Below are 72089 nucleotides of genomic sequence, written 5' to 3'. Positions count from 1 at the left end.
CCCCTTGACACTTCCCTCACCTTCCGGGCCACTGGGTCCCTTGGTGCTGGTGGTATCAGCACTCCCGGTCCTCTGGCCATCAGCTTCCTCGCTTGGCTGTGGCCCATCTCCTTCACCTGCCAATGCCGATGCAGAGAAACAGAGAGAGAGAGAGAGGGGGTCAACATATTCTTAACTTACATGTATGTTACACAACACACAACATTCGCAAAACACACATCTACATTTAAAAAAGACCCAGTTAGGAAACAATTTGAGTCTACATCATGCCACAACTATATACTTCCAACTATCCAATATGACAACAGTATCACCACAACATAATCATCAATGTGTATCAACAAATCATCCTTAATAAATACTGTTAACTGACAATGCAATATCATGCTTTAACCTAATCCACAGTTCCCGAGTCCATCACCAGTAATCATGTCACATGAAAGTAAACTTATCTCACTTCTAATACTACACAGCATGTAGCTTTGCAATCACATACCAAACATGTGGAACTGTCCATAACATTCATATTGTCAAATACCTCAGATGAATGCACTACATGTGGCATGCCCAAATTGTGAGCCTCATATTATGACATAGCATGTCATACAAACATCTATCAGAAGTTATGTTAAAAGGGTTATGAAGAGTTTGGCAACACACTAATGTTATTGATTGACACATAGACAAAAATGACGTGTCCATCAATAGGGGCCTACTTAGCACACAGGATACTCCCACAGATAACCACAGGGAGCATGCCAACACCTTCAATACAATGGACACTAATCATGTACATAAAAGCCACATGCTATTCCGATACTCATGAGGAGTATAAAATTTAACATGAATGCATTACAATATCTACATCACTTACAAATGTACAGACGTGTAACTGAACATCTCAGGACTGAGGTAACACTGACATAATCCACTATAAATGTAAACATAATTGACACATACACCTAGAGTGCAGAAAATTGACTGACAACATATTCCATTGCATCCTACATGTGTTTGTCAAATGGTACCCCAGCTACACTATAAAGTATCATCAGGTACTACTAGTGGAGGAGAGAGTGATAGTGAACAATCAGACACAAGTAGGGATCTTCACGAACAGGACTTCAACTCAGGAATTGACTTTGGGTCCTTTTTAGGACCCGGCCAATGGACTCCACACAGAGGACGGGGGCAACCTTGGAACATGGGGCAACCCAGAGAACGGGGATTGGGCAGATGCAGATACAGAGACAGGAAACAGGTATGATTTCAACAGGAGAATCATGGGGAGATACACACACAAAAATAGCATTACAGGTGCTGAATATACGTCGGCCGAATCCCATTGTGAATTTGTCTAACTATAAACTTACAGTAGCAGAGGAAAATGTGCTCTCAAAGGGTTTATCGTTCGTACCAACTACATTACCTAATTCTTTCAATCTTAAAATGGAATTACATCAATTTTTCCGTAATGTGACATTGAGGTATTATTTCAATAACATTCCCTCCCTTCCATCATCCTCACTCACAGGTTTTAGAACACCTTCCACCTTTACACCGCCTGCGCAGTTGATGTCTCATAAAATTTTGTCTTTTGAATAGGTGGTCATGAAGGATACTCTGAATCTTATCTCTAAAGCCAAATACATGAAAAACAACATCACAGGAGCATAAAAGGAGGCATAAGAGACTTTGAAATCGAATAAGGAGATAGTCATTAAGACAGCTGATAAAGGTGGAGTGATAGTTGTCCAGAACACAGCTGATTTTAAGACTGAGGTTTTATCCCAGTTGTTGTATGGAGTGAATTATATCAAACTTAATTCTGACCCCACAAAAGAGGTGACTCATTTCATTAAGAAGATAACAGATGAGGGTTTGTTAATGAGGTACCTTACAGAGTGGGACCATGACTTCCTAAATAAAAAAAACATCTCCGTACCCCCACGATCTATATGCTTTGCAAGATTTAGAAAGATTTGAATAAACCACTGGGCCGTCTCATAGTATTGGGGTGAGGTTCAATATTGGAACCACTATGTAAATATATAGATTTCTTTTTGAAACCTAAAGTTGAATCAACAAAGGCATATTTGAGAGATACTATCGAGACCATAAAACTAATTGAAATTTAGATTTCAATCCGGAGGAACACATTTTTGTCACAATGGATATTGCATCCTGTTATACAAATATTCCCCAACAACTAGCATTAGAGGTAATTAGAGAGGTACTAGATAATAGACCACAACCTGTACAGGTACCTGCTACTTTTTTGATTGACCTTTTGGAGATCGCCATGACCAAAAACATTTCTTTCTTTCAGGGAGATTACTATTTACAGACAAAGGGAGTTGCCATGGGAGCTACTTTTGCACCGGATCTAGCGATCCTATACATGAACCATTATGAAGGACAATACATCTATGAAATATCTGTGCCATATTTTTAACATATTACTTTATGGAAACGTTATATGGTTGATGTCTTGATGATATGGACAGGTACTGAAAAGAGACCCTTGGCGTTCCACAAATGGTTGAATGGTAGATCTCCAGACATACAGTTCACCATACAGTATAGTTAATTGACAATAGATTTTTTGGACATTACAATCAAGGTAGAAGAGAATCACTTGTACAGTACTCTATTTAGGAAGAACAATGAGAAGAATATGTTATTACAAAACACTAGCTACCATCCTAGAAGTCTTAGTAATAATCTACCTTACGGACAGTTTCTTCGTATTTGAGACAATTAATTTTTTTTGTGCTGCATGTATATGTTGCATTTTATATGCTAACAGAATTCTTTTTTTGAAGCTTAAAAAGGAAAAAAATCAGTTTGGACCAATGTATTACACAATTAAGTGAGGCAAAATGAGCTGATTAATTGTAAAATCTGTCTCAACTACCTCAGATAATCAAATGTAAGTCTGGCAAAGTAGAGGTCTCAACATAACAATAGGCAAGAAGTTACAAGTGACACATGATATAGGCACAAAACAGTGTATGTTGTACCCATATAGCTATGATAGAGCTCTATGGAGCATGGACAAAATACATGGCCTAAGGGATCAGCAGGCTAGACACTTATCTTCTCGACACCATATACATGGTACAAATTGTTTGTAAACACATGCCAATGATATGTCTAGTACTGTTATTGATTGATTACCACCATGCTTTTCATGATGTAGGATGTTAACCCTGATTTACCTTGGGACACCTCCTTACACCTCAGAGATAGTGTAGTAATTATGCCATGTGAGAATCCTGTTTGGGTTGACTGCCTCACATGAAGTTCCCAATGATATCAGGACACAGGATAACTTGGCCCTGTTACTCATCCATCAGACCCTATGTCACACATAGAGCTTGAGGCAGTGAATAAGACTGGTCAGAGACCAAAGAGCTGGACAACTTACCAATTGGGTATATGGGCTGTGGAACAGTAGGTGGAAGGATGACACTGCAAGTTACACATATGTATAGCAGTGTAGTGGTGCACATATTACACTGTCACATGTGCATCACCACATGCTGTCATACTATGTAGTTGACAATGGTGAGTAACATGTCCCTATACACAATACTATGTCCACATCTGTGTATCAAAGTTGGCAACTGTAGTACTATCGCTCCCTAGGTGACCTTTTACCTGTACCACTTACCACATTGTCACAGCTGAGCGACTCAGACCTCATACACCTAAGTGGCATAGGCAGAAACATGTGTTACGTTAGTATTTACCCCCCTTGTGGCTGCTGTGCTGCCCTCAAATGCCCATCCTTCTCAGGGTAGACCACCACCAAAATGCGGGCCATTAGGGGGCCCAGGGTCCGACGGGCACCCCTCCCTCGTTGAGAGGACATTGCCAGCTGGGCCTCCGCCATTTTCCAGGCCCAGCATCTCCGGTCATCCCATTGTTTCCTACAGTGGGTGCTCTGCTGGATATGGACCTCCAGGGTCCACACTTGCTTGGAAATGGTACGCCAAATTCCCCTTTTTATGGGCATTTACCAGCATGGATAACACTAGAAAAAGCAAAAAGTCGGGTCCACATGCACCATACCAACACAAGTGGACAGGACAACATTACCATTCTATTCTCCCAGCTCAAACACATGCACAATTGATCATCTGCATGCATCAACACCTACACAACTTCACATTTCAGGTGCACCATCATACACCTCAACTCACACACATTGGTATACCATTGGACTTACCTGCTTCTCTGGTGCACCATATAGCTGGTCATACAGGGGTAGGACCTCCTCCAGTAGCTTTTCAAGCTTTTCAGCGGTGAAGGTTGGGGCTCTGTTACCTGCAGGAGGCGGCATGATAGCTCCCAGAGGCAGTACACAGCAGCTCAGGTAGTGGAGGTCGTTCTGGCAGCAGTGTCTGGAGTCAAGTGAGCAATACCGCAGAAGATGGCGGTCACGTCCACCACGTACAGGACTGTCCCTGCCAGTGGGCATCGCCACTGGCCCAACTCCACCACAGGCAGCAATGTGTTCCAATGGAAATTTACATGTTTTTTGTGACCGCCTACTACCATGACAACTTCTGCTGACATTTAGGTCATTTCCACATGTCCGGTACAGTAGGTCAGGCGGGTGCCATTTTGAACACATTTCATGTATGGATAAGCTTTTAAATCTGTGTCATTAACAAATTCCTATATTGTGCTAATTAACAGTAATATCTTCAGGTTTCTTGGTCTATTTGTGGATGTGAGTAGTTAAATCAGTGTAAGAGAGGAATATGTGCTGATATATCTGTACACCTATTATCAACACAACATGGCCCTCATTTTAACCTTGTGATCTTTTTGCAAGACCACTGAGGTACCAACGTGCCGAAGACTGCCAGTGCAGGTGGTTTTCAGCACAGCTTATTATGACTGCTGGCAGCCCTCCGTCCTTTTTCGGACGGAGAGCCGCCAGCAGCTATACTGGCGGTTGGTGGGTAAGTGGAGGCTGCTCCACCTCCACCGCCACGTCTTCAGAACACCGCCCACCGAATCACGTCCCATGATTCGATGTGGCGGTGTTCTGGTGACGGGGAGCTGGCGGCAGAGCAGCCCCCATGGATCCCGTTCCCTCCCGGAGGATCACTGGACCAGGTAAGGTGAATGTCCGTTAGGCGAGGGGGGTGAGGGGTGTTGTGTGCGTGCATGGGGGTGTGCGTGTGTAGAGGGGGTGTGTGAGTGCATGTATGCATGCATGGGGTGTGTTGTGTGTTCTGAAAATCTGTTTGTATGTCTGTGAGTATGTGTGCGTGTATGTCTGTGAGTATTCGTGTGTGTATGTATGTGTGTGTGTCTGTTGGAATGTCTGTATGTGTGTGGGGATGTGTAGTTGTAGTGTATGTGTGTGTGTGTAGGGGGAGTCGATGTTGGGGAGGTGGGGAAGGGTGTCCTGCCTCCTTTGGGGGTGGCAGGGGGGTCAGGGGTGTGGGGGGAGGACTTGGGGTGGGGGAGACCCCTATCAGTGCCAGGGAAGGAATTCCCTGGCACTGATAGTGCCTACTGCCATGGATTTCGTGGTGGTACAGAACCCCACGAAATCCATGACGGTATGCGGTCGTGATACCGCTGGGGGTGTAATGACAGCCGCTGGTCTGGAGACCGAAGTTTCCAGCCCAGTGGTCGTTACCACCCTGGTGGTCGGAGTGGAGAAGTGGGGGTTTAGCATGGCGGTCACCGCCATGCTTGTAATGTAGTTTTTTTTCCGCCGTCCTGTTGGCGGTATTACCGCCATTTCTCCACTGACTGCCAGTGTTGTAATGAGGGCCTATGTGCGTTACTAATGTAGATAATGTATGAAAAAAGTGTTTCACATAATAAGTCGGTTGGACTAACAAACACTGACAGTCACTGACTGATATGCATGTAAATTTTGTTAAGCAATTGGGAGAATGCGCACCAAGGGGAGTGTCATAGGATGCATACTAATTTGTGGTCCTGTAAATGGCAGATGTAACAAACCTCAATTGCAGATATGTATGAGTTGTATATGGAAATGTTCCTTATGTGTTCATTGTTCTTGTTACATTTTTCAAATTTCATAAGTTTCCACATAGTTACCCTGACATGAGGAAAGGAAGACAACTTCCAGTGTACCACCCACTAGTAGACCTGTATACCATGAAAGAGAGGCACACTATCCAGACATGGTGGCTGAATAGGCATACAATTATGGATCTTTGTGATCAGTTGAAGGCTGATCTGATACCTGCCATTCACAGTCCCTATAGCATACCTCCCATCATTCAAGTGATGCCAGTTCTACACTTCCTGCCCACTGGGTCATTTCAGAATACAGTGAACCTAACTGCAGGGATGTCTCAGCCCATTTTCAGTCTGGTTTTGAAGGATGTTCTGACAGAATTGCTGAAACACCTGGACAGCTATATCAGGTTTTCCAAACGTGTGGATTTGGCCTATGTAAAGGCAGAGTTTACAGTTTTCTGCATGAAATATATTGTGTTCACATTCTACGAATACTACATTTTTATTATGCTCCCAGTACATTCTTCAGTTCTTGAGTTTCTAACAAGCATTATTTTTGACTTAATTGTAGGGCATTTATGCCCATGTGAATTTTGAGAATGTTACTGTACTGTGGAAAATGTGTTTACCTCATACAAATCTTTGTTTTTTTACTTCATTTTTACCTTTTGGGTGTCGTCTAATCCAGGCATCTATTTTCCAACATGCTAATCATGGGGTTACTTATACTTTATAAAGCATCCCACTTTGGTGTATGTGTTTCTATACACTGGTGACTCACTTGCAACCTTCTTCAAAATGGCACCCACGCTTGCCTCTCAAACATCCTCTTCATTTTATGTAGTCCTCTTTCTATGTCTGTGCCCGCATGTGTTTTAAGGAGCAACTTTCATACTGGTTGTGGATTACTTCACTCACCGACGCCTATCGGCACGGCATTATTTCATGACAACTGGTAAGAACCAAGCTTTTGGCTGTCAATTTTGCTTCTCTTCTTGGCCTCTTGATGCGCTGTATACTTTGGTGTTTACAGTTACTCGCACACGCGTTATCGTCCCTCCGTAGTCTGCATGTTCATAACGGTTTACACCCGCACATTTTACCCCTTTTGCAGCGGTGCACTTTATTATTGTTTTTGAATAATGGTTTAGACACTACGCCGTAATTTCCGAATCCTGTTTTTTAATCCCCCCCCCCCACACTATTCGTCACGCCCAATACTACTCTCACGGGTCCCCATATATACACGCTTGGACATGGTCGCATGCAATCTATTTTTGTTTTCAAGCCCTGGCCATCCATACTTACTATGGAATCATTTTTTCCTTATATAATTGTTTAGGTCAATTTTATGCAAGTCACGCACTATGACCATACCGGCACCATTTACGTTTCATATGGTGTTTGTGTGGTATCTGCATCACTTAACTCACCGCCATTTACTCAATTAACCTTAGGCTTTGAACCTCCTTAAATCTTTTTGTTGCTTTATGTTTTCTTTTCCCTCAGGCTTATCAGGGCCATCTTTCACTCTTATTTGGACGTCATTGGCCATTTTTGAGGCTGAAACTTTACGTGCTTTGGAAGGCACACCTTTCCTCGATGCCTACTTATATATTCATCGATTCTTACCTAAGGTATTCTATTTACAGTATGATTTGATTATACACACACCTTTTTAATGTATGGCTGTCCTGGATATTTTTTCTTTTCTTTCTCACATGTGGTCTATTTACCGCACTCGCTACATGGTTCATGTCACACTAGTGCTTGCACAATATATATCGCATTATGTTGCTCAATCTTTAGTATGATTGCATTTATTCTTGGTTTTACATCTTGCACGTCATTCTTGTGTTTATGTTTCTTTACACGCTCTATGCACATCCCATTCTCTATATACCTTCACATACTCCTTATATGGCGGTTATGCAACCACACTTGGGTTTCTGTTTGTTTATTTATATATATATTCATTCTTTCAGCATCTCACTTAGTTTTAGCTTTTATAGACTTTGTTTTCACATCCTACATTAGTCACTGTACTATTATACCAATATGTATACATTGTCTATCTTTTCCACAGCCTTGATAAAGTCTAGGAGACGAAACACGTGTCGGCTGTTGGCTGTATATTGGACTGATTGTGATACATAGGGTCATTAGCCTGAACTTGACCATACCCATTCATTTTTACGAATAAATTCCTAATTTCATCTACATTTTGGGCTTCGACTCTGATTGAACTACCACTTGGATCAACCACACAGAACTGCTTGCGGTGTGCCCTGGCTTTCTGCATGTACTCTTCATAACCACTGACTATTCACCAGTCAGTGGTTTTTTGGACACCTCTGGTAGTAAGGTGCCCTGCCGGGTTGGCACCCATCATATTTTCGTCACTTGATGTGTTAAAGGACTGCTGTGTATGGACATTGTACTAACATTGATGTGCGAGCATTGTGGCATTTACCACCTGTTTCTTCTTGTGTTGTGACCCCCCGTTGTTTGAAGGATTAAATATGTGACCAATCAGTTCACCAAAATGTTTAGGACAATCTGTACTTAATAAGGACTCTAACTCCACAGATGACCTTGCCACTTAAAGATTGATATTTTCCTGGTCTATTTGTCTTAACTAAGCTGCAGCTTACATTTGTGATGATTTCCAAATGTCATTATAAATTGCAAACAGGAAGCATTTAGTGCATCATTCATGGGGTCCTAACAAAAAATCTTGTAAATCATTTTTTTCAGATAGGAGGCTAAGGTGTTCTTTGACAGCTGCTAGTGTGGATGTTTTAAACCATTGATGACATAATTTCCCCACACTGTAAGTGGTAACAATACTGAAGTGTTCATGAGACATGTAACCAGGATCAGGTCTACTTGTTCTAAAACCCCTGTGGAATTTACAAAACGTGAGTGACAAACATTTGTGTCCACTGGCCACAATAACCACCCGTTCAGACCTGGAAGTGTTGAGTTAAATGTTCCATTCTGGACCCACTTATTGAGCTGTTCTTCAGTGACATCTAAAATCTTTTGCCATTCATCACATGTTGCTGAGGACTGGATACTGGACACATTTTCTTGACTTTCGCCAAGCCTAAACAACTTGTTTATTGCACTGTTTTTTGTAAAAACATAATTTGTAATGGAATAAGACATGCTTTAAACAAAGCTTTCCATGCCTATATTTGCCAATTTCTACTTCCCCACACAAAAAAGGCCCTCATTACAACTTTGGCGGTCTTTTTTGCAAGACCTCCAAAGCCGCGGGCTCCAGAGGCCCACCATATTATGAGTACTGCAGGATTTCCGCCACATTTTGGGCAGAAATCCTCCATTAGTAATGCTGGATTTCGGAGGCGGATGGGCGGTTCCACCACCGGCCCTGCCCTGCCAAAAGGACTCCACCAGCCGTATTACGAGCAGTAATACGGCCTTGTGGTCTCCTGATGGTTGGGCACTGCCAGCAGTGGAAGCCCCTGTTCCCCTTCCCTGCCGGAAGATCTCCTCGCCAGACAAGGTAAATTGAGTGTCCGACAGGGGAGGGGTGTGTTGTGTGTGCGTGTGTGAGTGGGTGTTTGTAAGCATGTATGAATGTTGAAGTGAGTGCGTGAATGAATGCTGAAGTGTGTGCATGTATGAATGTTGAAGTGAGTGCGTGTATGGGTGCATGTGAGTGAGTGCGTGTATGAATGCTTGTGAGTATATGTGTGTATGTCAGTGTTGGTGAATGAGTGTATGCGGGGTGCATGTATGAGTGTAAGTGTGGTGCATGTGGGTGTCAGTGCGTGTGCTTGTATGCGGGTAAAGGGGTGATGTGCTGGTAGGGGGGTTGCGGGAGGGGGTGCTGTGCTGGTGCAAGGGTTCTGACATGGATTGTGGGTGGGAGGGGTACTGGGCTTGCGGGAGGGGTGGGGGAATCATCTGCCGGTGACAGGAAAACATTTTCCTGTCACCGGTAGCCTTTCTGCCAGGGTTTTCCTGGCGGTGCTACCCCAGCGGAAACCCTGGTGGAAAACCGACTCCAAATACCACCGGCCGTCTTCCTTGGACCAGTGGGTCGGAGAGGGCAATCGCTGGCCCAGCAGGTCCAACCGCCCTTGCGGTTCAAATGGGGATGTGGTGGGTTGGCAGAGGCCAACCCGCTATACTCATAATGTGGCGGTCTTCACCGCCAGCCCGTCGGTGGTGAGACCGCCACCATTGCCCAGACGGTCAGAAGACCGCCACGGTCATAATGAGGACCTAAGTCTATTGACTTCAACCAATGCTCGTAGCCATCAATAGCCAACTGGGAAACAAATGAATCAGAATAAACCAATTTGTTGTCAGTTGACATGATACTCTGTAAATTTGTAATATGACTCAGCTTTTTTTACATCATGCCCAGGAAAAAATATGCAAACTTTTCTAAATAGGTTTTAGAGCTCCCCATCGGTGGAGTTGGACAGTATTTCCATTGCGTATAATTAAAAACAGTTCTTGAAGTGCTAGCTCTATGTATAAAGTGATGTCCATAATGATGGTAACAGAACATTTCACCACAGTTGGCAGCTGTTTGTTAAACATCTTCACTTTCAAAAACAGTATACTATTTAAGCTCAGACAGCATAGAATCAACTGTTTTTGCATCCCAATCTTCAGAAACAGTCCATAGTTGTATTACATAATTTATGGAAACTTCAAACACATATGGAATTTGAATCACTTCTGTGGGCCCGTATACATGAAAAGGTACTTTATCCCTAACAATCCCATGAGGAATCAGGATAGCTAAAATGTTCTCTAGGGGCAAGTCTCGTCGGACCTTATGAGAAGACAGGTACGGTTTAAATAATTCCTCCACCAGTTTGACAGCAGAATGTTCAGGAAGATAGTCACCATGTATCAGTGAAAAGAAAATAATGACAAAACCAATCCACAGAAGGAAGGCAGAGCAAAGTTAGCAACATCCAAAGATAATTCCATGGACAAATCAAATGCTTATTTTTAAGCCAATTGACTAGCTTACGTGATCTTGATTCAGGTGTCGAAGAAGATGCTGAAGAGTCTGAAAAAGAATCGTTGATGTCTGCAAAATATCCACTAGCAGTTCATGCAAATACTGGAGGCGGTGTTGGTGAAGGAGAGCTGACAGATGTATCACTTTGTGGTTTATAGTAAACGATTCCATCAGTTTGTATGGAACTGGAGAAAAATGACTCAGAACTCTCAATATTTCTTGTTGATAGTTTTGAGACAGGTACTAATGAGAGATCATTTTCTGCCCTTCCCAGGCTCGAGGAAGTCTCATCAATGTTGCTTAAATCTTGGAGAGGCACATCATGACTGACAGTGAAAGTGTCCGTGAACTGCTCAGGATTCCTCGTGGTCTACTGTGTAGGACTGGTCACATGATGTAACTTGACATTGTCAATGGATACAAAGTGGTTTTCTTTGGAACCTGAAAACGGTGGTTGTATGACAGTTCTGGTACTGTGTATTCCCAGGTTTGGAACCGGTGCTCTTTATGATGTGCCAAGGTCTTTCTTTACCGGAATCTTTTCACACAATAGATCCCTAATCTTTGGAATCCAGCCTGTTGCTGTCTTTGGTGTGTCCCTCATTCCCAAAGTGGCGGCACATGCAGATGAATTTTCATCATGGAACTGTTGTGATTCCTGCAAGCTAGTGACACATTCATTTATGTCAAAAGGTGTGTCTGCTACTACAGTGTCAGGGCCATCAAGATCTGGGACATACATTAGTATCCCCAAAAGGACATCAAATGGGGTATGCCCTCCCAGGGACCTTCTGGACAGGTGGTTAAGGCAACTATGACCCGTAACCGTACCTAATACTCTTGCTGTTAAGGACTGCTTTAAGTCACAGGGGGTCATTCTGACCCTGGCGGTCTTGGACCGCCAGGGCCAACGACCGCGGAAGCACCGCCAACAGGCTGGCGGTGCTTCCTGGGCCATTCTGACCGCGGCGCCGTGAGAAAAGGGGAACCAGCGGTTTCCCGCCGGTTTACCCCTGGCCCAGGGAATCCTCCATGGCGGCGCTGCTTGCAGCACCTTCATGGGGATTCTGACCCCCTCCCCGCCATCCCGTTCCTGGCGGTTTTTACCGCCAGGAACAGGATGGCAGGAACGGGTGTCGTGGGGCCCCTGGGGGCCCCTGCACTGCCCTTGCCACTGGCATGGGCAGTGCAGGGGCCCCCTAACAGGGCCCCATAATGATTTTCAGTGTCTGCAAAGCAGACACTGAAAATCGCGACGGGTGCCACTGCACCCGTCGCACCCCAGCAACTCCACCGGCTCCATTCGGAGCCAGCTTCATCGTTGCTGGGTCTTTCCCGCTGGGTGGGCGGGCGGCCTTTTGGCGGTCACCCGCCCGCCCAGCGGGAAAGTCAGAATGACCGCCGCGGTCATTTGACCGAGGTGCGGTCTTTTGGCGGTCTCCGCCCGGCGAGCGGCGCCCGCCGGGGTCGGAATGACCCCCACAGTTTTTCCATTCCACTACCGAATTTCCCTCAGGGTGAAAGGGTGATGAGAAACAGAGTGGGACCTCCATCGTAGCCATTGTGTCCCTGAATACCTTGGAGGCATAGGCAGGGCCCTGGTCTGAATAGAACGCCGCAACTACATTTGTGCCAATGAAGACTTGCAAGTCTTTAATAACAGTTAGAACGTCAGCTGATCATTGTGGCCATTCCCATAGGAATCTAGAGCAAGAACCAACAGCGACTAAAATATATTTGTATGCACTATCAGGTGTTAGGGGACTACAGTGGTCCAGGTACACACACTGTAAAGGTTTGCTGCCATTAGGAGGGGTGTCTGCGGTGGTCGTTTTGTGGTAAATTCTCTTATTTGTTGGCAGATTTCACAGAAAAGCACTTACTGTCTGGTCTGTTTATATAGACCCAGCCACCAATAGTGTTTGTGCAATAGGGAAATGGTACCCGCCACATCAACATGGTCAGATGCAACCCCCTTATGCGCTGATTTACTTAATTCTTGTCTTTGGTCTTGGTTGGGGATCACACAATTACCCACCACGGGTATGCTGCCAAAAGCAATATTTTTTGCACTTATATGGTAGGAATATTTAGCGGGATATGCCTTTGGCAAGGACTTGCTGTCAGTGAAAGTGTTCACAACAGCCAGAGTTTCATCAACCAATCTCGTCTTGGAATGAGTAACCACTGCAACAGAAGCCGTAGTACCTGCTGACTTTGAAGCTTCATCAGCAAAAGCATTTTCAACAACGTGTACTCCTACACATGGTGGCCCATGGTGTGTACAACTTGAGTAGTTGGTAGCTTCTCTTTTAAATCTACTACTTTCCCCCACAGGAGACTGTGCTTAATGATGTTCCCTTTTGAGTCTCTGAAACCATCCTGTTGCCAGTAATGTAGGTATTCATTGAAGGACTGAACACAGTAGAACGAATCACATACTATGAGTGTTCTTAAATCAGGATCAAAATGGACCAGTGCCATCAGGAGAACCTTAAGCTCAGCAGGTTATACAGTGCAGTCCACTAGAGTCTGTGTGTATGTGTTCTAAGGGTGGAACTAGCCATCCTTCATTACACCACTCACTGCTGCACAAGCAGCAGAGTACTGCTGTTTTGTGCCTACTGCCGGTTGTGCTGAACCATCAGTGTACATGATCATCTGATATTGGTCAAGTGGCAAAATGTTAGCAGGCATTGAGTATTCTAGTTCATATTGGAGGAATTTAGGGTCAACAACATAGTTAACATCAGTGGCCATCAGAGAGGTGGCCCATGTAATGCTTTTGCATTTGGAACACTGGCTTTGATAACAGCTTCAAGAGCTGGTATTGGGGTCACGTCCATCATGCATTTCCCCTGGGCCAAAGGTCTCTCTTTAATGACAGCCATTTGAACAGCAGCTAAAATGTTTTCAGTGGGAGCAAAGCATTGTTCAGCCATGGAATATAAATGTGATTTGTATGCTATTGGGAAAGTATCAACTTTGTTGAATGCTACAAAGGTGAACCCTATGGCACCAGCAATTACTCTGATGAACAAATTTGTTATATTGTCCAGTGTGTGTAAGTGTTCTGCCTCCAGCATGTCTTGCTGTGCAGCTCTGAGTATGGGTGTATATTACACTGTCCAGAATTTAATTGTGAAATCTGGATGCATCAGATCGTACAGTGGTTTTATACACTGTGCTTAATCTGGAATATAAATTCTGCCAACATTTCAAAACCCCAATAATGGTTGCAGCTTTTTTATTGTGTTCGGTGGTTGTAATTGTGTGCACTTTTCTAAGAAATGCGGTGCTAGGCTCTTTTCTTCATCTGATAACTTGTTTCCCAAAAACAGGACACTGAGGAAGGCAACTTTTGTTTTCTTGAAATTTAATTTGTTGTCAAATTCTGCAAAACCCACCACCATATGGTTCACCCTTCTTAGGTGTTGGACCAGGTCATCATCTGCCAAAGTAAATATCATCGACATAGGACAATGCCTTACGGTCAATATCGTGCAATGTAGAAGTTACACGTGCTGAAAACTGTCCAGGACTGTTCCTATATCCTTGTGGGAGCCGTGAAAATTTCCTTTACGAGTCAAGTGCATTGAAGGCTGTCAAATTCCTGCTGTCAGGTGCTATATTGTGGCAGAAGAATGCAATGGCAATATCCAAGGTTATTTATACTTTTTGCACACTAAATTGTTGATACGTGCTGTGCTCTGAGGATTTTGTATTGCAAATGTGTATGTGTGGCTGTTCAAATGTCTGTCATCTAAGACTATTCTGTATGAATGATCTGACTTCGCTACAGGGAATAAAAGGTTGTTCATAGGAGTTACACAGGGTTCTATCACACCCTAGTACTCAAGTTGTATGAGTACTTCTCTCACAGGTGCTTTAGCTTCATGTTTAATTGGATATTGTGGTTGTGGTAATGGAGTAGATCTTACCAGTAGTATGTGGTAGGGGGAATCCCTATCCCAACCTACATGGTTGTGATGCAGCGTGAGAGCGTGTGCCAAAGCCCAATCTATCGGAAAATTCTGGTGGTCAATCCTTTTGTGCCAATAGGATATCATAGCACAATGCCTCTTTTTCTCAGAATATTACTTTAATTGTGTGCTCAATGTCTCCGTCAAGTGGGAGAGACGCACATGTTTTCAATTTTGACTTCTAAAAAGTCGTTCATTGCTGTCACATCCAGAAGTTCTTGAAGATTCCAACGAACTATTGTGACCACTGCCACTCTGTCTAGCAGAGCCAGTGCCCATTTCCTGTTCTTCATTAAAGCTCTCAACATGCCTGGCATTTCAGGCCGAAATAGCTGCCACCTTTTTCTTGTTAAACTGTGCTTTCTGTTGGGGAGATTTCTCTTTCTTTTTTATGAGAGGTTCAGCCGAACGTTGTGAATCTTGTCTTGGTTTCATGTATTGTTTTTTTGTTCGGCACACCCACCTCTCTCATCGCATTTATCGGGTGAGTCCTGAATGTAACGAGATTGTCGTGTGTCGTGTATTAATATATTGGTATTTATCAGGAGTTTTCAAAGTTTCTCCATTTTTTAAATTATAGCAGTTTTCAGAGGTGTCTCGACGCAGAGATTCTCCTCTTTGTTTAACATTATCTTTAATTTGTTTTTGTTATCCCAGCATTTTTTAGAACCCTCTGCTGCTTGCTTGTTAGAATCCTTATTGTATTTACATGGTAGGTGGGTTTTACTAGATCTGGCCCCCAGACTATCCCAACCTATACTACTATAGGTCTCGGCGATAATCTTCGGCAGCTCACATTCTTGATCCAGTACAGGCTGAAAATTATTGAGGACACTGTGGCAAAATTGCCTATTAATTGCATCCCCAGAGATGGGACAGCCTGTACTCATCTTGAATTTGTTTCAACACTTCTGGTAAATTTGTAAGTGTAACTGTACCGTGCACGGTAGAAAAGAGAGCAGCAAATACTGTCCCCATGTTGTGCATTTATCTACTGAGGGGACCATCCCAAACAGCAAGCACATCATGAGATTTTGGTGTTTATCTTGAGGTCCCCACATGGGAAAACACTGCCTCTGAAGCGCTAATTTTCTATACTGCCCAAAACGGAATTTCTTCACATTTAGATGGTACCAGTTAGTGGGTGCACTGTTGAGGGGTTAATCCCTGCTGTTGACACATGTGGTTGCTGCTGGAAAGGTGACCCATATGTAAAAAAAAATCTGTTCTCTAAGCTACGTGTGCCTCAACCACAAAGGTTACTTCTTCTCCCTCCTCTGTGAGGCCATGGTGCAATAAGAGCATTGTGTGGAGAAGTCTCATATTAGCTGCAATTGTTACCCTATTGCGATCTGCCATTATAGGAAATGTAATAATGTAATACCTTATTCAGAGACAGAAACACCAATTGGGGAGATTCCTTTTAAAAGGTTTAAGCTTGAACAACCTGCTGCCGAAAGTAGGTATTATCTACTTAGCTGAGGAGGATGTCCGTAATACCACAGACATCTCTGTATACAGTAATTAGCGTGTCTATACACATAGTGAAGCACAGATACATGGGAGATGAATAAAATCAGAGTCTAAATAACGTTGATGGCGCCATGTCATGAGACTCTCACCAAAATATTGAGACTGCTGAATTTTGGGCAACAGCACCAACAGGACTAAGTCCGATCCCAAACCATGTGGCAGCTGTCGGCTTAACCATTTTGGCTAGCTAGCAGCATCTCACAGATACAGTAGGTAAAAGTGATTTGTGGCAGCCCATTGCATTACACTCTTAGACTCGTCAGGGAAGTCGTGGTGAAGACAGATCATACTCCATTCTCTCAGTTACATAAGCCCCACACATGTAATAACAGGCAAAAGTATTTCTTAGTTCAATAGCATTTGTTGAAGCAAATGCATTCTACGTACAAAGGCATGAAATTATATTATAAGGATGATGAAACCAGACACTTACAACAGTGACCAAGAAAGCGGAACATAGAAACAGGATCACCATATTTGTCACAATAGTATTAGCAATATTCCTACACACACTACTAGGGTTTCTACATGAGAGCAAGTAGCAGTGATAGCCCTAATCCACCCATCTAGTGCCAGGAGTGTAACACAAGCCACATACATGTGTTGTTACTTAAGGAGAGGTCGGTTAGTTTGCAGGAAATCTTCCTCCACAATAGAAGAGGAAGTGCCAAGTTTCTGCTGAAACTGCAAAGGCAACGGGCAGTATAAGATGGCGATCTGACTAATACAAAGGAAGCCTGATGTTTTATAATAAACATTGTGTTAGTCTAGGAACTGCCCTGATGTGACAACACGTTACCTTCTGTGTAAGGAGACACTGTAATCTCTCATCCGGCAATAATCAGGAACCTACCATATGTAGCCTTGATGGGAGCACAGAATGAAATGTAGTGCAAAGTAATAAATAACAAAGTCTGGCAGAGAAGGACAATAAATAAGAATAATAAAACACCACCACTAAAATGATGCCACGCTAAGATAATAAAAGGAATAAAAGTGCCAAGTGGCTTAGTGATGAGTCGCAGACCTCAGACCTAAGCTAAATTAGGCAAAAATAAGCGTGAGTATGTGCCTATTTACTAACCTCACAACAAAATAACAAAAACTATAATCAATGTGTTTTCTCATTTACTTATTTTTGGTTTACATCTCCTGCTTCTGCTGGAGGTTTCCCTTTTCCATCCAGTGTCTCTGCCTTTCTCTGAGGCACTAACATACATTATAGAACTGCAAGAATAGCGGTTGGTCAGACTCATCTCTCACACTCACTGGGCTAGTGTGGGAAAGGGTGGGCAAGGGTGATGGCTGTCCTTAACTCCATGCTTCTCCCAGTCATGAAGATCATCACATTGAGCACAATGTGCTCTTTTGGCCTTGGGAGCACCTCTCTTAATGGGGCCATTGCACTTCAGGCCTGGGAACCCCCCCCCGAGTGAAGCTAATGTAACAGAGGTGCCTACCTCCTTCAATAGCCAGCCACTCATATTTCGTGTGACTGTGAAATGATTGGTGGTTCCTGCTGGATCCCTGTGGATTTCCACAGCTACATTCTCTACACGGGGTTAAACTAAATCCTTTTTGGCATTTTGTTCCATGAGCAGTGCCCCTGAGCCCTAAGGGACCTCTGCACAAAAGCAGGCTGCAAAAATAAAGCTATATCTGACCGTTATGAGCCAATTTGAGTCTTTTTTGTGTTTTTCTTTGGTCCTTTGGTTCTCAAGCTACCAGGAGTTTTAGGGCCCTATTGCCTCCAAATGTGTCTCCTTTATGGATTATTCAGAATGCTTTTCTCAGACCATGGACACTGCTGCTTCATCTTTTTAGCAGCACTGGACTAGAAAACTCTTTGGGATCTATCTTTATTAAGGGCTCACTGTAACTTCACAGATCCTGAAATTAATGAATTAATACATGAATGGCAAATTGTTGGAGCACAATTATTACCCCGAAGAGAGTGTCCTGGTGCTAAAACTACATTAGGCATAAATAGAGAAGGCAAGAAAATGTGCATGCAAGTTATAGGGAGAAGTGAAGGCATATGTGATAATTTGACAAAGCTTTGATGGCAGTTGATCCCAGGACTTAGTTATGAGGTACCTGATTGACAATCCCCTCAGGTCGCTTTCAGCAAGGATGGGGAAAAGAGAGAAGATTGGCTGAGGCTGAACAAAATATATGAGAGTGTAGGCAGCACTTGAAAGGTTGTTGAATATAGCTGGGCCCATTGGTAGTAGCCCCATGGCACAAGCAAACTGCTTTGCAAAGACATCTTTCCTCAACATTTATCCACCTCAAGTCTTCGAGGTCATGTGATACATGCTATAGTTTTTTAAGCCTAAAAAGAGGCAGGCTGCTGCATAGTGTATGGCCTGTATAAACAGGCTGTGTTTTTAGGAAGTCCAAGGAAGACTGCATCACAGTAGTCTGATCTAGCCACAATTGTCATTTGGAGGTTTAGAGGGTAGCCCCGGTATTTCCATCTGCCATCTTGTATATAATAGTAAAGGTATGCACAGAAATAACTTTCGGGTGTATTTCTGGTGTATTAGAGTACTTTATATTTTCAAAAGAAAAAGCAGAGACTAGAAACTGATTTATTAAGCATTGTGTTTTGCATTGATATCAAGATGCTTGGCCTACTGGTCAGGAGTCAGCAGGTATAGGGGTGTAATATTCCAAACGCACTCACTTTGATGATTTTCTGAGGTAGGAATGCTTGGTGGTGGATGTTGACGAACAGCACCACCTTGAGAAAGGATTTGTGGCTGTGGAGAATTCACTATATGACAACATCCAATGAGAAAATTACCATTTCTCCATCTTGAATCATTGGGTACAACTTTCTTCATGTTCCATGTTGTTGTTGCTAGGCATTCATGGCACAAGAGACTAATATAGGGACATTTGTATTGCAAAGAAGTATTAAAAAAACAGGTGATAATTAAATCAGATTTTGAGAAACGTATGTCATTCAAACTTGGGGTTTCAGACTTTGATAGATTTGATTGATATGAACTTGATGTATTCTTCTTGTCAAGGAATGATAGTCATTATCACACAAAAACACTTTGATTGCTCAAGCTACAATAGATAAATATCGAACAGTATCAAATAGTACATGCATATCTGTTGTTGGTATTATGAACCACAGAATGTTGATGACTGTTAATTATGGACTGCTTAGACTTTACTCCCCTGTGACTGGCCACAGTAACAACTCCCTGGAAATCTCGACCACCAACACGATTATTACCTTTTGGAGCAGCATACCTAATAATATTAACACATCAGAGATTGCAAACAACAACCACACATACAGACAGTGGAAAAAACGAAACCTCAAAGGAAACCAAAATATATGCAACTTCAAGACATGCACTCTTTCTTCAACTGGATCTCCACTGCATTAGACACCAATAAAAACCACATCCATGGCTAGCCACAAAGAAATGTATGGATTAATGACAACATCATAAGTTTAAAAACATAACTCAACATATACAATGCAAGTGGTGAAAATCAAGAGATGAAAAAGACAAAATCATACTAGACCACTACAATAGGGTGAGACAGCGTAGATTATATAATCTATATTAACATGAAATGTTTATGAATTAATGTGTGATTATGCCGCATAGAAACTGTAATAGTAAATTTTGCTTAAACATGCACTAGAAATGTGACCACGGGGAGTGGCCGCCAATGTCTACGTAGACTAATAATGATGACTAAAATGTCTATAAAATGTTATATTGAATAGGTTCTATACTAATTATTAATCATTGTGTTATTGAATTTGTGCTGGAATCCTTACAGGCCTTAAGTTAGCATGAGCCAAAGCTTAGCTGCTTGGCTCTCATATTAAATGTATTTTTCCAATCTTGCAGTGTGCTGACTCGCAAAAGGACATGACCTCTTGTTTTCTTCAAACTGGAAGCCGAATGTAACCATGCTAGATCCGTTCTCACAAATTCTTCATTGCTTGTAGGGTGATATTAAACAAAATGAAACAGTGTAGATTAATGTAATGTACAAGGTCGCTCAAACCGGTGAAGACAATGGAGCTACTGACCAAAAGATGTGCAAAGAATTACAGAAAGATGAAATCATACCAGATGTGCCACCCCTAAAGACATCGAACAGGAGAACCAATGAGAGACTTGTAAAATAATATGGGGTGAAAGATTAATGACCTAATGTATTTTCTGATAGGTTAAAGATAGTGGGGTATAAACACGGACCAATCAAATATTAGGGGAATGTACAACGGAAAAGGGATAAAAACCCATGACACAGGGAGCCATTTAGGTGGGTTAGGGAATGCTATTGATTTTATCCAGAAACTTTGTCACTCTGTCTGGTGACTTATTGGTTTGCTTAGAACCATCCTCGTCCTTAGATTGCCAATTTACACTTTACCTCCTTATGAGGGAGTGCCCATTTTGCCCCGGAGCTGAGTTCTGACTGATGGTGATTTGACTGATGTCCTGAAGATGAAGACTGATCCTGTGCGCTGACCTAATCTTTGGAGGGTAATTATGATAATGCATTTGTGATTTGTCTGTTTGCTTTTCCTTTCTAGGTACCAACTGCTTACTTTTGACAGAGACCCTAGATAGATGTTTTTCCAAATTGGTGTTCTAAATCGTTTTGCATGAAGCCCAACATGCTAATGCTAATCAGTGGTTAGGACAGGTGTCCACTAAACTGATGCAAATAGACAAACGACCGAATCTATGCTTTGTTGAACAGATGCATTATTGACACTTTGCTAAACTGATCTATGTTCACGCTGTGTTATGTTCTGATGTTTGTGATTCTCGCCTTAATGAAATCTTATCACAGTTGCCACATCGTGACCATGCTATTATGTTTCTTGGTTTTGAGATTAACGCGTCTGCTTTTAGAATTGTTACCAATAGGGAATACAACTCATAAAATTCTACTAAACTGGTGTGGTTATTCATGACTGCAAGGTCATGGTAGTAGTTTTGAATTGATTAATGACTTTGACTAAAGTGAAATGTATTGTTGTGATAAATATTGATGACATTATAGACGTATTGATTGATGTATTGATTAGCTATCTCGTCCTAAGGTGTCTCTCAACTGGGTCAAAAGATTCATTGGCCTGAAACGAGTCCTGATGTGTAATAAATTATCATAAAGGGACGCGTTAACAAGGGCTTACAGAAGAACCCAAAATGACAACACTATTCCACAAGCATAATTAAAGCCAATTGTTCTTCTAAGTAATTCAAAAACTTCCAGAAGAAATCTGCAATCCCTGAGTGATAAAATACGGAAAAACAAAAGTGTCAGCCTTTTGAGACAAAGTTTCTATAGAATTTATTCTAAAAATTTAAATATAGAAAATTACTTTAAGGAGAACACATCAAACAACCCCAACACATCACTTCAACACCATAAAAAGGGGAAAAAACAGTTTTTCCCAACTTACTGCTAAATGAATTAAGAATTGTTTGCAAAATACTTGTCCAATTCGTAAGCAAGGTGTTTCAAACAGTTTGGTAATTTGGAAATCCATCCTTGTATTAATAGGCCACTTTGCAAACTACTATGCTTTGACAAATGTCTTTCATGTCATCTTCCATAGAGTGAACCCACACAGGGACAGGAATTGGAATGTGGCTATTCAATAGTAAGGTCTTTGGATATATGTTGGGGAAAATGTGTAGCAACCAAGGATATTTATTTGAGAAAGCTGAGGTCCTTTCATTGGGTGAGGGCAGCATGTATTGACTGGAACCTGCCATAAATTCTGGAGTTCAGAACAAATAGTGTATCCCCAGGGTGAAACTGAGTAAAACTGAACTTCTCTGCTTAAGCGGGCTAGGTAGATAAAAAATGAAGAAAGGCTTACTGGATGGAGAAGGTGATGACCTAAATCAGAGATTGTATAGCCTCCGTGTTACTAGGGGTTTATTTAGTGGGGCTTGGAAGCCTATGGCCATAAATCAGGAGAGAAAAAGCACTGAACAAGAAGGTGACTGGAGTTTGTAAAGGAAAGAGTTTTAGGTGGTCAAACACTAGGATATTTATCTCAAGAGCCTGTCTTTAAGACAGGGTCCACCCCCTCAAATCTTGAAGCAGAGATGCACGTGGTGTAGTCAATGGTAGTAGTGTTACAATGAATAGCAAGAGGGTGCAATTATTTATTTATTTAATGATTTAAGATTATAAAGGGCACAGTTAGCAAAAAAGTGTTCAGGTGGTCATTTGGCAGTAAAGACTGCACCACCGGTGATCGTGGTAACTACCGCCAATATGCTGCCGGTCCAGACCACCACGTAATGAAGCACATGAGAAACAGCCAGCGGCCCATCCACTCACCGCTATTTTGGGAACACCACCGACGACGCTGGAGGCCATCTTCAGGCTGGCAGAAAGGCCCTACACAGCCACAATATTATGAACCACCACACCACCATCAGTTCCGGGGCGGGAACTACCGCCACGCAAAGCCTGGCAGAAATGCCCCCTATAAAGGGAAACACTCACTGGAGGCCCACAGAGCACACTGACGCCGACATGGAGCGAGAGTTGGAAATAAATGCCAGTTCTTCTCCTTGCCATGTGCCTTCAGGATCGTGACCGCCTCCGAAGACGATGACAGTAAGTACCACAGCCTAGCACACATGGGAGGAAAGGGCACAATTACACATCCACCCACCCGACCCACACCGCAAAGCACACCCAACCCCTCCCAACACCCCAAGCCATACATACCCTAACAAAATGTACTTACCAGACCAAGCCAACAAATACCTGCATCAATGCACACACCTGTGCACACCACACCCCCACAGTGAAACACTGCACAGTGGGTCTATATTGCGCCAACAGGTCTGCTGGGCACTAAAATTTACCTGAACATGAATAAAAATAAATGTTCAAACAAGGTCATAGGCTAGTCCATATACAAGTCCCGGAATGGCAAATATAGGCCATACTTGACTCCTATGATGGACAAATCCTCCGCGGAGAAAGGGGCATCAGTGGGGCAGCCTGGCACCTAAGGGATCAGGGGCAGGGGTGGTGGGGTGGAGACTCAGGTTTGGAAGGGGGGTCTTGGGCATAGGTTCTGGAGGTGAGGAGGGTTTGGGCTTGCCCTTGGAAAGAGGAGGAGTGGGCTTGACCCGGGGGGCAGAGGGACCAGGGGCAGCATGGGCCTTCTTCCTCCCTGGGGAAGGAACACAGGAATGGGAAGGGCGGACTGGGGAGGGCTTTGAAGAGGAAGGAGTAGACTTGGTGAGGCCAAGGGAACTTTTAGGGATAGGATGGGGTGGACCAGTGGGTTCAAACAGGTCAACACAGGAGAGGAAAAGCTTTCTAGGTGAAGCAGGAGGGGTTTTGGAAACAGGTTTGGGAGGGGAGATAGAGGGAGTGCTGGTACGAGGTGCAGGTGTGCTGGTGTGCTAGATGCTGTTGCCTGTATAGTATGCTTATGTGTGGTGGATGTATGTTGAGTGGATGAGTGTGAGCATTTGTGTGTTCTGGAAGGAGGTGGGTGTACACAGTGGGGGAGGTGGATGTTGGTGTGTCTGCTTTGGTATGCTGGGTGTGTGCCTGCAAGTAGTGGGATGTGTGGTGCTCGTGTTTCTCTGTGTGCTTCGTGTGTGTTGATTTGGATGCATGGCTGTCTGTATGTGTGCTTGGGATGGGTGAAGGGAGTGGGGTGCTAGAATGGGTAGAGGTGGTGGGAGGAGGGACAGAAAGACCAGGGACACTGGCTGCCGGCAAAGAGTAGGCCAGAGCCTGAAAAGATCTCTATAGGCCAGACATGCCACTGTGAATGCCTTCCAGGAATGCATTGCATTGCTGCATCTGGGATGCCAGCCCTGGATGGCATTCACAATGGTTGGCTGCCCTACAGAGATGGTTCTCATGAGGTCAAATGCCTCCTCAGTGAGGGCAGAAGGGCTGACTGGCGCAGGAGAAGAGGTGCCTGGGGCAAGGAGATGCCCACCCTCCTGGGTGAGCCAGAACAGGCAACTCAGTGGGGAGCTACTGGGAGGGCGGTGATGGTATGGGGTGGCGGAAGATGGCAAAGAATGGGTGGGCCCAGTAGGGTCTGCTGCCACCAGGGAGCTGCCATCGGAGGAGGTGTCGGAGTCACTACCTTCTTTGGTAGTCGCCTCCCCTATGGTACTCCCCTCGCCCTCCAACCCACTGTTCCCCTTGGCGTCGGTGGATTCTGCCTCCTGGGTCCCATGGGCTGCAGCATCTCCACTCAACGGTGCCTCAGCTCCCTCACCAGATGATGCTAAAGCACACAAGGACACAAGAGCACAGAGTGGGGGGACAAAGGAAGAAAGAAGTATGTCAATTCCAGGAAACATATTCATGTTGGAACACATACACTCCCACCCATCTCAGGCACCAACCCCCAGTGGACACAATATATAATATGAATGTGACCCTGACTGGTAGTCATCCCACAGTATACTACATTACCATCCTGGCCCTCTAATCTGCTACACTTGGCAATGGGAAACAATGAGAGACAATGCCAATACAATAAATCTGCAAATCCATGAGGCCACATTAAACCAATAGCCCAAACAGGAGACCCCTCACAGGCCTACATTTCCAGCCATATCTACTTAAGGACATTATCCCACAGAGGTAGAGGGGGGCAGGACTGCAGGGACACACTTGTCAATGGGCCTGGCACCACATTGCATGCACCCCATAGCAACTAACTTCACTCATCATAGTGGCATCACAACAGTGTTGGTACCTAGCCACTGGTGGCTGCTGTGCTGCCTTTAAGCACCCATCCAAATCCGGATAGGCCTCCGCCAGAATGCGGGCCATTAGGGGGGTTAGGGTCCAACGTGCACCCCTCACTCGTTTGGAGGCTGTCCCCAGCTGGGTATCTCCAGTCATCCGGGCCCAGCTCCTCAGGTCCACCCACTGCTTCCGCCGGTTGTAGACCGCCAGGGTCCGCACTTCCTTGGTGATGGCGTGCCATAATCCTTTCTTCTGATGAGCACTGACCTGCATGGGACACACAGAGTAAAGAAGCAGATGTCAGTGTGAGTGCCACATACACAAATGCCATGCCAGTCCAACCTGAGATAGCCCATGGAGATATACATATAGACAATAGCCGGGCCCAAAACTGCCAGACACACAATGGGTAGGCATTCGCACAGCCAGCAAAAACGCCTACAAGCATCCACCACATTCACACACATTCAAGGAGGGCAAATAGTAACTCACCTGTTCCTCTGGCCGCCCATACAGCTTTGCATACAAGGGTAGGACCCCACCACCTGCTTCTCCAGCTCCTCCGTGATGAAGGCCGGGGCCCGTTCCCCTGTAGCACGTGCCATCTCAAAAACCAGAGTCAGGCAGCACACGGAGTGGAGTTCTTCCCTACTCCAGGTGCAGGAATCAAGTGATGCAATAAAACATACACACCTCGCCACACATTACCCCTGACAGGATTAACACGTTCTTTTTGTCTGTGTGAGGGACAATTGTGTCGCATGTACATCATAAATAGTGGGACCTTGTTTTGGGAGTGTATGTCCCAACTCAATGTTTCTCTCTTCCTCCCCCATAGGTACAGACCCATGTGGCGAGGGAGGGCCCCATCTGGTTATAGACCCCTGGTAGATCTGGCCACCATGGAGGAACATCACATCATCACCATTTACCGCCTGAATCATTTCCTATTCTGCAAATGGGTTTACTGCATTGTTTCTGGGAGACTTTTGTACTAAGTGCTGAGGTGTCCCTTACCAGTGATGTTGGTATTTTATGAATGAAGAAACAGATGTGTGTTACAGCAGTGGAATGTACAGTATGACATACTTCAAACACAACAGTCTGTTAGACCCCCTCCTGCAATAATGCGGCATTATGATGGAAACTGGCTAATACATACACATTGACATTTGCTTGCTGACATTAAAATGAGGACAGATTTTTTTGTTTGTACAAGTGCATATATTTGAAGATAAAACATACATGAGTGATGGGATAGTGGAAGGGAGTGGGCATATGGTGAACAATATCCTCAGGTACATTTCCACAGATGTTGGTAGCACAGGGGCAAAGTCCATGGGGCCATTGGAAGATGGTGAAATGGCAGTGGCATGTCAACAAGGTAGCTCAGTGGCACACTAGGGAGTCAATTCCTGGCAGTCTGCTTGGTCTTGGCTGGTGTTTGACTGGGATGAGGCCACGTTTGCGAGGGAGCTGGGCTGCAGGGGAAGGGGTGCTGGTGTCCTGTGAGTCCTCTGGCAGTGCCAATAACTCCAATAGCTGCTGCAGATGTTGATGGCAGGGCAGTGTCCTGGCTAGAGTAAGGAGCCTGCATGTGGGTGGAGGACTCAGGCTGGATGTTGATCTGGTGCTGCAGCACCCCTGCAATGGAGGCCATGGTGGCATTGAGCAGTTTCCATTGCTCCATGGCCTCCTGGTGGTGTGCTACCTGCAGCCTGTGAATCTGCTCCAACTTGACAGGGATCTGGCCCATCTGGTCCTAGGAATGATGGTATGCGCCCAGGACCTCAGCAGTGACCTCCTGGGCAGCATCATCCCTCCTTGGGCCACCCCCCTGGGCCACTGATATCCTCCCACTGGCCCTAGCCCCCTGTGCCTGTGTTCCCTGCACATGTCTGGCAGTCCCACTTGCACTGGGCCCTTCATCACCATGTTGGTGGTGGGTGGAGATTCGGGCTGCTGTACATGTGGGTAGCCAGTCTGTGGCCTGGAGACACGGGTGTGGGGGTATTGGGCCAGAGCTGGTGGTGGTGGCTGAGTGGTAGGGGTGTCAGTGGTGTCCTGGGTGGGGCTTCTGGAAGGTGAATGTCCAGGACTGTGGGATGGGCCAGGGATTTCCTCTGTGTCCAGACATCCTTCTGCACTCTCCTGAGTGGGGCCTTCATCTTCAGGTGGAGGACTGGCACTCCTTGACGTCTCCGTCCAGGGGGCATGGGTGATGGTACCTGTGTGTGAGAGACTAGAGATATGGGTGTCCTGCACTTTCTTGTCCCTTGCAGAACTGCTAAGTAGTGAATTGTTGATACATTCCTGTAGGAAAGTACAATCTTGCCTGGCATGTTACCCCAATTTTTACTTGTGTGCAGTTTGTTTTTGCCTGTGTCATGGGGATCCTGCTAGCCAGGACCCCGGTGCTCATAATTTGTGGCCTATATGTGTTCCCTGTGTGGTGCCTAACTGTATCACTGAGGCTCTGCTAACCATAACCTCAGTGTTTATGCTCTCTCTCCTTTTAAAATTGTCACTGCAGGCTAGTGACCATTTTCACCAATTCTAATTGGCACACTGGAAGACCCTTATAATTCCCTGGTATATGGTACCTAGGTACTCAGGGTAATGGGGTTCCAGGAGATCCTTATGGCCTGCAGCATTTCTTTTGCCACATATAGGGAGCTCAGACAATTCTTACACAGGACTTCCACTGTAGCCTGAGTGAAATAACGTCCACATTATTTCACAGCCATTTTACACTGCACTTAAGTAACTTATAAGTCACCAATATGTCTAACTCTCACTTAGTGAAGGTTAGGTGCAAAGTTACTAAGTGTGAAGGCACCCTGGCACTAGCCAAGGTGCCCCCACATTGTTCAGGGCAATTTCCCCAGACTTTGTGAGTGTGGGGACACCATTACACGCGTGCACTACATTTAGGTCAATACATATATGTAGCTTCACAATGGTTACTCCGAATATGGCCATGTAACATGTCTAAGATCATGGAATTGTCCCCCCATGCCAAATCTGGTATTGGGGTGCAAATCTCATGCATCCCCGGGGCTCCAGCATGGACCCCGGGTACTGCCAAACTAGCTCTTTGGGGTTTTCTCTGCAGCTGGGCAGCCCAGTCCCAGGAAGGCAGAACAAAGGATTTCCTCTGAGAGAGGGTGTTACACCCTCTCCCTTTGGAAATAGGTGTTAAGGGCTGGAGAGGAGTAGCCTCCCCCAGTCTCTGGAAATGCTTTGAAGGGCACAGATGGTGCCCTCCTTGCATAAGCCAGTCCAAACTGGTTCAGGGATCCCCCGCCCCTGTTCTGGTGTGAAACTGTACAAAGGAAAGGGGAGTGACCACTGCCCTGTCCATCACCACCCCAGGGGTGGTGCCCAGAGCTCCTGCAGTGTGTCCCAGACCTCTGCCAACTTGAATGCAGAGGTATGAGGGCACAGTGAAGGCCTCTGAGTGGCCAGTGCCAGCAGGTGACGTCAGAGACCCCTCCTGATAGGTGCTTACCTGGTTAGGTGGCCAATCCTCCTCTGAAGGCTATTTAGGGTCTCTCCTCTGGGTTTCTCTTCAGATAAAGAATGCAAGAGCTCACCAGAGTTCCTCTGCATTTCTCTCTTCAACTTCTGACAAGGATCGACCGCTGACTGCTCCAGGCCGCCTGCAAAACTGCAACAAAGTAGCAAGATGACTACCAGCAACATTGTAGTGCCTAATCCTGCCGGCTTTCTCAACTGTTTCCTGGTGGTGCATGCTCTGAGGGCTGTCCGTTTTCACCCTGCACTGGAAGCCAAGATGAAATCTCCAGTGGGTCGAAGGAATCTTCCCCCTGCTAATGCAGGCACCAAACTTCTGCATCACTGGTCCTCTGGGTCCACTCTCATCTTGACGAGCATGGTCCCTGGAACACAGGAGCTGGATCCAAGTGACCACGACAGTCCAGTGCTCCTCCTGTCCAAATTTGGTGGAGGTAAGTCCTTGCCTCCCCATGCCAGACAGTAATCCTGTGTACTGCATGATCTGCAGCTGCTAGGGCTTCTGTGCACTTTTGCAAGGATTCCTTCGTGCACAGCACAGCCCAGGTCGCCAGCACTCTGTCCTGCATTGCTCAACTTGCTGAGTTGACCACAGACTTCGTGGGACCCTCTTTTGTTGTGTTGAGATGACCACCATGCTCAGATTTCTTGAATGCCTGTTCAAGTGTTTCTGCGGGCACTGCCTGCTTCTGCATGGGCTCTCTTTGTTGCTGAGTGCCCCCTCTGTCTCCTCCTCCAAGTGGCGACCTCCTGGTCCTTCCTGGTCCCAGGCAGCACCCATTATCTTCAACTGCAACTCTTGCAGCTAGTAAGGCTTGTTTGCGGTCTTTCTGCGTGGAAACAACTCTGTATCCTCCAAGCAGGCAGTGGGACATCTTCTGACCAAAGGAAAAGTTCCTGGCATCTTTTGTTGTTGCAAAATCTTTGGCTTCTTCCACCCAGAGGCAGCCCTTTTGCATCTTCATCCGAAGTTTAGTGGGCTCCTGCCCCCCCTGGACACTTGTGTGACTCTTGGACTTGGTCCCTTCCTTTGCAGGTCCTCAGGTCCAGGAATCCATCTTCAGTGCTTTGCAGTCAGTTGTTGCTTTTGCAGAATCCCCTATATCGACTTTACTGTCTTTTTGGGGTAGTAGGATAACTTTACTCCTACTTTTCAGGGTCTTGGTGTGGGGCCTCATATGTCAGAGGACACTAAAGAGTTTTGTCACTCTTGTGTGACCTGCCAAGCCAGTGGCAGGACTGGTGGCACAACAAAGACCCCCTTAATTCCACTTCCTGTGGCTGGGGGCCCTTTGAAATGGTAAGGGTTGACATAGTTGCCCCCCATGACCCTCCAGCAGCTTCAGGCAAAAGATTTATCCTTGTGGTAGTGGACCATGCCACTAGGTATCCTGAAGCGATCCCCTTAAGGACCACTACAGCTCCTGCAGTGGCAAAGGCCCTCCTGGGAATCTTTTCCAGAGTGGGCTTCCCTAAGGAAGTGGTGTCAGACAGAGGTAGTAACTTTATGTCTGCATACCTCAAAGCAATGTGGAAGGAGTGTAGTGTAACATACAAGTTCACTACTCCTTATCATCCACAAACAAATGGTCTGGTTGAGAGGTTTAATAAAACTCTCAAAGGTATGATAATGTGACTCCCTGAAAAACTCAGAAGGAGATGGGATGTCCTGTTACCTTGCCTCCTTTTTACTTACAGGGAGGTATCCCAAAAAGCAGTGGGCTTGAGCCCCTTTGACCTCCTCTTTGGGCACCCTGTGAGAGGTCCCCTTGCACTTGTTAAGGAGGGTTGGGAACAACCTTTAAAAGCTCCTAAACAGGACATTGTGGACTATGTACTTGGCCTAAGATCAAGAATGGCTGAGTACATGAAAAAGGCCAGTAAAATCCTTCAGGCCAGCCAGGAGCTGCAAAAGCAATATCATGACCAGAAGGCTGTCCTAACCCAGTACCACCCAGGACAGAAGGTGTGGGTATTGGAGCCTGTGGCCCCAAGAGCACTCCAGGACAAATGGAATGGACCCCATCTCATTGTTGAGAAAAAGGGTGAGGTTACCTACTTGGTAGACCTGGGCACTGCCAGGAGTCCCCTTAGGGTGCTCCATGTCAACCGCCTAAAACCCTACTATGACAGGGCTGATCTCACCCTGCTCATGGCAACTGATGAGGGACAGAAAGAAGAGATCTCACCTGATCTCTTCTCCACCACTGAAGCTGATGGCTTAGTGGAGGGAGTAGTACTTGCAGATTGCCTTACTGCTGAGCAGGACAACTGTGTAAATCTCTTAAGTCAGTTTTCTGAACTCTTCTCACTGATACCAGGTACCACTACTTGTTGTGAGCACACGATCAATATTGGAGACAGTTTACCTGTCAAAAGTAGGATTTATAGGCAGCCTGACCATGTCAGGGACTGCATAAAACAAGAGGTACAGACAATGTTAGACTTAGGAATGATTGAGCCTTCAGAAAGCCCATGGCTAGCCCAGTGGTGCTTGTCCCAAAACCTCACAGTAAGGAAGGTAAAAGAGAGATGAGGTTTTGTGTTGACTATAGAGGGCTCAACCAAGTAACCAAGACAGATGCTCACCTTATACCAGGGCAGATGAGCTGACAGATGCACTGGCTTCTGCCAAGTATCCAAGCACTTTTGATTTAACTGCAGGGTATTGGCAGATTAAATTATCAGAAGATGCAAAACCTAATAATGCATTCTCAACCATTGGAGGGCACTATCAATTCACTGTAATGCCCTTTGGTCTAAAGAATGCACCTCCCCTGTCCATCACCACCCCAGGGGTTGTGCCCAGAGCTCCTCCAGTGTGTCCCATACTCTGCCATCTTGAATGCAGAGGTGTGAGGGCACAGTGGAGTCCTCTGAGTGGCCAGTGCCAGCAGGTGACGTCAGAGACCCCTCTTGTTAGGTGCTTACCTGGTTAGGTGGCCAATCCTCCTCTGAGGGCTATTTAGGGTCTCTCCTCTGGGTTTCTCTTCAGATAACGAATGCAAGAGCTCACCAGAGTTCCTCTGCATCTCTCTCTTCAACTTCTACCAAGGATCGACCGCTGACTGCTCTAGGACGCCTGCAAAACCGCAACAAAGTAGCAAGAAGACTACCAGCAACATTGTAGCGCCTAATCCTGCCGCCTTTCTCAACAGTTTCCTGGTGGTGCATGCTCTGAGGGCTGTCTGCCTTCACCCTGCACTGGAAGCCAAGAAGAAATCTCCTGTGGGTCAAAGGAATCTTCCCCCTGCTAACACAGGCACCAAACTTCTACATCACTGGTCCTCTGGGTCCCCTCTCATCTTGACATGATTGTCCCTGGAACACAGGAGCTGGATCCAAGTGACCCCGATAATCCAGTGGTCCTTCTGTCCAAATTTGGTGGAGGTAAGTTCTTGCCTCCCCACGCCAGGCAGTAATCCTGTGTACTGCGTGATCTGCAGCTGCTAGGGCTTCTGTGCACTTTTGCAAGGATTCCTTCATGCACAGCACCGCCCACGTCCCCAGCACTCCATCCTGCATTGCTCAACTTGCTGAGTTGACCACAGACTTCGTGGGACCCTCTTTTGTTGTGTTGAGATGACCGCTGTGCTCAGATTTCTTGAATGCCTTTTCAAGTGCTTCTGCAGGTGCTGCCTGATTCTGCATGGGCTTTCTCTGTTGCTGAGTGCTCCTTCTGTCTCCTCCTCCAAGGGGTGACCTCCTGGTCCTTCCTGGGCCCAGGCAGCACCCATTATCTTTAACCGTGACTCTTGCAGCTAGCAAGCTTGTTTGCGGTCTTTCTGCGTGAAACTCTGCATCCTCCAGCATGCTGTGGGACATCTTCTGACCAAAGGAGAAGTTCCTGGCACCTTCCGTTGTTGAAGAATCTTCAGCTTCTTCCACTCGGAGGCAGCCCTTTTGCACCTTCATCCGGGGTTTAGTGGGCTCCTGCACCCCCTGGACACTTGTGTGACTCTTGGACTTGGTCCCCTTCCTTTGCAGGTCCTCAGCTCCAGGAATCCATCTTCAGTGCTTTGTAGTCAGCTGTTGCCTTTGCAGAATCCCCTATCTCGACTTTACTGTCTTTCTGGGGTAGTAGGGTAACTTTACTCCTACTTTTCAGGGTCTTGGGATGGGGTATCTTGGACACCCTTAGTGTTTTCTTACACTCCCAGCGACCATCTACACACTACACTAGGCCTGGGGTCCATTCGTGGTTCGCATTCAACTTTTGGAGTATATGGTTTGTGGTGCCCCTACGCCTATTGTGTCCTATTGCATCCTATTGTATTCTACATTGTTTGCACTACTTTTCTAACTGTTTACTTACCTGATTTTGGTTTGTGTGTATATTTTGTGTATTCTACTTACCTCCTAAGGGAGTACATCCTCTGAGATACTTTTGGCATGTTGTCACTAAAATAAAGTACCTTTATTTTTAGTAACTCTGAGTATTGTGTTTCTTATGATATAGTGCTATATGATATAAGTGGTATAGTAGGAGCTTTGCATGTCTCCTAGTTCAGCCTAAGCTGCTCTGCTATAGCTACCTCTATCAGCCTAAGCTGCTAGAACACTACTAATCTACTAATAAGGGATAACTGGACTTGGAACTAGGTGTAAGTACCATCAGGTACCCACCATAAGCCAGGCCAGACTCCTACAATTCCCATGTAGTAGGATGCAGGATCCCTTATTGTTCTTTTTGAAGCATTTAGTGAGGGGGTGGTGGTGTATTCTGGGTGTTGTAGTGCTCCTGACATTGCATGGGTTGGTGACTCTGCACAGGGGGCTGGATAGTGATTTGTATGGGGGGTTGTGGCATGTTGGAAACATGGATAGGAGTGTCTGGGTGTATCGATCTGGGTAGGGGATGGGGGCATGGTGGTAGTGAGAGGGATGGGGTAATACATACATTACAGGTGTGGTGACTGTCAGGGTATTGTCGTTGACTTACCCGAGTCCAGTCCTCCAGGGTGTCCAGTGAGGCCCTCTGGGTGCAGAGTAGCCAAGACCTTCTCCTTCCAGTCGGTACATTCGGGGGAGGAGATGAGGATCCACTGCCAGTCCTCTGTATCGCGATGTTGTGTTGTGATGCCATGGAGCGCACCTTCCACCACAGGTCACTCCATCTCTTCCTTATGTCATCCCTTATGCGTGGATGGATTCCCACTGCGTTGACCTTGTTGATGATCCTCTGCCATAGCTCCATCTTCCTGGACAAGAGCATCTGCTGCACCTGTGACCCAAATAGCTGTGGCTCGACCATGAGTATCTTGTCCACTATGGTCCTTAGCTCCCTGTCGGTCAAGCGGGGGTGCTTATGTTGTGCCATGGTGTGTGTTGTGGTTGGTGTGTTGTAGGTGAGTTGGTGACGGTGCGGTTGTGTGTTTAGGAGTGTGGTTTGTGATGGTGGGTGAGCAGTGTTTGTGTTTTAGTGTTGATTTTGTGTGTGTGACTTGTTTGTTCAGAGTATGCGTGTTGGGGTGTTAATATGTGTTGTGCTTTTGGCGTACAAGAGAATTGTGGGGTGTGGATGTGTGTGTTTTATAGTGGTGTCGATTTGTGTCAGGTGTGTGCTTTATAAATGGGCCAGTGTTTGCATTTGTTGTTGGCGTTTCCCATTGCTGACCGCAGCGGTCAGTACCACCAATGGTCTTTCTACTTTCACTGTCCGCCGTGCTTATTTGTGCATCATTATTTGGTGGACGGGGTTTGTATGTGTGGTGGTGGCGGGGTGAGGTGTCCTGCGTTTCCGCCATCGTTGGCCTTGGCTGTGGGTGGAGGTTGCCAAATTTTGGACGATTTTAATTTTTGGCATCTTTATGCGGCGGTATGCCATCCCCCGCCACTGGCGTTTTTTTGTTGGACATCAGCGCGGCGGTTGGTGGTGTTTGTCGCCAATTTCATAATGAGGGCCTCAATGTTGCTAAGGGTTAGACTGATTAGTAAACGATAAGTTGTCATTATGTAGTGTTAACTGACTTAGACATTAATATTATTCTAAGGAGATTATTCATATTTGACTGTCTGGTTCAAATAGGCCGAGTATGTGTAATGTATGGTTCATCAGGAGGAAGAAAGTGTTCCATAGGCACGCACATCAGGGGACTGGAAGGTCAAGGAAGATGGTGGAAAGCATATATGCTGATAACTGTCTTGAACGCATGGGGTATCTGTGTGCAGCAGCTGAACTGTAAAAACAGTGGCACATCAGTAGTTTAGACCTTCATGGGGAGGGGGGGTTTGCCGTTATTAGACTGAGACACACAGTTGTGCAGTATGCTTGAAAATTCAGAACATTGGTTACTGCCTCGTGTCGTAGCTAAAAGACAGTATGGCATTAGGGTGACAATTCCATGATCTTAGACATGTTACATGGCCATGTTCAGAGTTACCATTGTGACGCTGTACATAGGTAGTGACCTATGTACAGTGCACACGTGTAATGGTGTCCCCGTACTCACAAAGTCCGGGGAATTTGCCCTGAACGATGTGGGGGCACCTTGGCTAGTGCCAAGGTGCCCACACACTAAGTAACTTTGCACCCAACCTTCACCAGGTGAAGGTTAGACATATAGGTGACTTATATGTTACTTAAGTGCAGGGGTAAATGGTTGAGAAATAACGTGGACGTTATTTCCCTCAGGCTGCACTGGCAGGCCTTTGTAAGAATTGTCAGAGCTCCCTATGGGTGGCAAAAGAAATGCTGCAGCCCATAGGGATCTCCTGGAACCCCAATACCCTGGGTACCTCAGTACTATATACTAGGTAATTATATGGGTGTACCAGTATGCCAATTTGAATTGGTAAATTTAGTCACTAGCCTGTTAGTGACATATTTGGAAAGCAGGGAGAGCATAACCACTGAGGCTCTGGTTAGCAGAGCCTCAGTGAGACAGTTAGGCATCACACAGGGAACACATACAGGGCACATACTTATGAGCACTGGGGCCCTGCCTGGCAGGGTCCCAGTGACACGTAGACTAAAACAACATATATACAGTGAAATGTGGGGGTAACATGCCAGGCAAGATGGTACTTTCCTACACAACCCCCCCCCCCAAACGAAGGACAATAAGACTAGCCATGACCTGATGAGTCTTCATTTTCTAAGTGGAAATATCTGGAGAATCCATCTGCATTGGAGTGAGTACTCCCAAGTCTATGTTCCACTGTATAGTCCATTCCCTGTAGAGATATGGACCACCTCAACAATTTAGGGTTTTCACCTTTTATTTGTTTTAGCCAAAGTAGAGGTTTGTGGTCTGTCTGAACAATAAAGTGAGTGCTAAACAGGTATGGCCTCAACTTCTTCAGTGCCCAGACCACAGCAAAGGCCTCCCTCTCTATGGCAGACCAACGCTTTTCTCTAGGGGTCAACCTTCTGCTGATAAAAGCAGCTGGTTGATCCTGGCTCTCAGAATTCAGTTGTGATAATACTGCCCCTACCCCTAATTCAGATGCATCAGTTTGAACAATGAATTTCTTGGAGTAACGTGGCCTTTTTAGGACAGGTGCAGAGCACATGGCCTGTTTGAGCTCCTCAAAAGCTTTCTGACAGCTAGCTGTCCACAGTACCTTTTTAGGCATCTTCTTACTAGTGAGATCATTAAGTGGGGCTGCTTTGGAGCCATCGTTTTTAATGAATCTCCTGTAATACCCAGTGAGGCCTATGAAGGCTCTCACTTGGTTTTGAGTTGAGTTGAGTTTGAGTTGAAAATCCATGATTGTTTGGATTTTCCTCTGCAGTGGTGCAATCTGTTCTCCACCTACCAGGTGTCCCAGATAAATCACCTTTCCCTGCCCTATCTGGCACTTTGAGGCCTTGATAGTGAGGCCTGCCTTTTGCAGGTCCTCCAAAACTTTCCAAAGATGGACCAGGTGCTCAACCAAGGTGGTGCTAAAGACAGCTATATCATCTAGATATGCTGCACTAAAAGCCTCCAACCCTTGCAGGACTGTGTTCACCAACCTCTGAAAAGTGGCAGGTGCATTTTTCAAACCAAAGGGTATCACTGTAAATTGGTAATGCCCTCCAATAGTTGAAAATTCAGTTTTAGGTTTAGCATCCTCAGCCAATTTCGTCTGTCAATACCCTGCAGTCAAATCAAAGGTGCTTAGATACTTGGCAGATGCCAGTGTATCTATGAGCTCATCTGCCCTGGGTATAGGGTGAGCATCAATATCTGTTACCTGATTGAGATCTCTGTAGTCTACACAAAACCTCATCTCCCTTTTTCCATCTTCTGAGTGAGGCTTTGGTACAAGCACCACAGGACTCGCCCATGGGCTTTCAGAAGGTTCAACCACTCCTAGATCAAGCATTTTCTGAACCTCTTGTTTTATGCAGTCCCTGGCATGGTCAGGCTGCCTATAGATTTTACTTTTGACAGGCATGCTGTCTCCAGTATCAATTGTGTGTTCACACCAAGATGTGGTGCCTGGCACAGTTGAGAAGAGTTCAGAAAATTGTCCAAGGAGATTTATGCAGTTGTCTTTCTGTTCTGCAGTCAGATAATCTGCCAAAACTACTTTCTCCACTAAAGCATAATTTTCAGTGGTAGAATAGAGATCAGGGAGAGGGTCACTCTCTTCTTCCTGTCCCTCATCTGTTGCCATGAGCAGGGTGAGATCAGCCCTGTCTTAGTAGGGTTTTAGGCGGTTGACATGAATCACCCTAAGGGGACTCCTGGCAGTGACCAGGTCTACCAAATAGGTGACCTCGCCCTTTTTCTCAACAATTAGATGGGGTCCACTCCATTTATCCTGGAGTGTTCTTGGGGCCACAGGCTCCAATACCCACTCCTTCTGTCCTGGTTGGTACTGAATCAGAACAACCTTCTGGTCATGCCATTGCTTCTGGAGCTCTTGGCTGGCCTGAACGTTTTTACTGGCCTTTTTCATGTACTCGGCCATTCTGGATCTTAGGCCAGGTACATAGTCCACTATGTCCTGTTTGGGAGCTTTTAAAGTTTGTTCCCAACCCTCCTTCACAAGTGTTAGTGGACTTCTTACAGGGTGTCCAAAGAGGAGTTCAAAGGGGCTGAAGCCCACTCCTTTCTGGGGTACCTCCCTGTAAGCAAAAAGGAGGCAAGGTAACAGGACAACCCATCTCCTTCTGAGTTTTTCAGGTAGTCCCATTATCATACCTTTGAGAGTTTTATTAAACCTCTCCACCAGTCCATTAGTCTGTGGGTGATAAGGAGTGGTGGATTTGTAGGTTACACCACATTCCTTCCACATTGCTTTCAAGTATGCAGACATAAAGTTGCTACCCCTGTCTGATACAACCTCTTTAGGGAAACCCACCCTGGAAAAGATTCCCAGGAGGGCCTTTGCCACTGCAGGAGCTGTAGTGGTCCTTAGAGGAATTGCTTCAGGATATCTTTTGGCATGGTCCACAACCACCAAGAATAACCTATTGCCTGAAGCAGTAGGAGGGTCAAGGGGGCCAACTATGTCAACCCCTACCCTTTCAAAGGGGACCCCAACCACAGGTAGTGGAATAAGGGGAGCCTTTGGTGTGCCACCAGTCTTGCCACTGGCTTGGCAGGTCACACAAGACTTCTGACATCCTAGGCCAGTGAAACAGGGGGACAAGCCTTTCCGATGTTTTGATCTGGCCCAAATGCCCAGCCAAAGGAATGTCATGTGCAAGAGTTAGGAGGAACTCTCTGTACTGTAGGGGAATGACCAATCTCCTGGCTGCTGCAGGTTTTGGGTCCCTTTCCTCTGTGTACAAGAGGTTGTCCTCCCAGTGAACTCTATGTGAGTCACTGACATCCCCATTTTGCTGTTTGAAAGCTTGCTGTCTGAGACCCTCTAATGTGGGACAGGTTTGCTGTGCCACACTCGGCTCTTCCCTGGCAGGCCCCCCTCCACCCAAAAGCTCAGCAGTGTCTGCTGCCAGCTCATCTGGTGAAGGTTCTGCACAGGGAGGAAATTCTTCTTCCTCAGAAGGAGAATCATCTGTGGAGGGAGGGATAGTGGGTAGGGATTTACCCTTGCTACCCCTAGCTTTAGGGAGCACTTGTTCCATTGTTCCAGGATCCAAGTTACCCTGTCATTTTTGCTTTTTGGCCTGAGCCCTTGTCAAAGCAAAAATATAAATATGCCCAGGAATGCCCAGCATTGCTGCATGAGCCTCCAACTCCACTTCTGCCCAAGCTGATGTCTCTAAATCGTTCCCTAGTAGACAGTCTACAAGTAAATCTGAGGCAACCACAACTTTCTTTGGACCAGTAAACCCCTCCCCCCCCCAGTTGAGATTCACAAAAGCCATGGGGTGGCTAAGTGTGTTGTTATGATCGTCTGTCAGTTGGTACTGCTGACCAAGTAGGTGTTGTTCAGGGTGCACCAGTTTCTCTATCACCATGGTAACACTGGCACCTGTGTCCCTGTAGGCCTGAACCTCAACACCATTTATTAGGGGAATTTGCTTGTACTTATCCATATTAAGGGGACAAGCAACCAAGGTGGCCAAATCAATGGCACCTTCAGAGACTAACACAGCCTCTGTGGTCTCCCTAACACGACCAACCCCAACTCAATAAGACCAACCCCAACTAAATTACCAAAAGTGAGCCCAGCTACTCCCTTGGATTGGCTATTAGTAGGTTTGCTCCCACCGCCACTGCTATTACTAGGGGCACTAGAATTTGCAGTAGGGGGTGTGGTAGTGGGAGGTTTGGTGTTTTTCTTTGGACAACTGGCATCAGTTGTCCAATGGCCTTTGACTTTACACAAACAACACCAAGGCTTTTTAGGTTGATTATTGGAAGAGGATTTGAACCCACCACCCCCACCAGAGGATTGTTGTGGGCCTGATGAAGACTCAGTTTTACTTTAGTCCCCACCCTTGTCAGAAGACTTACCATCTTTCTTCTTGCCATCCTTGTCACCCCCTGTATGAACTTTTCTGTTCACTCTTGTTCTAACCCATTTGTCTGCCTTCTTTCCCAATTCTTGGGGAGAGGTCAGATCTGAGTCCCCTAGATATTGGTGTAACAAGTCAGACACACAGTTATTCAGAATATACTCTCTCAGAATAAGATTATACAAGCTTTCATAGTCAGAAACTTTACTGCCATGTAACCACCCCTCCAAGGCCTTCACTGAACAGTCAACAAAGTCTATCCAGTCTTGTGAGGACTCTTTTCTGGTGTCTCTGAACTTAATCCTGTATTGTTCAGTGGTTAAGCCAAACCCATCCAAGAGTGCATCCTTCAAAACTGCAAAATTGTTAGCATCACTTTCTCTAACAGTAAGGAGCCTATCCCTACCTTTTCCATTGAAAGATAGCCATAATATAGCAGCCCACTTCCTTTGAGGGACCCCCTGTACCATACAGGCCCTCTCAAGTGCAGCAAACCACTTGTTGATGTCATCCCCCTCCTTGTAAGGGGGGACTATCTTGTGCAGATTCCTGGAATCATGCTCTCTAACAGGATTACTATCAGGAATACTGCTGCTGCCACCATAGGGTCCTAACCCCAATCTATGTCTCTCCTTCTCCAGGTCTATGGATTCCCTATCTAAGGCCAGCTGTTGCTGTTTAAGCTTCAGTCTGGTCTCTTCAACCCTCAACTTTTTGAGTTCTCTTTCTCACATGTTGTCTTCAGGGTGGGTGGGTTGGGAATGCTTGGACACAGAAGATAAATTGGAAACAACAGAGGGGGATCTGTCCCTAAGTGACTGAACCCTAACAACTTGGCCTCCAGGAATAAAGACTCCCCTACTATGATGGGAACCTCCATTACTACCAACATTACTAGGTGTCCTGCTAGGGGGCAGATCTGGTACAGAACCCTCTCCACCTCCCTCAAGGAGATCCCCTGAGTCAGAATGGGAACCTTCTATTAACCTCTCATTTGAAGTGCCTGCTTGGGACTCATCATTCACAATAAGCATGTTAAATAGAAACTCTTTTGCAGGGTTCTTTCCTATCACTAAACCTCTATCTAAGCAGAGGCTCCTTAGGCTCTTGTAATTCAAATTGTCATAAGTAGTATTGACCATTTTAAGAGTAGAGTCTTCTACATGATAGTAAAAGGTTTAGAGACAGTGAGAAGGAAGAAAAAGTTTCAGAACTTTCTAAAGAACAGAGAAAAAACTTTTTCTAACTTTTAGAAAACTTTTCAGAACTTTGTAAAAAGTTTAAGAGGAGAAAAGCAAAACATTTTGGTTAGGTGTACATACACTGAACTGTTTTGTATATTATTCTCTTATGAAAAGTACACAATGACAAAGTGGTAAGTAGTTACAAGTACTTATCCCACCGCTGCACAACCAATGTAGGAGGCTGGCCTGGCTTGTAGTGGTACCAGAGGTACTTACACCTTGTGCCAGGTCCAGTTATCCCTTATTAGTGTAGAAGAGGCGTTTCTAGCAGCTAAGGCTGATAGAAGGTAGCTATGGCAAAGAAGCTTAGGCTGAACTAGGAGACATGTAAAGCTCCTACTATACTACTGGTGTCATATGCACAATATCATAAGAAAACACAATACACAGAAGTACTAAAAATAAAGGTACTTTATTTTTATGACAATATGCCAAAAGAATCTCAGTGAGTACCCTCAGTATGAGGATAAGTTATATACACAAGATATATGTACACAAACAAAAATTATGCAGGTAATAGCAAGAAAAGTAATGCAAGCAGTGTAAAATTACAGAAGATTGCAATAGGTGCACATAGGTATAGGGGCAACACAAACCATATACTCCAAAAGTGGAATGCGAACCACGAATGGACCCCAAACCTATGTGAACTTGTAGAGGGTTGCTGGGACTTTAAGAAAACAGTGAGGGTTAGAAAAATAGCCCACCCCAAGACCTTGAAAAGTAGGTGTAAAGTGCACCTGCTACCCCCAGAGAGCACAGAAGTCGTGATAGGGGTATTCTGCAGGAAGAACGAACACCAGCAATGCAAAAACAGTGGATTTCCGGACCTGAGTACCTGTAAGACAAGGGGACCAAGACCAATAGTTGCAACAGTGTCGAGAGTGGGCAGGAGCCCAGGAAATGCCAGCTGAGGGTGCAAGGAAGCTGCCACCTGTTGGAAGAAGCTTGGAGTTCTGCAAGAAAGAAGAGGACTAGGAACTTTCCCTTTAGAAAATGGATGTCCCATGTCGCGATGAAGCTTGCAGAGGTGTTCCCACGCAGAAAGACCACAAACAAGAATTGCTAGCTGCAAGGGTCACAGTAGAGGTTTTTGGGTGCTGCTGTGGCCCAGGAGGGACCAGGATGTCGCCACTTGGAGGAGGAGACAGAGGGGGTACCCAGCAAGTCAGGGAGCCCTCACTGAATCAGGCAGCACCCGCAGAAGTACCTGAACAGGCACTTGGAAGAGGAGTGAACCGGAGTCCACGCGAAGTCACAAAAGGGAGTCCCACGACGCCAGAGGACAACTCAGTAGGTTGTGCACTGCAGGTTAGAGTGTCGGGGGCCCAGGCTTCGCTGTGCACAAAGGAAATCCTGGAAGAGTGCACAGGAGCCGGAGCAGCTGCAAATCACGTGGTACCCAGCAATGCAGTCTAGCGTGGGGAGGCAAGGACTTACCTCCACCAAACTTGGACTGAAGAGTCACTGGACTGTGGGAGTCACTTGGACAGAATTGCTGAGTTCCAGGGACCATGTTCGTCATGCTGAGAGGGGACCCAGAGGACCAGTGATGCAGTCTTTTGGTGCCTGCGGTTGCAGGGGGAAGATTCCATCGACCCATGGGAGATTTCTTCAGAGCTCCTGGTGCAGAGAGGAGGCAGGCTACCCCCAGAGCATGCGCCACCTGGACACAGTCAAGAAAGCCGGCAGGATGAAGCGATACAAGGTTGCTAGTAGTCGTCTTGCTTCTTTGTTGCAGTTTTGCAGGTGTCCTGAGCAGTCAGCGGTCGATCCTTTGGCAGAAGGTGAAGAGGGAGATGCAGAGGAACTCTGATGAGCTCTTGCATTCATTATCTGGTGAGATTCCCAAAGCAGAGACCCTAAATAGCCAGAAAAGGAGGTTTGTCTACCTAGGAAGGAGGATTGGCTACCAAGGGAGGTAAGAGCCTATCAGAAGGAGCCTCTGACGTCACCTGCTGGCACTGGCCACTCAGAGCAGTCCAGTGTGCCCCCAACACCTCTGTTTCCAAGATGGCAGAGGTCTGGGACACACTGGAGGAGCTCTGGGCACCTCCCCTGGGAGGTGCAGGTCAGGGGAGTGGTCACTCCCCTTTCCTTTGTCCAGTTTCGCACCAGAGCAGGGCTGGGGGATCCCTGAACCGGTGTATACTGGCTTAATCAGAGATGGGCACCATCTGTGCCCATCAAAGCATTTCCAGAGGCTGGGGGAGGCTACTCCTCCCCAGCCTTCACACCTATTTCCAAAGGGAGAGGGTGTTACACCCTCTCTCAGAGGAAGTCCTTTGTTCTGCCTTCCTGGGCCAGGGCTGCCTGGACCCCAGGAGGGCAGAAACCTGTCTGAGGGGTTGGCAGCAGCTGCAGAGGAGACCCAGGAAAGGCAGTTTGGCAGTACCCGGGTATTATGCTAGAGACCCGGGGGATCATGGAATTGTCCCCCCAATGCCAGAATGGCATTGGGGTGACAATCCCATGATCTTAGACATGTTACATGGCCATGTTCGGAGTTACCATTGTGAGGCTGTACATAGGTAGTGACCTATGTACAGTGCACACGTGTAATGGTGTCCCCGCACTCACAAAGTCCGGGGAATTTGCCCTGAACGATGTGGGGGCACCTTGGCTAGTGCCAGGGTGCCCACACACTAAGTAACTTTGCACCCAACCTTCACCTGGTGAAGGTTAGACATATAGGTGACTTATAAGTTACTTAAGTGCAGTGGTAAATGGCTGTGAAATAACGTGGACGTTATTTCACTCAGGCTGCACTGGCAGGCCTGTGTAAGAATTGTCAGAGCTCCCTATGGGTGGAAAAAGAAATGCTGCAGCCCATAGGGATCTCCTGGAACCCCAATACCCTGGGTACCTCAGTACTATATACTAGGGAATTATGTGGGTGTACCAATATGCCAATGTGAATTGGTAAAGTTAGTCACTAGCCTGTTAGTGACAAATTTGGAAAGCAGAGAGAGCATAACCACTGAGGTTCTGGTTAGCAGAGCCTCAGTGAGACAGTTAGTCATCACACAGGGAACACATACAGGGCACATACTTATGAGCACTGGAGCCCTGCCTGGCAGGGTCCCAGTGACACATAGAATAAAACAACATATATACAGTGAAATGTGGGGGTAACATGCCAGGCAAGATGGTACTTCCCTACAGTCCTAGGACTGCCAGCCTCGTAATGAGAACATATGTTTGGCTGTTTCAGGAGTTTGAAGGATTCTCGAGTTGGAATAAAATGTGATTTTTTTCCTGTGCAGAAACAATACATAAAGTGCAATCGAAGCAGTCTGCGACCACATTCATTAAGCACATGAAAGTCCTTGCAAGAGCCTTGTATGCCAGTCATGGAGTAGCTACTAAAGATCTCCAAAGCCCCCGTGTGAAAAGCTAAGCTTCGTGAACTGAAGGTTAAACATTTTAGCTACAAGAAGTCCATCAAATGCGTTTCGGACAATACAAGTATAGCAAGCATGAGTATGGACAAATGCTGTGCTGGTGTTCTAGCACATTAGAGGTAGACCTATTTATTTTCATTGACAGTGATTATAATATAAAGCAGTGGGATAATGACCTGGCAGATCAGACATCATGACATGTTTTGGGGCCTGGGCTGACTGATTCACGTGCACCATTCCCTCTCTTAATGATGAAATTATGTTGAAAAAAATATATAGTTTTGGGTTGTGTATAGTGAAAACAATTTTATAAAGCATTTCTAACTTACAATACAGGTATAGGGCAGGTGGGAAAAACAGTCCGGGGTTCCCTCATACAAACGGAAGAGGCACCACGCTGACAGGAGCATGTATACTTTCCCACTTGTACAAAACAAGTACAGCACAGAGGTGCAACCTTCTATCACATACAGAATAATGGCACCAGTAGCAATAGTGTACCCTTCTTATTTAGAGAGAACAGGTTCAGCATGTGCAATCTTGTGTCGAATGCACAGAAGAGTAAGAGCGCAGGCAGAGCAATCCACCCATCCCCACATATAGTACAGGCGCAGCATATACAGAATGAGTGCAAACTTCTTTCACATTTACAGGACAGCAACATTACAGATGGCTTTGGAAGTGCCACTGTGTGCAATTGTGTTTGTATGGTGGTATCTTATCAGTCTATAATGAGTGATGTGAATATCCAATCAAAGAAGGCAGAATGATGGGTGTTGATGATCATGGTGTTGGTGTGGTGTGTCGGCATGAAATAGCAAGTGGGTAATTCTTTAATGGATTTGTTTGCTTTTGTGTCATATAGGATGTGTCTGGAATGGGTGTGACAGATGTGTCATAATGCTTTTTCAGGATATTTTAGCCTTGAACTCTTTTAAGCCTGGAATGTAGGCTCCCACCCGTTCCATCCAGCCCGTCCATTGCACATTACTAAATTAGTGGATTAGCAATAACATTAGGCTTGGGCAGTTAGTGACATGAACTATTTCTGTCAGAAATTGGTCAACTTCCAGAATATGGGCCTCATTAGGACCCAGGTAGTCATGAAACTGCCAGGACCACGGTGGAGGTCGGACTGCTGCCAAAGCAGCGTTCCGTCCCCCACATTACGACCATGGTGGAGCCGCCACGGTCAGACCATGGACACCACCAGGTTGCACCTAGCCGACAGCCTGGCGGTGCCGGCGGTCTCAATCTGCCGGGCAGCACTGCCCTGGGGATTGCGAGTTCCCTTTCCACCAGCCTGTGCATGACGGTAGCCCAGCCATGCAAAGGCTGGCAGAAGGAGGATGCACTTGGCATGGGCAGTGCAGGGGCCTCCCTGGACAACACTGCTGTGCTTTTCACTGCCCAAATTACGGGCAGTGAAAAGTGCAACAGGTGCTGTTCCACTCAATGCACCGCCACATTGCCCCAGCACAATTATGAGCTGGTGGCAATGTTAAGGCCCTGTTCCCCTCTGGGCGGGTAACTCATTATAGGACCAGCGGGCAGAAGATCGGCATGGCGGTCTTCAGAGCAAAAGAGTTTGGCGGGCGTCCTCCGCCACCCACCAAACTCATATTGAGGGCCAATGTCTGGTTGGTCATCAAAGAGACCCAAAGAATGTTAGAAATAGAAATTAGAGTACGCTGGTTGAGCTTGTAGTCATCATAGCACAAGAGTTTTCTCCGTTCACCACAAAAAATCTGTAAATTGTGTTACATGAAGCCCCAAACATTTGTGAAGTCCGAGGCAGAGTTAGCACCTTGGGGATGGTATGTCTGAGTTTTTGTACATCAACTTGATGGACACCAAGCAGGTCCATGAACCTCTTGATACAAGGGCAGTAACCTGGGAGCAAAAAAGGTCATAACTAACTACAACGGTCAGTGGATCTGGCTACTTTGTTAGACAGTAACAAAGAGCAACGCTGAGTTGTGTGCTTTGTTCACCACGATTGGGGGTGCCTAGTTCCTTAGGCCAAGGGAAGTGAAAAGGGTTGGCAGGGCACAAGAGCAGAATTTCAATTTCAGTTTTCTTACTGTTCAAGTAGTGCATAGCCAATTATTGTGCATCTGTAATGGACCTGTGATCAGTGGCGTCCTGATTGTATTTACGGCGGGGGGGTTGGTAGGGACATAATAATACAATTTTTTTTTTTTTTTAAAGTCACTTAACTGACAGCAATGCGTCTTACTCTCCTCAAAGCATCCTCCTCTCGTCGTAGCTCCAACGAGGCCACGAGGACCAAGAAACAGCACTAACAATCCTAATGCTGCTTTCATGTTGGTAAACAGCATGAAAGAAGCTTCAGGATTGGTGGGAGCGGCCTCTCTCAGTTCTCACAAGAGTGCTGGAGGCCTGTGCTTTCTCTAGCCCAGCTGTCTTAAGACAGATGGGCTGGAGAAGTTTAAAGTGCGTATGTCAGGGTGGCTGTTGCAAGATACCCTGCCAAAGGGATATGTGCACTTTAAACTAAAGTGCACAGTTCCCTGCTGATGTCACTCAGCAACAGTGGCCCTGACACGTCCTGACACTCGGTTCAGGACAGGGTGCTGAAAAACAAAATTGTAATAAATAAACTTAATTACCATTTTATTTTTCAGTTCTGGGGGCATTTTTTTTGCGGGCACGCTTTTCCGCTCTAGTGGAGGGGCCACTCATGTAATGAGCCACATTCAGAGGCTTACCAGGCTCCCAATTGAAACTTGAAGATGATTCAAGTTTCAATTGGGAGCTATGTTTTACATGCACGTAGAACACTAAAGTACACACGTGATATTGACTACTTATGGACCACTTTAACTTTGTGAGAACATAGTGGAAGTAATGAAGCAAACCATGGTAGTGTTGTTTTTCTAGTGCACACTAAAATAACCGGTCGCTCCCCTGCCCACGCAGCGCCACCAGATCCTCTCTGCCTTCTTTCTCGCTGTTCTGTCTGTTGCTGGTTGTGATCGCGCTCCCCTTTTGCCTTTTGTACCCCGAGCGTCTGTGTTTGTGTGCTTGTTGCTGGTTGTGATAGCGCTCCCCTTTTGCCTTTTGTACCCGAGCGTCTGTGTTTGTGTGCTTGTTGCTGGTTGTGATCGCGCTCCCCTTTTGCCTTTTGTACCCCGAGCGTCTGTGTTTGTGTGCTTGTTGCTGGTTGTGATCGCGCTCCCCTCTTGCCTTTTTGCATCCTGTATTGGGCCCCCAATCGCCGTTTTTCTCCCCCCCGCCGACTTTTTTCCGTACTTTTTTCAAGGCCTCCTCACTGCTTTTCCCGCCTTTTTTCCCCCTCCTGCCCGCCGCCTCCCGCCTCCCAGCTGACCCCTCCTCCCCGGCTACCCCTTATATGGCGGCCGCTGCGAGGCAGAGGTAGCGACCCTTGACCCGAGGGTAGGTAGCTCCCCTGCCCACGCAGCGCCACCAGATCCTCTCTGCCTTCTTTCTCGCTGTTCTGTCTGTTGCTGGTTGTGATCGCGCTCCCCTTTTGCCTTTTGTACCCCGAGCGTCTGTGTTTGTGTGCTTGTTGCTGGTTGTGATCACGCTCCCCTTTTGCCTTTTGTACCCCGAGCGTCTGTGTTTGTGTGCTTGTTGCTGGTTGTGATCGCGCTCCCCTTTTGCCTTTTGTACCCCGAGCGTCTGTGTTTGTGTGCTTGTTGCTGGTTGTGATCGCGCTCCCCTCTTGCCTTTTTGCATCCCGTATTGGGCCCCCAATCGCCGTTTTTTCTCCCCCCCCGCCAACTTTTTTCTGTACTTTTTTCAAGGCCTCCTCACTGCTTTTCCCGCCTTTTTTCCCCCGCCTGCCCGCCCGCCTCCCAGCTGACCCCTCCTCCCCGGCTACCCCTTATATGGCGGCCGCTGCGAGGCAGAGGTAGCGACCCTTGACCCGAGGGCAGGTCGCTCCCCTGCCCACGCAGCGCCACCAGATCCTCTCTGCCTTCTTTCTCGCTGTTCTGTCTGTTGCTGGTTGTGATCGCGCTCCCCTTTTGCCTTTTGTACCCCGAGCGTCTGTGTTTGTGTGCTTGTTGCTGGTTGTGATCGCGCTCCCCTCTTGCCTTTTTGCATCCCGTATTGGGCCCCCAATCGCCGTTTTTCTCCCCCCCACCGATTTTTTTCCGTACTTTTTTTTCAAGGTCTCCTCACTGCTTTTCCCGCCTTTTTTCCCCCGCCTGCCCGCCCGCCTCCTGCCTCCCAGCTGACCCCTCCTCCCCGGCTACCCCTTATATGGCGGCCGCTGCGAGGCAGAGGTAGCGACCCTTGACCCGAGGGTAGGTCGCTCCCCTGCCCAAGCAGCGCCACCAGATCCTCTCTGCCTTCTTTCTTGCTGTTCTGTCTGTTGCTGGTTGTGATCGCGCTCCCCTTTTGCCTTTTGTACCCCGAGCGTCTGTGTTTGTGTGCTTGTTGCTGGTTGTGATCGCGCTCCCCTTTTGCCTTTTGTACCCCGAGCGTCTGTGTTTGTGTGCTTGTTGCTGGTTGTGATCGCGCTCCCCTCTTGCCTTTTTGCATCCCGTATTGGGCCCCCAATCGCCGTTTTTCTCCCCCCGCCGACTTTTTCCGTACTTTTTTCAAGGCCTCCTCACTGCTTTTCCCGCCTTTTTTCCCCCGCCTGCCCGCCCGCCTCCCAGCTGACCCCTCCTCCCCGGCTACCCCTTATATGGCGGCCGCTGCGAGGCAGAGGCAGCGACCCTTGACCCGAGGGTAGGTCGCTCCCCTGCCCACGCAGCGCCACCAGATCCTCTCTGCCTTCTTTCTCGCTGTTCTGTCTGTTGCTGGTTGTGATCGCGCTCCCCTTTTGCCTTTTGTACCCCGAGCGTCTGTGTTTGTGTGCTTGTTGCTGGTTGTGATCGCACTCCCCTCTTGCCTTTTTGCATCCCGTATTGGGCCCCCAATCGGCGTTTTTCTCCCCCCCCGCCGACTTTTTTCCGTACTTTTTTTTCAAGGCCTCCTCACTGCTTTTCCCGCCTTTTTTCCCCCGCCTGCCCCCCCGCCTCCCGCCTCCCAGCTGACCCCTCCTCCCCGGCTACCCCTTATATGGCGGCCGCTGCGAGGCCGCGCAGCAGACGCGCGCAGCGGGCGCGCCGCTGGCGCGCCGAGGGCACACCTAAGGCAAGCCCGTCTGCGCCCGTCCGCGCCTGGACCGCGCCCAGCGCCCGAACCCCTGGCTCCCGCGACCCCCACCTCCCCCATCACCCCCGCCTGACCTACGACTCCACCACCCTCAGCGCCCTCAACCCCGGCCGCACGCCGGGCTGCTACCGCGCTACCCCGAAGCGGACCCACGGACCCTTCACCTGCCGCAACTGCCGTTTCACCTGCCTACGAACACACATTGCACCCAACAAGAACAACTCCCCCGGAAACAACCTCGACTGCATCCTGATCAACACCCGATCCGTACACAGGCATGCCATCGAACTGTGGAACCTCATCGACACAACAAACCCGGACATCGCCTTCCTCACCGAGACCTGGATGAACCCCTCCTCGGCACCCGACATCGCCATAGCCATCCCCGGTGGCTACAAAATCATCCGGAAAGACCGCACCAACCGCACCGGAGGAGGCATCGCCCACAAAAGCTCCATCTGCATCTCGACCTACGTCGACGACTCACTCCCCGACGCCGAACACCTCCACTTCACAATCCACAGCGACCCCAAGACCACCCTCAGAGGCACCCTCATATACAGACCACCAGGACCACGCACAAAGTTCAGCGAAGACATCGCTGACTTCGTCAGCCCACACGCACTCCCGTCCACCGACTACATCCTCCTAGGGGACCTCAACTTCCACCTGGAGAGCCACACCAACAACAACACCACCGCCCTACTGGACAACCTCGCCAACCTGGGACTGAAACAACTAGTCAACACCCCCACCCACTACGCCGGACACACGCTCGACCCCATCTTCTCCTCCAGCAAACACATCTCTTTCAGCCACACCACCGAGCTCTCCTGGTCGGACCACAGCTGCGTCCACTTCAGCTTCAAGAAGACCACCGTGCACCACCACACCCAGCAACCACCAAGAAGACAATGGAATCGAATCACCACGGAACAACTCACATCGACCCTCTCTCAGAACCAACCCACCAGCACTACAGACCCCAACGAAGCCGCCAAGAACCTCACGAGCTGGATCTCAGACTGCGCCAACCTCCTGGCCCCCCTGAAGACCCAAGCAAACACTAACAACCACAAGAAAAACTCATGGTTCACCCCCGACCTCAAGGACTCCAAAAAGGAATGCCGCACCCTCGAGAAGACTTGGCGCCTCAACCGGACCGAGGAGAACATGTCTGCTCTCAAGAACGCCACCCGCCAACACCACCAACTCCTCCGTGCCGCACGAAAATCAGCCTTCCAGAACAGACTAGACAACAACGCCCACAACAGCAAGGAACTATTTGGCATCGTCAAAGAACTCTCCAACCCCGATGCAGAAAACAATTCCATCCCTCCCTCACAGGACCTATGCGACTCCCTCGCAGCCTTCTTCCACCACAAGATCACCGACATCTACAACAGCTTCACCACAACCAACACAAACCCACCACTGGAACCCACCACCGACAACACCACCATCCTCACCTGGACCCCAACCACCACCGAGGAAACCACCCACATCATGAACTCCATCCACTCAGGATCTCCATCCGACCCCTGCCCGCACCACATCTTCAACAAAGCCGACAACATCATCGCACCCCACCTCCGAGACATCATCAACGCGTCCTTCACCACCGCAACCTTCCCGGAAACTGGAAACGCGCCGAACTCAACGCCCTCCTAAAGAAACCAACAGCAGACCCCACCGAACTCAAAAACTTCCTGCCCATCTCGCTCCTACCGTTCCCCGCCAAAGTGATTGAGAAAATCGTCAACGCTCAACTCACCACCGCCCTGGAAACCAACGACTCACTCGACCCCTCACAGTTCGGCCGAGACCGCCCTCATCGCAGCCACGGACGACATCAGATCCCTGACCGACAAAGGAGAAACCGTGGCCCTCATACTCCTGGACCTCTCTGCAGCCTTCAACACGGTATGCCACCGTACCCTGATACGTCGCCTCAGCAACGCCGGCATCAGAGGCAAGGCCCTGGAATGGATCATCTCCTTCCTCTCCGGAAGAACTCAGAGAGTCCGCCTCCCCCCCTTCAGAGCCACAGCTACGGAGATCATCTGCGGCGTCCCCCAAGGATCCTCCCTCAGCCCCACCCTCTTCAACATCTACATGACCCCCCTGGCGAACATCGCACAAAAACACGGACTCGACCTCATATCCTACGCCGACGACACCCAGCTCATCTTATCCCTCACCAACAACCCCACCTCAGCAAGAACCAGACTACAAGAAGGCATGAAGGAAGTAGCGAACTGGATGACAGACAGCTGGCTTAAACTGAACACAGAGAAGACGGAGGTCCTCATCCTCGGCCCTACACCCAACGCCTGGGACGACTCCTGGTGGCCTCCCGCCCTAGGCAGCACCCCCAACACACTGACCACGCACGCAACCTCGGCTTCATCCTGGACTCATCCCTCTCCATGACCAGACAGGTCAACTCGGTGGCCTCGGCATGCTTCAACACCCTCCGCATGCTCTGCAAGATCTTCTGCTGGATCCCCACCGACAACAGGAAGACCGTCACCCACGCCCTCGTCACCAGTCGCTTGGACTATGGGAACACTCTGTACGCCGGCATCACCATCAAGCTGCAGAGGAAACTTCAACGAATTCAAAACGCTGCGCACGACTCATCCTGAACATACCCCGCCACCACCACATCTCCGGACACCTGAAAAAACTTTACTGGCTCCCAGTCAACAAGAGGATCACCTTCAGACTCCTCACCCACGCACACAAAGCCCTGCACAACCTCGGACCAAAACTCATCAACCACCGCGTCTCCTTCTACACTCCTCCGCGCACCCTACGCTCGACCGGACAAGCCCTGGCAGCTGTACCCCGCATCCGCAAAGCCACTGCCGGAGGCAGATCTTTCTCTTTCCTGGCAGCGAAGACCTGGAACTCTCTTCCCAGCCACCTTCGCGCCATACAGGACCACCTCTCCTTCAGGAGGCAGCTCAAGACCTGGCTCTTCGAGCACTGACCCCCCCTCCCACCAGCGCCTTGAGACCCTTACGGGTGAGTAGCGCGCTTTATAAATGCAATTGATTGATTGATGGTTCATCAAAAAGCATTAGGCAGAGTTATGCCCAAACTAAATCAGTAAAGGTGCTAGTATTAACTTTGGTGTAGTACTTCAGTTTTATATGCTTCCACCCCATTATGAAAGGGGGCCACATCCTCTTACAACTATGTGTACATTGCTATCCAGAATTGCTGAAATGCATCGAAGCAGGTATTTTGGCTTGGGTACAAATGTAAATCTACATGTGGGAAAATTCATGACCATAGATGTATTTATTTTTGTGAATGGGACTATGAGTATATATATGGGGGTTGCTGTCTAATTTTAGATTAACAAGTGATTGTAAAATAATTGTGATCAGTGCAAAAATGTCTAAATTGAAATACAAAACAGTTATCGTGGTTTCCATTTTAGTCTAGAGAAAGTATTATCAATTTCAGTCAATCTTCAGAACACACTAAGGCCCTCATTATGACATGGACGGTAAATTCCACTTACCGCCATCCTGACTGCCGCCAACATACCGCGGTGGCGGCGGATATCCATTCACCATATTATGACACACACACCAATACGTCACTATCCCCTTCTGTGCCACGGACGTAATGGTTACGTCCTGCGGCACAGTGCTGCTGTGCCCAGGACGTAACCATTACGTCCTGGGCACACAGCCCAGAGGGAGCTCTAGCGCTCCCTCTGTGGGGTTCCCCCCCACCCCCCAAGGCAGAGATGGAAGGGGAAGCCCTTCCACCCCGACCCCTCCACCCCCCCAGTGACGTCAGTGCGCGATCGCGCGCTGTTTGTCACCGGGCCTCCTCCCATCGCAGAAGAGAAATGCTTTGCATTTCTCTTCTGATCACGTGGGGAGGCCGAGAGAGGCTTCAAAGGGAAGGAAAGTTATTTCCTTCCCTTTGAAGTCTCTCTCTGCGTTTTGGCAGCCGGATTGAAAGCAAGTCATAACGCCCACTAGACACCAGGGATTTTATTTAAAAAAGGAAACTGGCATGAGGGAGCGACCCCTTGGGCAAGGGTCGCTCCCAGGGGGGGCAGAAACCTCTAGGCACCAGGGATAAATTTTTTTGTTTGTTTTGTATTTGTTTTGTTTTTTGTTTTAGAGGTGGGGAGTGACCTCTTAGGCAAGGGTCGCTCCCATAGGGGGAAAATCATATTTAGGCCAGATTGGCCTATTTTTATGAGGCCAATCTGCCCCCAAGTGGGACAGAAACCATTAGATACTAGGGAGTTTTTTTTTTTGTTCGTGAATTTAACGTAAGGGGAGCGACCCCTTAGGCAAGGGTCGTTACCCTGGGGGGCAAATTTATTTTAGGCCATTTCTGCCCCCCAAGGGGGCAGATCAGCCTATTTTAATTAGGCCGATCTGCCCCCAAGGGGGATAGAAACCACTAGGCACCGGGGATTTTTTGATGTTGTTGTTGTTTTACAGATGGGGAGCGACCCCTTAGGCAAGGATCACTCCCCTGGAGGGGCAAATTGTATTTAGGCCATTTCTGCCCGCTTTGGGGGCAGATCGGCCGATTTTAGGTCAATTTGCCCCCAAGGGGGGCAGAAACCACTAGGCACCAGGGATCTTTTCTTTTGCGCCGTCACGCAAGGGGAGCAACCCAGTAGGCAAGGGTCGCTTCCCAGGGGGGGTGGGGTGGGAAGGCAAATTTATTTTAGGCCATTTCTGCCCTCATGGGGGCAGAAACCTCTAGGCGCAAGGGCAATTTTTTTTGGGGTGTTTTTATTTGATGGGGAGCGACCCCTTAGCCAAGGGTCGCTCCCCTGGAGGGGCAAATTGTATTTAGGCCATTTATGCCCGCTTTGGGGGCAGATCGGCCGATTTTATGTCAATCTGTCCCAAAGGGGGGCGGAAACCGCTAGGCACCAGGGATCCTTTTTTTTGCGCTGTCATGCAAGGGGTTGCTCCCCGGGAGGCTTGGAGGGCAAATTTATTTTAGGCCGTTTCTGCCCCCCCTGGGGCCGGCTGAGCTAGAGGCCAAAATCCACAGGTAGGCACTTTGCAAAAAACACCTCTGTTTTCTGTCAAAAAATGGGATGTGTCCATGTTGTGTTTTGGGCCATTTCCTTTCGTGGGCGCTAGGCCTACCCACACAAATGAGGTATCATTTTTATCAGGAGACTTGGGGGAACGCTGGGTGGAAGGAAATTTGTGGCTCCTCTCAGATTCCAGAACTTTCTGTCACCGAAATGTGAGGAAAATGTGTTTTTTTAGCCAAAGTTTGAGGTTTGCAAAGGATTCTGGGTAACAGAACCTGGTCAGAGCCCCACAAGTCACCCCATCTTGGATTCCCATGGGTCTCTAGTTTTAAAAAATGCACAGGTTTGGTAGGTTTCACTAGGTGCCGGCTGGGCTAGAGGCCAAAATCTACAGGTAGGCACTTTGCAAAAAACCCCTTTGTTTTCTGTGAAAAAATGGGATGTGTCCACGTTGTGTTTTGGGGCATTTTCTGTCGCGGGCACTAGGCCTACCCACACAAGTGAGGTACCATTTTTATTGGGAGACTTGGGAGAACATAGAATAGCAAAACAAGTGTTATTGCCCTTTGTCTTTCTCTACATTTTTTCCTTCCAAATATAAGGGAGTGTGTAAAAAAGACTTCTATTTGAGAAATGCCCTGTAATTCACATGCTAGTATGGGCACCCCGGAATTCAGAGATGTGCAAATAACCACTGCTCCTCAACACCTTATCTTGTGCCCATTTTGGAGATACAAAGGTTTTCTTGATAGCTAATTTTTACTCTTTATATTTCAGCAAATTAATTGCTGTATACCCGGTATAGAATGAAAACCCACTGCAGGGTGCAGCTCATTTATTGGCTCTGGGTACCTAGAGTTCTTGATGAACCTACAAGTCCTATATATCCCTGCAACCAGAGGAGTCCAGCAGACGTAACGGTATATTGCTTTTAAAAATCTGACATTGCAGGAAAAAGTTACAGAGTACAACATAGAGAAAAATTGCCATTTCTTTCACCTCAATTTCAATATTTTTTTTCAGTTGTTATTTTCTGTAGGAAACCCTTGTACGATCTACACAAAGTACCCCTTGCTAAATTCAGAATTTTGTCTACTTTTCAGAAATGTTTTGGTTGCTGGTTTCCAGCATTGGTTTCATGCCCATTTCTGTCACTGAGTGGAAGGAGGCTGAAAGCACAAAAAATTGTAAAAATGGGGTATGTCCCAGTAAAACGACAAAATTGTGTTGAAAAATTGGGTTGTCTGATTCAAGTCTGCCTGTTACTGAAAGCTGGGAAGCTGGTGATTTTAGTACCGCAAACCCTTTGTTGATGCCATTTTCAGGGAAAAAACCACAAGCCTTCTACTGCAGCCCCTTTTTCCCATTTAAAAAACAAAAATGAAATTTTCACTGTATTTTGGCTAATTTCTTGGCCTCCTTCTGGGAAACCCACAAAGTCTGGGTACCTCTAGAATCCCTAGGATGTTGGAAAAAAAGGACGCAAATTTGGCATGGGTAGCTTATGTGAACAAAAAATTATGAGGGCCTAAGCGCGAACTGCCCCAAATAGCCAAAAAAAGGCTTGGCACAGGAGGGGGAAAAAGCCCGGCAGCGAAGGGGCTATTCAGCCACACACTCAACTCTACCACACCAAAGGTTAGTGATAAACTGACGGTATCAAAACCCACACCGTTACGCCAACAGAACTACACCCATCACATTATGACCCATGAATCACCATGGCGGACATTCAACTGTGGTAAACCATTGGTGGTACATACCGCTGTGCTCAAAATACACAGACTCAAACAAAACAACACCAAATTGGACAATTCAAACTACACACACCTGACACCCATACACACACCACACCCACACCACTATAAAACACCCACCCACACTACCCACAACCCTTTACGAATACAAACCATTGCCAACAGAGAGAGACAGCAAGAACACTCACACAACCAGAGCCACATACCACCATCACCTATACACCACCCACGCACCTCACAACACACACTCCAACGCATCAGCCTACACACCCTCACACACACCACTCACACTACACCCATGGCACCACAACGACACTCCAGATTCTCTGAGGAGGAGCTGAGGGTCATGGTGGAGGAAATCATCTGGGTAGAGCCACAGCAATTTGGAGCACAGGTCCAGCAGATATCCATTGCTAGGGAGATGGACCTATGGCCGAGGATCATGGACAACACCGTGGGACAGTACCCAAGAATCAGGGATGACATCAGGAAGAGGTGGAATGACCTACGAGGAAAGGTACGTTCCTTTGCTGCAAGACACCAGCTCGCAGTACAGAGGACTGGCGGTGGACCCCCCCAACAACTAACAACATGGGAGGAACAAGTCTTGGCAATCTTGCATCCTGAGGGCCTGGCAGGAGTAGGAGGACTGGACGCTGGTAAGTCAACTCTATACTACTACTACCCCCCATAACTGCATGCCATCACATACCCCCACCCTCACTCCCATCCCTCCACCACCTCCCATGCACCCACCATCACAACCCACTCATCCCAGTGCCAAGCCCAGCATGCACAACCAATGCATGGACACCGCTCACAGACCTGCATGGACACCCATTACTAAAGCATGCACACTGGAGAATCACCTAGCCCACCACATAACAACTCACACAAGGAAAAGCTGATAGGGCAATAACAACCGTAGAGTGCAACCCACCCATGCACAATATGTCACACACAGAAATAATAACACTGCATATACATCCCCACAGGTATCCCAGCCAATGTCACCGGAGAAGAGGTGCCAGCAACATCCAGTCCCCCCACAGAAGAGGCCCACAGTGATGACAGCGACTCTGCTTGCCTGGATCTGGATGACCAACCTAGCCCATCAGGGACCTCCGGACATTTGGTTACCCAGGCACTGTCCCACACCACCATAGAGCCTCCCCCCTCAGGAAACACCACCACAGCACCCACCCAGTGGGCCCATACCTCAGTCCCCAGGACACGTCAATCAGCAGTGTGTCCACCACTACAGGGACCCCAGGCCACCCCCTGTATCCAAGACAATCAGAGACCTGGGTTCAGTGGCAGTGGGCCCACGGTTCAGGGGACAGAGGCACAGGACAACAGGGAAGCTGGAAGAACTGCTGTGCACAAGGGGGAGGACAGGCCCAGGGACTGACTCTCCAGGAGGCACTCACTGCGATCTTGGAAGCTTACCAACATTCCCAGGATACCCTGGGCCAGATCTTGGACAAGTTGCAGGAGAACATGCAACTGCAGGAGGGATAGTACTAGGGGATCAGGGAGGACTTGAAGGCCATTTACACCACACTGATCTCCATTGCAGGGGTGCTGGCAGACATGGCCAACATTATGAGGGAGGCAGTGTCATACCAGTGGGCCCCTGCTACTAGTCAAACATCTGAACAGCCCCCCATCTCCGCTATTGCTAGTGGACAGGAGACCCCGCCACAGGACCAACAGGACACCAGCACCTCTCCCCCTGCAGAAGGAGAAGCACCCCACAAATGTTCCCTGTGATCCACGCAGAAGCCAGAGATTATTGTCAAGACCCCGCCAGGAAATACGACTCTCCTGAATGTCACTGTTGTGTCCCACTCTATCAAACTGTCCACCTTGAACTGCCATTGCTCCCCTTCCTATGCCCCCTTGGACAATGCACCTGTGCTACCAATAGACTGGACTCTACACTGGACTTTCCTTTCCTCTGTCATCACCCCAGCCCATTGCACTACCTTTTCTTCATAGCAATTAAATAAACACCCTTTGAAAAAATACAAGTATGGAGTATGTCAAATGATTTAAGTATGTATTTGTTTAACAAGATTTAAACATTGCAATTCAACTGTACAGTAATGTGTACATAGAAAAGACCTGTAGTTGGCTGCAGTGAACATACCAGGAGCGATAGTGGAGCACCGACATCTGCAAAAAGAGTTGCCAAAGGGTACAGTGAGTGGGCATAGAAGTAGGAATTCACAGCCTGCCAGTGACAATGTCAAACACAAAACTTTCAATGAAATGTGAAGTTACACTGTCTTACCTGTGTGTCATTGGAAGTATTGACGTATCACTGCAGCTCTGTTGTCCTCATCCTCATCCTCTGCCTCCTCATCTTCACTGTCCACAGGGTCCACAGCTGCCACAAGGCCATCTCCAGCCTCTTCCTCCTGCAGAAAAGGCACATGGCATCTCAAAGCAAGGTTGTGCAACATGCAGCATGCCACGATTATCTGGCAGACCTTCCTGGGTGAGTAGCACAGGGATCCACCTATTAGATGGAGGCACCGAAACCTGGCCTTCAGGAGGCCGATGGTTCGTTCTATTATCCTTCTTGTTCGCCCATGTGCCTCATTGTAACGTTCCTCTGCCCTTGTCCTGGGATTCCTCACAGGGGTCAGTAGCCATGAGAGGTTGTGGTAACCAGAGTCACCTGCAAATTTCAAGGGACAACTGTTAGCCACACACATACGGCCCACACCATACACACACACCAACAGCCACTGAGTGGGAACCAGGGCTCACCTATTAGCCACACCCTGTGCCTTTGGAGTTGGGCCATCACATTTGGGATGCTGCTATTCCTCAGGATAAGTGCATCATGCACAGAGCCTGGATACTTAGCATTGACATGGGAGGTGTACTGGTCCGCCAAACACACCATCTGCACATTCATCGAGTGAAAACTTTTACGATTTCTGAAGACCTGTTCATTCTGGCCGGGAGTACATATGCAATATGTGTTCCATCAATCCCTCTAATGATGTTGGGGATATGTCCCATTGTAAAGAAGTCAGCCTTCACAGTGGCCAAATCCTCCGCATGGGGGAAAACAATGTAGCTGCACATGTGTTTAATCAGGGCACACAATACTCTGGTCAGCACTATTGAGAACATTGGCTGTGACATTCCTGCTTCCCAGCCTACTGTCACTTGGAAGAACCAGTTGCCAAGAAATGGAGCACTGATAGCACTTGTACAAGAGGGGGGTCCCAGTGGGGTGACGGATAGCAGATATCAGGTCAGGCTACAATTGGGCACACAGTTCTGTGATTGTGGCCCTGTCAAGTCTGTAGATGAGTAAAATGTGCCTTTCCTCCATTGTTGCCAAGTCCACCAGGGGTCTGTACACGGGGGGGATGTCTCCATCTCCTATTCATCCACAGCGGTCGCAATCTATGGGGCAAAAGAGTGAGGAGCCTGTCATAATCTGTACACAGTTCAATGCATGATGTGATTTATTAATATATTAGTGGCATATGTCTTGAATGTATCATTTTGATCTGTGACGCAGTTAGGATCCATGGTCTACCCCATCCCTTGAAATGGTATCCACCTGTCCTGTATGGAGGGACAGGTGGAAGTGAGGTGATTCCGCCGATGTTGTGCGCCGTTGCGGGAGACGGTCGGGAACAGCCATGCATCTCCTCATTGGTTATAATTGGGCCCTATGGGGTACAGTGGCCAATGGTGATGTTCGCCGGCAGTGACGGTATGCACCGCCGTGGATGTGACCGCCATTTTCTATCTGTTCACTCACTTGCTATCTGACCTTCAACAGGAGAGGACCTACACTGCATGTGCTGCTGTGACCTGTGTCTGGAACCTACCATGGCCCATGTGACTGGGGAAAGGGCCCCTGCCTTCACCTCAGTGGAGTTGGAGCGACTGGTGGATGGTGTCCTACCCCAGTACAGACTGCTGTATGGGCCTCCAGACCAACAGGTGAGTACACTGTGAGCACGATGCATGTGGCATTAATGCATGGAGTGGTGTGTGTGAAGGTCTTGTGTGGGGGGTTGGTTGATGGGCCCTGGGCAGCGTGCAGCATGTATGCTGGGCCATGTCTGTGTGTAAGGGGATGGGAGGGCTATAGTGGGCCATGAGTGTAACAGGCAGGATAGTCTAACTAATACATTTCCCTGTGTATATTTCCTCTGCAGGTCACCGCCCATCAAAAGAAGGGTATATAGCGTGCTTTCGTCAAGGACGTGCAGACCCTGGGGGTCTACGGCAGGTGGAGCACCCACTGTCAGAAACGGTGGGAGAACCTGAGACGCTGGGCACAGAAGACAGCAGAGGCCCAGCTGCCAATGAGGCCCGTCGAACCCTGACCCCCCTGATGGTCCACATACTGGCGTTGGCTTATTCGGAGCTGGATGGGCGCTTCGGGGCATCACAGCAGCAACAAGGGGGTGAGTTCAGTGCCCATCTTTGCTACTTACATCTGGTGGGGTGGGGTCCGGGTGGGGGATGTGTGACTGTGGGTGTCCCTAGGCCAGGGCTGACATTGCAGTGTAGATCCCATGTTGGGCAGGGTTCTGATGTGATATTCCTCCAACCTAGCTAGTAGGCATCCACTACTGGGCAGGGGTGTGTGGGTCCCAGGTATGCTGCAGTGGGCGGTATGTGTCCCTCCCCATGCCCATCCCTACCATTGTTACTGGTAGTGCCATGCATAGTGCGTAGAGCTGTTCCCTTTGTGTGAGGGTGCTGTGTTCGCCAACGGTAGTGTTGGTGCAGCTATTAACCAAGTGCATCCTTTGTCTCTCTCCCCCCTTTCTTGTTTTGTCGTCCTGTACTTATGTGCATTAGCATCATGTGGCGGAGGAGCAGAGGCACCGGCGATGGAAGGAGCTGCATCCCACAAGACCCAGGAGGCAGAGTCCAACAACGCTGAGGGCACTAGTGGGACGGAGGGCGAGGGGAGCACCATGGCGAAGACTGGAGGGGACAGTTCGGACACAGATACCTCCTCCGATGGAAGCTCTCAGGTGGTGGCGGACACCTCTGTGCCTACCCTGTCTACAGGTAAAGCTGCCACCCCCATACCAGCACCGCCCTCCCAGCAGCCCCTTAGCAAGTAGCCCATGCCTGCTCACCCAGGAGAGTGGATATCTCCTTCACCCCAGGCACCTCAGGCCCTGCCCCAGTTAGCCCTGCTGCCCTGAGTGAGGAGACTATTGACCTCCTGTGCTCCGTGCTCCATCTCTGTTGGGCAGTCAACAATGTGAATGCCATACAGGGGCTGGCAGCCCAAATGCAACAGTCCAATGGATTTCTGGAGGGCATTCACACTGGCTTGGTGGCCCAACAGAGATCAATCCAGGCTCTGGCCTTCTCTCTGATGGCAGCCATTGTCCCTGTTTCCCCCCTCCCCCCTCCAACGTCGTCTACCCAATCCCATTCCCTTCAACCCCAACCTATTCCAAGCACACAGGCAGATGAGCATGCACACAAGACAACACACAAGAGTGGCACAGGCAAACACAAGCACCACACTTCATCCCACAGGCACTCACACAAACACCATCCAGATGCAGACATACCAACATCCTCTGCCTCCACGGTATCCCCCTCCTCCTCCTCCTCCACCTCCTTCCCAGTTGCGTCAACACTCACACCTGCATGTACTACATCCTCATCCACTACCTCCATCACCAGCACACCTATCAGGACACACACCTCACTGGCAGTCACCACCTCAACATCCATGCACACATCCCCTGTGTCCTCTCCCACTGTGTCTGTGCCCCCTCCTCCCAAAGTACACAAACGCAAGCACTCAGACACCCAACAGCTATCCACCTCACAACAGAATCCAGCCTATGCACCTCTACCTAAACACAGCAGACAGACACCTCCTACAACCACTCCCTCTTCCTCCACTCCCAGACCTTCTCCCTCTTCCCAACTCAGTGTTCCTAAGAAGCTTTTCTCTCCACCATTGACTTCTTCCCTACCTCTCCACCCGTCCTTCACGTCTGGCCATGGTATGTAAAACCCAGGCAAGCACCTCAGCCACCCAGTCCACAGCAACCCGTGGTGGGAAGAGATCCTGGGCACCAGGCAGCCACACGGAAAGAGTGCTTGCCCCAAGTGCTGCCAGGAACGTCAAGATGCCACTCCCAGCTGCTACCGTGATGGTAAAGGTGCACCCCCAGCTGCTGCCAAGAGGAGCAAGGAGCCATCCCCAGCTGCTGCCAAGAGGAGCAAGGAGCCATCCCCAGCTGCTTCCAAGAGGAGCAAGGAGCCATCCTCAACTGCTGCAAAGAGGAACAAGGACACATCCCCAGCTGCTGCCAGGAAGGGAAAGGGGCCTGCACCCGCAGGCAGAAAGGACAAGGGGCCTGGGCTGGGACTCAGTCAGTGCCCCCACCACCAACCATGGTGGTGAGGCCATCCAAGGCTGCAGGGAATGGGCAGGAACTTCCCCCCACAACCACCAGCAGCAGCACCAGCAGTGGGCAGCCGTCTGAGGCTGCAGGGGATGGGCAGGAGCTTCTCCCCAAAACCACCAGCAGCAGCACCAGCACCAGCACCACCACCAGCAGTGGGCAGCCATCCAAGGCTGCAAGGGATGGGCAGGAGCTTCCCTCCACAGCCACCACCAGCAGCAGCAGCACCAATGGGAAGCCGTCCGAGGCTGCAAGGGATGGGCAGGAGCTTCCCCCCACAACCACCAGCACCACCACCAGCACCCCCACCAGCAGTGGGCAGCCATCTGAGGCTGCAGGGAATGCGCAGGAGCTTCCCCCCACAGCCACCACCAGCAGCAGCAGCAACAGTGGGAAGCCATCTGAGGCTGCAGGGGATGGGCAGGAGCTTCCCCCCACAACCACCAGCAGCAGCACTAGCACCACCACCAGCAGTGGGCAGCCATCTGAGGCTGCAGGGGATGGGCAGGAGCTTCCCCTCACAACCAGCAGCAGCAGCACCAGTGGGCAGCCGTCCGAGGCTGCAGGGGATGGGCAGGAGCTTCCCCCCACAACCACCAGCACCACCACCAGCAGTGGGCAGCCATCCGAGGCTGCAGGGGATGGGCTGGAGTTTCCCCCCACAACCACCACCACCAGCAGCAGCACTATTGGGCAGCTGTCCAAGGCTGCAGGGGATGGGCAGGAGCTTCCCCCCCACACCCAGCGGCAACATCACCACCACTGAGCAGCCGTCACCACCGTCGGACAGTGTGTAGTCCTGCGTCCCTGGGCTGTTGTGTGGGTTGCCCATGCAACTCCTATGGGATTGACACCGACCTGAGAGACTGTGACCTTGCACTCTCCAAGACCTGCATCACAGGGTACGATGCCCCCTCCAGAACCAGTGGAGAAGCCATCCACTCACCCCATCCTCCCAGGACCAAGCACAGGGCATTTTGCCCCCTCCAGAACCAGTGGGCAAGTCACCCATTTGAGAGACTGTGGCCTTGCACTCCCATGCCAGCGCACAAGGCATGTTGCCCCCACTATATCCAGTGGGCAAATCACCCACTTGAGAGACTGTGGCCTTGCACTCCTCAAGACATCGCACAGGGCATGTTGCCCCCTCCATGACCAGTGGTGTTGCTCCATCTCCCGTCTGAGGTGCCCCCCTAAGGTGCCTGCTTATTTTCCAACTGATGCCCCTGCAGTGTTCTCTCCGTGTTGGTGCAGGAGACAAGTGTGGCCTTGGACTTTGTGATGTGGCCCAGTGGCCCATGGACATTGAGGACTGGGCGTTGTCTCTTGATTTGTGAATAAGTATATACTTTTAGAATGGATGCACGTATTACTACTTTATTTATCTTATTACACTCACTTTTATCTATTCGAGTTGTCTTTGAACTTTTCCCGAGGTGTACGGGGTGTATATGTAATGTTACTGCTTCTGCTTGTGTGTATGGTGTTGGAGGAGGGGGTGTTGTGTGTTGCGTGTGTGCGTGTGTCACTTTCTTTTGCCTCCCTTGTGTGCTATGCAGCTGTACTCACCATGGTCGTCTTCGCCGTTGTTGGTGTTCATGGTGGAGCAGGATGTAGAACAGCATTGGGAATATGTGCAGTTCAGGCTCCATGGCGGTGTGGTTCTTCCCTGAGTCTCCAAAGGTGAGTCGTTTCTCTTCTGTGCAGTGTTTCCGCCAGGCTTTTGATGTAATTGGTACTGCCTCGGAAAAGGTGGCGGATTGATTTGTCTTAATATGGTGGGCAGAACATTGATTTCCACCTGGCTGTAGGCAGCTACCGCCGTGGTGCCTGTTGATTCCGCCCTTCCGGTCAGTGTGTTAAAGTGGCTGTCTGTCTGAGTTCTTTCCACCATGGTCATAATTTGGCAGTATTACCGCCACTTTTTCACCGACTGCCAGGGTTGTAATGAGGGCCTAAGTCATCTAAATGAATAAGGCTTTGGACAATCTTTTCTTGGTGTGAAGAGTGCTGATAAATGAGTTTTTTTCTGTGAACTATGAACTAGCCAGTCAGAAGAAGGACAAATCAGCTAAATCTTTTGTGCCACTATCTTATTTTTGTACGTTTCTGTCAAGTTTGGGAGGACATTGAACACATGTATTAATATCATGACTGAGAGAAATTGGGTTACTGGTTGAGGGGAGTGAAACCCTACTCAAGTAGCAACTAAAGTCTTGACACGGTGAGACATAAGCAAACCCCAGATTAACCTGCACTCAATCCTCTGTTCGCTTTGCACTGGGCAGCCTGGTTTAACTTAGAGGCAATGTGTACAGTATTTATGCAGTACTTTAAACAGCAATACAGTGCAAACACAACACAAGAAAAATCACACACCAAGTTAGAAAAATAGAGCACAATGTAATAAATAAATAAGACCAAAACAACAAAAATCCAAACAGTTGAACACGAGATATGCAATTTTGGAAAGATTTAAGTTAAAAAAGCACCAAAAAAGCCAAAGCTCCATTTGTGGCTATCTGTTCATGCAAGACCGGGAGAAAGTCAAAAGTTGAGGCCGACTGTAATGAAGCGTAAGTCAGACACAGGGACCAGGTTAGTCCTGCTGAAAAGTGACCTTCTTTGTCCAGTGCAAAGAGTCCCATTCACAGTGGAGGGGGCCGCCAAGAGTAGGGAAGTGGCAGGTACAATCATCGATGTAGAGCAAAGAGGTTTCATGAATGGTCGTCACTGTAGCAGGAAGATCGTGTCATCCTGAATGGTCAGGCCGGAGCTTTTTGGTGGCACTCTTTGCAAGGGATCGTTGATGTACCGCAAACGGTCAGGTTGACGGAACTCCTTATTGGTGGGCAGCGCGAGTGACAAGGTTTTGGCACCAATGTGCCCGCTCGTGGTTGAAAAGAGCTCAAAAACTTCAATTCAGTTTAACTGAAGCCACATCAATGGCCCAGGCCCTGAGAGGCACCACTTGGGGCTTAGAGGCTTACTCCAGCAGGATCTAAATGCTGGTTATGCTGCTGTGGCTCTTAACAGGACATCAGACTAACCCTTGGAGTCACTTTGTGAGTCCTGGGTTCAGCTGCATGTCCAATCCCACTGACTCAGGCAGGTGGACAACAGGGCAGCAATCCAGAAGAGTGTCAGCTTTTTAAGTACTACAGCAGTCCTTCTTCCTGGGAGAGTTTCCACTGGTCCAGAAATATACTGAAGAGTTGGGGCCTGAGGTCCAATATGTTTTGCTTATCTTCCAGAGGTTTCTGCTTGAGGTGCACTGGTTTCTGGCCTTGTCTGCCAACATTACAGACTAACTGCAGGGGGTATGTAGCCCTTTGTGTGACGGCAGGAGACAGCCTATTCAAGTGTAGGTAGGGCTGTGACCAGCTCCATCACCCCATCCTGCCAGTGATGGCCCATCCAGGCTAACCTAAGCTCTCTGTATTGTTGGTGGCTATCTAGGACAAATACACAAAGCTCAACCATTAGCTGGACCAAGTCATGCAACCCCAGAGACAGTCTGCTGGCACTAAAGGGGTCATTATGACCGTGGCGGTGCTAAACAGAATCCCACCATTGGAGGTGAACACATACCCATCCATATAGAGATGCAAAATTCAGAATCCGACAAACATTTCCCTGCCACCAGTCACCGCCAGGATCTTGTCGGCGAAAATGCTGGACATCCCACCCTGCCATCGCCAAGCACACAAACTCTTTATCCTCCAAATTATGATGCACAAATCACAAATCACCCCAGCGTCAGTGGAAGTCGAACAACCATTGGCGGTACAGATCACTACGGCCAGAAATGGGACCCAACAGTAAGAATTGCACACATTGGCAAATTTGAAACCCACATACCTGACACACATCCACAACACTATATAACACTCACAGACACACCACACAATCCTTTGCACAGCCAATAGGACAACTGAGATTGAGAACTCCACAAGCAGGCACTGAACACCACAACACACAAATCACACACCCAACCACACAACAGCACCTTCACCTTGATCCACACAAGACACCACTCACAGCACACACCATGGCACCCCCCATGCACCCATGCTTCACAGAAAGGGAGCTAAGGTCCCTGGTGGACGAGATACTGAAGGTTGAGCCACAATTATTCGGGGCACAGGTCCAGCACACACCCATCGCCAGGAAGATGGAGTTATGGCAGACCATTGTCAACAAGGTCAATGCAGTGGGACACCATCCACACACGAGGGACGACATCCGCAAGAGATGGAATGACCTGCACGGGAAGGTGAGGTCCATGGCATCCCGGCACAACATTGTAATCCAGAAGACTGGAGGATGACCGTCACCAACACAACCCGACTACACTGACTGGGAGGAAAAGTTACTGGCCATCCTGCACCCTGAGGGCCTCACTGGACTCAATGGAGGAATGGACTCAGGTAAGTCATCTACAATTACCCCATATCTATCACACCTGTAATGCAGGCACCACCCCACCACACCAACAGCCACTAGGACCACTACCCCACCCAGGCCACAATCACAAAATCCAGTCACCCTGCATGCCCAGAATTCCACCAACAGGCCCACATACCTCCCCCTGTGCACAGCCACCAACCCCTGCAAGGAATCACAAAGGCACTACACCACCCACAATGTGCCTCCACATCATAAGCAAAATGCAATGGCAACCTCATGGCAATAATGCAATTGTAACAGACATGTCCATTCCCCACAACAGGCACCACCACCCATGCCACCCTGACGGACAGGACAAGGAGTGGCAGTGCCCCACATGGAGACAGAGGCACCACCCAGGACACTGGAGAGGGAACCCTGGACAGTGAGGCGTACCCTGGCCCCTCACACAGCCCTGGACTGTCACCATCCAGCAGCCCCACCCAGGACACCACTGACACCCCACCCACCCACCAACATTAGGCCAGGTCAACCGGCCCCACCTCTGTGTATGCAGGCCACAGACTGGTGGAACACAAGGACAGAGGCCACAGTCACCACCTACTAACAGGCTGGAAGATAATGGCCCCAGTACAAGTGGTACTACCAGGCCTGTGCAGGGGATACAGGCACAGGGGGCTAGCCCCAGTGGGAGGGCATCAGTGGCCCAAGGGGAAGGCCACAGGATGGATGCTGCAGCCCAGGACATGATCTCTGATGTCCTGGGAGCCTACCACCATACCCAGGACAGATTGGCCCAGATTGTGGCCACCCTGGAGCAGAGTCAAAGGCTGCAGATAGCCCAACACCAAGAGAACATGGAGCAGTGGAAACGGCACAATACCACCATGGCCACACCATAGCAGGTGCGCTGCTGCACCTTGTCCCAACCAAGTCTGAGACCCCCACAGACCAGGAAGCCCCTACTACAGGCCAAGATACAGACCAGACAACAACAGCAGCAGCAGGACATGTGCCACCATCTGAGGACACACAGGAGACCAGCACCTCAACCTGTACAGGCTAACACCAGGCACCCAAACGGTCCCTCAGGCCCAGATATGGCACTGGAACACCTGCCAAGACCAAGGCCCCCTCTAAGAAGTGACTCTGACAAGAACTGTCCCCCAAGTGTGCCACCGAACTGCCACCGAACACCATGCAATAACAACCCCAAAACTTGAAAATAACAGATGGGCATATTACCACTGCCTACAATCACTGAGACCATGTAGCCAATATGGACATCCACCAGTAGGCCACTCCCATCACTGTAAAGAGCACCATGGCATCCCTGACACCAAATAAAACACCTGTTCACCAATGTAAATGTCCCCTGTCATTATGTTGAATCAAATCGAAGTGTGCATGCAATTGTCATTGAAATCATTTATTCATATCCTCATTGCAGGAATGGTACCCCACGTATAACATGGGGTGGTGCCAACAGAAATGCCTAACAAGTTGCCCATAATGTCACATGTCCCATGCAAACCGGGTCACAGTGACAATGTCTATAGACCCAACACCCCTATAGAGGATAAGGCATACCGACAGTATGCAGCACAGACAACCACAGTCACAAATAGTACCACTTAGTTACAGGGAGTACAGTTGGATCAGTTGGTTCCTGGAGTGTACATCTTCCCCCTCCTCATCATCATCATCACTCTCATCCCCTCTCTCAGGAAGCTGGTCTGGATATACAGCCCCCTCCTCCTCCAAGAGGGGAATAGATTTCCTCACAGCCACGTTGGGCAGCATGCACCAGGCCACCACTATTCTACACACCTCAGACTCTTAGGCCAAGGATCCCCCAGAGATATGAAGGCAACAGAATTTAGCCTTCAGGAGATCTATTGTACGCTCTATCACCCTCCTAGTACGTCCATGGGCCTCATTGTAATTCCTCTCTGCATCTGTCCTAGGATTACTCACTGGTGTCAGGAGCCAACGCATGTTGGGGTAGCCAGAATCACCTGAAAAAGGGGGCAAAACAGGACTGTCACTGACAACCCTCAGTTGCAGACAGCCTGGCTGTCCGCTATGTGCCAAAAAGTGTCAGACACACTAACCTATGATCCATCCTCTGTCCCCTTGTAGTTGTTCTATCATGTGTAGAACACTGCTGTTCCTCAGCACAAAGGAATCATGGACTGATCCAGGGAACATGGCATTCACATGTGAGATGTACTGATCTGCAGTACACACCTATTGAATGTTCATTGAGTGAAAGTTCTTCCTGTTTCCGTACACCTATTCACTTACTCTTGGGGGGATGAGAGCTCTGTGGGTTCCATTGATGGCACCTATCACATGGGGAATGTTGGCAAAGGCATAGAAGCCTGACTTGATGGCAGGGAGGTCAGCACTTTGAGGAAACCTCACATAGGACTGCAGGTGTCATACAAATGCATTCAGGAATTTGGACAGTATAATGCTAAACATTGGCTGTGAAAAACCTGCACCCATGCCCACAGTCACCTGAAATGAGCCCGTGGCCAGGAAACAGAGTGGAGAGAGCACTTGCACTTCAGTAGGGATGGCATACTGACTGTGATTAGCTGGTCTCAGTGCTGGATCCAGTAATGCACAAAGTTCATGAATAGTAGCACGGTTGAGTCTGTAATTGATAATGATGTGACGCTCCACCATGGTCTCCAAATCAACAAGTGGTCTCTACACCGATGGGGCTCTCCCTTGCCACATGGGTCTGTACCTAGGAGAAGTTGAGAACACATGTGAGGAACACACATACATCTGGCCAACATGTTAAATATTCTGCACTGCTGGCATATAAGTCGATGACACATACTGTATGAATAGTAGGATGTAAAAGTGGAGTGACATGTCCTCAATGATACATCAGGACTGTTGTGGTGAGTAAATGTATATTTGTTCATGCCTATGGGGACTGGGGACAATAGAGCCTGCAGGGGGCAAATAAGAAATTAATAACTGTGTTGTAATGGCCAAAATGTCTGCCCCCTATAATCCAGAAATGTTGTAGTGGAAGTGACCTCATACCGCTAGCAGTTGTCATAATAGCGTAAGGCGGTGTTCACCGCCGTGCGACCATTCATTGGTTAACATGGTTGTCAATGGGGAATATGAGGGTATCATGATCGCCGCCAGTGGTGACGGTGCACACCGCTGCGGAGTGTACGCCATCTCGTCACTTGACTTGCAGGTTATGTGCATGCAGATACTCCACTGAGTGTGCTGCTGTGTCCTGACTCTGGTCCTGGAAATGGCACGAGCGGCAGGGGAAAGGGCCCCGACCTTCACCACTGAGGAACTGGACAAGCTCGTATACAGGGTCCAACCCCTGTATGCCAAGCTCTACGGTCGACCAGAGGTACAGGTGAGTAGGTGGTTTGGGGAGCATGGATGTGTGTAATGGTGGTATATGGCTGTAAACGTGTGCACGTTTGACACTGTACAGTCGTTGGATTCATGACATGCTGCGTGTGTGAGGTCCTGTTATGCTGTTGTGAGTGTCCGTCCCATAGGGGACATATAGCCAGCTGTATCTAATGGGCAATGTCTGACCTCAGTGTTACTTTTTTCTATGTGTCCTATATAGGTCAGCGCCCATCAGAAGAGGGGACTCTGGCATGCCATCGCCAGGGAGGTGCGGACCCTGGGGGTCTACAACCGGCGGGGCACCCACTGCAGGAAGCGGTGGGAGGACCTGCGGTGCTGGGTGAGGAAGAACTGCGAGGCCCAGCTGGGGACGTCCTCCCAACGAGGAAGGGGTGCCTGTCAGGCCTTGACCCCCCCAATGCGCCACATTCTGGCGGTGGCGTATCCGGACCAGAATGGGCGCTTGAAGGCTGCACAGCAGACACAAGGGAGTGAGTACAGAAACCATTGTATGCCCCCTTGATGGATGTGTGAGTGTGCTGTAGTATGTATACTGTCTATTGGCAGGGACTCTGACTGATGTCATTTTACATAATGGCCCCCATGGGAAGATAGGTTGTAAGGGACAGGTCTGCAGTACTTCAGGTCCTTCTGTGATGTAGAAAATGGCTGTAGAGCAGGGTTGTGGCCACTAGTCAGGGGCATAGCCATGTGTATAGCGGTAGGTGCTGCATGGTGGAATATTTGCAGGGTGGGAGTATGTGTGAACCAGTTATGTACCTCCACTCAGCTATTTACAAGTGACCCTCCTGTTTTGTCTCCTCATCCCTGTTCTCTTGTGTTGTCTGTGCACATCAGCATCATCTGGCGAGGGAGCTGTGGCACTGGCAAGTGGGGATGCAGCGGCCCATGGTTCTATGGAGGCAGAGTCGAGCGACGCCAAGGGGACCAAGTGGGTAGGAGGGTGAAGAGAGTACCATGGGGGAGGCAACTACCATTGGAGGTAGTGACTCTGATACCTCCTCCGATGCGAGCTCCCTGGTGGTAGTGTACCCTAGTGGGCCCAACCATTCTGTGTCATCTTCCGCCACCCCCATACCATCAACGCCCTCCCATTTTCTCCCCACTGAGTTGCCCGTGCCCGCTCACCCAGAAGGGTGGGCATCTCCTTCACCCCAGGCACCTCATCCCCTGCCCCAGTCAGCCCTGCTGCCCTCACGGAGGAGGCTGTTGACCTCCTAAGGACCATCTCTGTAGAGCAGACAACCATCGTCAATGCCATCCAGGGGCTAGCATCGGAGGTGCAGCAGACCAATGCCTACCTGGATGGCACCCATGGTGCCGTGTCTGGCCTATAGAGATCCTTTCAGGCTCTGGCCTCCTCTTTGATGGTAGCCATTGTCCCTGGTCATTCCGTCCCTCCTCCAACCAATTCTACCCCTTCCAGCACCCCACTCCCTTCACCCGTCCCAAGCACACATTCTGACAGCCTTGCACACACCTCAACACACAAGAAGCACACTGAAAAACACAAGCA

Source organism: Pleurodeles waltl, chromosome 1_2, assembly GCF_031143425.1.
Source record: "Pleurodeles waltl isolate 20211129_DDA chromosome 1_2, aPleWal1.hap1.20221129, whole genome shotgun sequence".
NCBI lineage: Eukaryota > Metazoa > Chordata > Amphibia > Caudata > Salamandridae > Pleurodeles > Pleurodeles waltl.
This window is presented reverse-complemented; position numbering follows the sequence as displayed.